At 37.2% G+C, this 72,089-nt stretch overlaps 3 protein-coding genes, 1 non-coding gene and 2 pseudogenes across 40 annotated transcripts; 4 read left to right on the plus strand and 2 right to left on the minus strand.

The window, feature by feature from the left end:
• Positions 1-3,766: 3,766 nt before the first annotated feature.
• LOC125468206 lies at positions 3,767-9,063 on the plus strand. 8 transcript variants are annotated; one of them, XR_007255719.1, is made up of 14 exons: positions 3,767-3,912; positions 4,455-4,556; positions 4,718-4,789; positions 5,497-5,650; positions 6,014-6,066; positions 6,359-6,483; positions 6,796-7,118; positions 7,292-7,425; positions 7,591-7,640; positions 7,802-7,858; positions 8,027-8,078; positions 8,215-8,254; positions 8,342-8,492; positions 8,605-9,063. XR_007255719.1 is itself a non-coding variant. In XM_048577369.1 (7 exons), exons 1-6 carry the CDS (start codon positions 3,945-3,947, stop codon positions 6,883-6,885), a joined length of 552 nt encoding a protein of 183 aa, XP_048433326.1. In that variant the 5' UTR covers positions 3,930-3,944; the 3' UTR covers positions 6,886-7,118; positions 7,292-7,426. The 8 variants fall into 8 exon arrangements, 1 of the variants encoding a protein (XP_048433326.1); XR_007255720.1 differs by having other exon boundaries at positions 8,342-8,453; XR_007255721.1 differs by having other exon boundaries at positions 8,342-8,416; positions 8,497-8,884.
• A 1,241-nt stretch (positions 9,064-10,304) lies between these two features.
• LOC103963375 (receptor-like protein EIX1) lies at positions 10,305-13,597 on the minus strand. Its single transcript, XM_048577362.1, is given in 3 exon segments — positions 10,305-12,764; positions 12,766-13,423; positions 13,524-13,597. Coding segments are annotated over 3 exon segments (3,066 nt in total). The 5' UTR covers positions 13,583-13,597; the 3' UTR covers positions 10,305-10,415.
• Positions 13,598-24,269: 10,672 nt separating this feature from the next.
• On the plus strand, positions 24,270-48,296 carry LOC125473961. Of its 30 annotated transcripts, none has more exons than XR_007255694.1 (14): positions 24,270-24,424; positions 25,116-25,217; positions 25,376-25,447; positions 25,682-25,753; positions 26,153-26,731; positions 27,045-27,143; positions 27,461-27,550; positions 27,652-27,721; positions 27,912-27,952; positions 28,139-28,181; positions 28,777-28,816; positions 28,904-28,978; positions 29,132-29,566; positions 30,012-30,779. XR_007255694.1 is itself a non-coding variant. In XM_048577366.1 (14 exons), exons 4-12 carry the CDS (start codon positions 26,664-26,666, stop codon positions 29,239-29,241), a joined length of 636 nt encoding a protein of 211 aa, XP_048433323.1. In that variant the 5' UTR covers positions 24,270-24,424; positions 25,116-25,217; positions 25,376-25,447; positions 26,153-26,663; the 3' UTR covers positions 29,242-29,264; positions 29,429-29,451; positions 48,214-48,296. The 30 variants fall into 30 exon arrangements, 5 of the variants coding, with proteins under 5 accessions (XP_048433323.1, XP_048433321.1, XP_048433322.1 ...); XR_007255693.1 differs by lacking the exon at positions 25,682-25,753 and having other exon boundaries at positions 29,132-29,264; positions 29,429-29,566; XR_007255696.1 differs by lacking the exon at positions 25,682-25,753 and having other exon boundaries at positions 26,153-26,305; positions 26,685-26,731; positions 26,826-27,143.
• On the plus strand, positions 31,737-34,976 carry LOC125473960 (annotated as a pseudogene).
• Positions 45,266-49,937, minus strand: LOC103932339 (annotated as a pseudogene).
• Positions 49,938-50,315: 378 nt separating this feature from the next.
• LOC125473967 lies at positions 50,316-50,422 on the plus strand. Its single transcript, XR_007255742.1, has one exon. It is a non-coding gene; the product is annotated as a small nucleolar RNA R71 (small nucleolar RNA).
• Positions 50,423-72,089: the final 21,667 nt, after the last annotated feature.

Here is a 72,089-nt window from a genome sequence, read left to right on the forward strand (position 1 = left end):
ATTTCACCACTTACATAAAAACACGTGGTGTACCATTCGTATTCCCATCACAACTAAAAATTTCACCATGAACTCAACCACCTGCACAACCTCGGCCAGTCCACCAATGACTCTAATTTACTCAGAGTTTTAATTTGCTAACGACTTAATTAATTAATTTATTAAAGGGTAATTAAAGAAAATCTAGTTGTGAACTCCTTGTAGTTTGTATTGACCAGTATTGACGGATAAGAAGGGTAGTATGGTCAAAAAGGTGGCGCTGAAGTGAGGCAGTTAGCATATTTGGAAGTTAGTTAGAACTAGAAAAATTGCCTGCGCTTCGCTACGGGTTTTGGAACTATTATCCACAACAGGCATGAATAATTTGCATGGAAAGGTGCACTACAAAGTATTAGTCAGCTCATGCAATACATACAAATTTTCAAGCTATTATCCACAACAGGCATGAATAAAGTGCACAAAAAAATATTAGTCAGCTCATGCATAACATATAAATTTTCAAGCTTTGAATTGCCTTGTTCGCGAGTCAGTATTCTGTTCCGTTTACAACCATTGAACTTATTATGTGAATCCAAAGTGGAAAGGCCAGGAAGACATTCACAAACCCAAATCAAACTCACCAAATCTGACATTAAAGAATAAATTATATAAAGTGACATATTGAAAGAAACTCAAAAGAGATTAGAAAGAAAAAGAGATTGCACCGGAGGAAGTGGGAAAGCGAGGAGAGACGCAGGTGTGTAGACGTCAATGGAGAAAGCCACTGCCAAGAAACCCAAGCTTAAAGAAGCCCTCTTTGATGCGACGGAGCAACATGCTAGGCAATACAGAAAACAAATGGAACAAAACTTTAACCAAACAAAAGGAATAAGCAATTATTAAAATATTAGATACATTAGATGAAACAATTTAATAAAACTTCAGGAATTATTTGTTAAGACACATGAAATTCCCTATTTAAGATTCTAGATAGAATGGAAAAAACGTAATTGAACTAACGATTAAGAATTGAAGTTACTTTTGTTAACATAATAACATTTATTTGCAGGGGATTGATATCGTTTATATTTTATTGCATCAATGTATATAGGGCTTGTCACTTTATAATGAGTTACACTACAGTCTCCTTCGATTTACATGTATATATTTTGGTGAGAGATACAAATGAGGATAACTTGGTACGAAAACACAATACGACATCTTTTAACATAAAAAATTAAAAGCGAAAACAAAAATGGCAAAGATAAAAATCAAAATCCAATTAAATAATTGAAGAAAACAATAGAAATATCCATCAAGAATTAAAAAAAAAAAATTAAAAAAGGGGAATTATACCAAATCCTTGGACGAAGGCACAAATATAGCCCCGAAATCCTAGAAGAAGTAGATGACTCCTTTTACCCCAAAAGCTCAGAAGTGAAGAAAGAAGACGACGACCCAGTTATTCGTTGGTAGTGATTTGCATCTGACCCATTTAGAAGACGATATGTGCGTCTCAATTGCTTCCCACCAATCCGACTCTTCAACTTCAAATTATTTAAGCATTTTTAAGCAAATCTAGAATGACACATCTTTCTCTAACAATAAAACGCAATTGCATTGTCTCTCTTTCTAGAAAATGTAAAAAGTTTCAAATTCATGCACACACAGAGAGTACTTTAATTTTTTTTTACATAACATGAGATGTGGATAATATTATTTATCCAAAAAAATATGTACAATTTTCTTTGTTAAGTTCTTCGATTTAAAAATCTCAATTTCACAAACATGGCAGAATTTTAATGATCTACAATATACAGAAAAACAGTATTATCCAGCATAGAATAGAGCAGAAGAAACTATAAAAAAATATCTAGCATTACATCTTAGGTATATTTATGAAACACAGATTTGATGTGTGTGTAAGTAAATCTTTTAGGGTTGTCAATTGGCTAAAAAATATATTGGAAAATAATCAAAAGAAAACACTTTTAGTAGGTTATAAATATTTACCAAGGTCTGTTCAGCAATAAAACTCAGTTCATGTGGAATTGGGGGAAAGAAAAGGTTCAAAACTCTAATCATCCAAATAGAACCTATTATATTAAAATGGTTCTTGAATAAGGTCAGCAGTGGTATTTGCAAAGAAACAACGATGTTAACTCTCAGTATCTAACTAGGCAATTTTCAAACTTTTTGTAATAATTTTTCAATTCTAACAGGTAATTCTCCACTTAATTGTTTAATCTTTTAATTGCTACAAGCCTACAAGTATATTGTCTTTCGAACATTCTAATTTTCCTTATGACCATAGCCCTTAATTATTGTTAAAAAAAGTATTGAAGAGTCATATTTTTTCTATGACTCCGGCTGTAATGAAGATTTTCCACAGTGGTCAGGATGGTAAAGGTTTATAGGTATCTAACTTTATTCATATGTGTGTTCTTTCTCATTTACTTTTCTACTCATATGAACTTAAACTTTAAACTAAACCAATTTTAGGGTTTTACAACATTTCAAGCACACTCCTACAGTCGGGAATTCTCCCTATGTCTCTCCTCCTTTCTCTTCAATGTTTGATTGGTATTTTACTGTTATTAGGTTTTCCATTTTGGTTTTTGCCTCAATCACAGAGAGAGAGGGAGGGAGGGAGGGAGGGAGGGAGAGAGAGAGAGAGAGAGAGAGAGAGAAAGAGAGAGAGAGAGAGAGAGAGAGAGAGAGAGAGAAAGAGAGAGAGAGAGAGAGAAATGTCTTGCAAACAATCAATTGGTGTGCAATTTGAGAGGGAATTTGCTCCATTCTTTCTTTTGGTTATTTTACGTTTTTGGTAATTAAACCTTTTGTTTTACTTTGTCTTTTTTATTTTGTTATGTTCCTCTAATCCAGGAATTCGACCTATTAATATTTTTTGTAAATTTTAATTATGTTTATAAGTGTTGGAAAGTGGATGCTACTTGCTATTGTTCATGGACTTTAGGTAGGAACTTGCATTTAAAATCTCATGTTGTTTGACAATTGCATAAATAACATTTAAATCATTACTTTATGCAAAGTGAAAACGAAAAACATTACAACTTTTTAGAACGTGCATGGTAAAGAAAAAGTTCATCGTTATACAATACATTTAAAATATATCTTGACAATTACAATGGAAGAAAAACTATCATAATACACCTTTAGGGATGTATAGCGTCTGTGATGCAAAAATGCTTAATGTGCGTGCGGAGAGGCTAGTTCTTTATAAATTACTTTAGTCTAAAGTAAGATTTGAAATTGGCACTGTTTAAATGAACAGTGTTTGAATCCGAATTTTATTCTATTTAAGACCACGCCACTACTTTTCAGAGTGGCCTATGTGTTTGGGTCTGAATTTCAGTTTAATTACGATCATGCCATTGTCGGCTTCTGGTTTGGTATTGATGTGCTTTGGAAAAAAAAACTATTTCTGCTGTGCTGAGAGAATAAACTCGTTTTTGCTACTTCACGTTTTTCAGTTTTTTTTTTATCCAAAACTGTGAAAATAAGCTGTTTTTAAGTGTTCATCAAACATATTTTTGAATTCAATTCTTCTTTATACTCACTTTTCATAAAAGGAGTTCAGTACCAAACCAGTAGGTTTGGATATTTCAGCTTTTTTACGAAGCTGCCATTGTTTCGAATGACGGGAATGCCCGTTTAGGGTTAACATTGCACGGATGGGGGTAAAAGTTGGGTGGGCATTGTTGTCAGTTTGGGTTTGGGACAAGTTAGGGTTGTATTCGGTGGGATCGACCGCTCAGTGTGGGATTTGGTGAGGGGAAGGCATGCGGCTTACAGAGAGGAGGAGAGATAGAGGGGGAGGGTTTCAATTTGTTATTTGGGGTCGCTTCTGGGATCAATTGCTTGCCGGCATTTGAATTCGGCTTCTGGGATTGCGAAATTCTTCGATTCGAAGTATTGCTTGTCGGCATTTCATAGATCACATTATGCATTATGTTAGTGAATCGTGCTGAGAACATGTCAGTCATATTTAGGTTCTGTGCAAGGAAGGGGACATATGAATCCTGCTCTTGATGATTCAATATGTCATCAAACATTACTTAGGCTTATAATTTCATACAGAAATCGAAAACCCATTTGGTGAGCCCTTGAGTCAGGGGCTACGCTAGACCATTTGGAATGAGAGTGGTCAAAGCCAATCATGTTTTTGTATTATTTTCAAGTTGAAAAATTAGGTTTTGCTTCATAAGAAGTTCAAATCACACTCTATTGGGTCTGAGACTTGGAAACTCAATATCTTTGTGATGTTAGATTAACATAGTTAAACTATATTTTCCTTTGATGGACATATCTAAATTTCTGTATTTGCACTGTAAGGATGTCTTATCTGGTGAAGTGTTCAATATCCTTCTGCTAACTGATTTAATAGGTTGAATTTGTATCCAAGGTTTTCTTCCAATATGGTCTGAACTATTTTGTTTAATTAACGAAAACAGGTCACTTCTCTCTATGGGGGTCCCTTAGAGTTTACGTTTATCGTGCAAAGCACAGAAGACCCTGCTTATCGGGCTGTATCTATGCTACTATCAGAGCTTAAGGTATACGCAACAATAATCATGGTTTCTTTAATATAAGAAGAACATCCAGGACAAGTCATATATAATATACGCTTGGAAGCACAAGTTTAATGCATAACATGTTTTAGGTTACATGTGTTCCCAGAATGATCTGTTTTACGTTTAACTTCATTTCCTTGCAGGACGAGGTTGATGTTAAGATTGTTGTGGCTGGTATTTCAACAACCTGCAGTCAGAAAATTCACAACCAATTGGTATGTACCTGATTAAAATAATTTACGCTTTGCTACCATGCTGGTGCAATAGCAAGGTCTTGCACAGTTTAAGTGTTATCTTATCAAATCATTATGTGCCTATAATTGTTCTATATGACGAGTTTCTTTTCTTTATGGAATACAGGAATATAAATTTATTACTAAGTCTTAATGGTGTAGGGTATATGTAAATGAATTCAATTAGAACTCACATTTTTGTTTTCTGTTTTGTAGCTGCCTTGATCATTAGTTGGTGATATTTGAGAGATTGGGTCATCTGGTTGTTTGGATTTAAGTGGGATTGAGGTTATATTTGCCGCTTTTTGTGATTTGGGTGTGGGTTATGGTTAAGTTATTGCTATTTATTCTGGGTATTTGCTGAAATTTGTGTTCAATTAGTGTGAGTTCTGTAATTGGTTTGTGTTCGTTCATATAACCTTCTGTTCTTAGAATGTGATTTAGTTGTGGCTCTTTCATTTGATTCTTAATTCTTTATGATTCAGCGTTAAGTTGATATTGATGATGAATTTTTCCTCGCGATTAATGCTTTCATGTTTAAATCTTAATAACTATACTTGCTTCTCTTGGGTGTATGTTTTGCCGGTCATGAAAAACTTTCGGCCAGTCTTTTTGCACCACTCTTTCGCACTCTTTTCCGTGGCTATCATGTTTGTCTCTGACCTTATAAATTTTTCCTTCATTCACAGCAAAAAACCTTGCGGCGAGCAAACAGGCATAACCAATTCTGCCAGAATTGCTGGAGAATTCCACAACCAAGGTCATTGAGTACGGCCGGAAGCATGTTGAGGGTCGAGACGGCGATAGCACTGATGTTGGCAAGAGCGGTGATCCCTTTTCAAGGTACGGTCTTCACTGATTTGAAGTTTTAGTTTGTTTGTGATTTTTTTTCTTTTGGATTTGTAATTTATCCTTTTGTACCTGACAATTTGTGATCCAAAAATTTTTTCGCGCGTTTTGATTTTCCTGTGAATGTATATGGGTTTAGATTTTTATTGTTAATTTACTGATGTTGGGGGATCATTTTCGCTTCTAGATTGGTTTGAACATTTTTCTGTCTTTGTTTTTTCCTTTGTGTAGTTTAGTCAGATTGAAAGTGTTCTATGAAATTTGAGATTTAATTGAAGTGTTTAGGATTATCTACATATATATATAATCAATGTTGAAATTTTAAACTAAATCACTATGCTGCAATCGAACCCACAGATTGTTGGGTCCAAAAGAAGAAGAAGGAGTGAACAACATGAAATTGGCTTTGGGTAAGCTTCCACTCTCTTCTGTGTATGATCCCTTTGAGAAGTGATTTTGGTTTGTGCTTTCAAAAAAGATGATGGCAATTTCATATTTGGACAGAGAAAACAATAGGCATGTATAATGAAGTGGAATTTTTCGTGGTAATATCAACATGCATGTTATAAAGAATTCTTCATTTAATTTTTGGGTTGTGTGTTTTGTGCTGTTTCATTTGTGACTTGTGTGTTTTGTTGTATCTGATTCCGGTATCTGATTTGAGTATACGTCATTGAAGAATGTTAATGAATCCAAACATAGGTTTTGGGGTGTTCTTGCTAGAAAAGCCAAAGACATTCTCGACGATGATGATAATGGAGTTCAGGATTATGATTCACCCTGAACAAGAAGGACGGATATGCTGTCTATGCCAACAAGGGGGTAAGGTGAGATATAGTTTTCGTCATGTCTTTATAGTAGCTTGGCATTTTCCAAGGACTTTTAGTTGCTGCTGCATTGTTGAATACATTAAGAATGATCCGGTAAACCAGAGAGGGAGTCATCAGCTTATGGATCTGTTAACACATCCAATGTGTTGTAATCTTTTCGCTACTTAAACATGTTAAGGCATCAACTCTAAAAAAAACTTTGGTCTGCTACTTTACTTATGGTGCTGTTGGTTTACTCCAACGATAATACCTAGCTAGGATAGCCTTTTCTTTATGTCTTAATTATTGATAGTGCTATCATCATGGCAGGCTATGTTGGAGCAAAAACTGTGCAGGCAAAGACATAAGAGTGATGGATTTTGGAATGAAATGCAGAGGATATCATTTTGTGCTGCTTAAGTTAAAGTTTCCTCTTCTGTTATATTTGTGTGTTGGATATTGTAGAAAATTAATATAAGTTGTATATTCATGATAACTGGCTGATTAAGATTACTTACAAGGGGTCTATATGCACAGGAGAGCTCAGCATGAGGGTGCTGTTGGTTTACCTTGCCTGGAAGTGTTGCAGTGCGGGGTTGTTCAAGAAAAAAGGTTTTAAAGGATCCTTTGCAGATGCAGGATCTTCTGCTAAGGTATGGGAATTCCTATTGTTAAATGATAACATTGTAATCCGAGTGTAATTAGTTTAGGGATTTTTTTTTTCTCTGTGAAATGTTATTTACAATGTCAGAATGTTTCTTTGAATTCAGTTGCTAAGGTTTCTTTTTATAATTTCCCCTTTTAAGACATTTGCATTTTTGTCCAGATTGTGTGAACCGTTGCTTCAGCCAAAACAGGTGCTCTCTCCATTTTTCATCTCTTCCATACTCAAACCCTAGCCGCTCCACCTCTCTCTCCCACACATAAGCAAACTCCATCTGAAAGCCGAAGAATCCAAAGGTAAATCCCTTTGAACTCTTCGATTATCAACCAGATCTCAGACTGTTTTTGGGATATACACTACTATTTCATATAGTGTTAGTTCAATAGTTTAATCCTAAGACCTAGCTCATGAGACATCGGAATTTCGATTGACTTAGCTTTTGTCCTATGCTTTTTTTGTAGGAACAACAGGGATTGTAGACTACACAAACTTAGAAGATATGAAGTACACGGTAAGTCCTTTTACTTTCTCACTCCAGAGTCCAGACATTCATATTTTCTATAACCTTCTATGGAGCATGGGTACTAGGTTGTTGAATATTGCTTTTTCAATATGTCGATGTGTCTGAAGCGTCTTCAAGAATCTCAAACTTCATAAATAATTTCCATGCAGATCAAAAAGCTTGATGGCTCTGAGTTTTGAAATGCTTTTGACCGCCAATCTGTTCCCGTATGAATCTTACAAGTTGAAAATTTATTTTCTTTCCTCCTGTATTTTTATCTTTTGCTCTGTTGGGTTTTTTTCCAATAACTCAAAGGGCCGAAAGGTATTCCCTTTCCATATTCTTCTCTCCCAATTTCTTTAGGGTTAATTTCAATTTTCTTATGCTATTTGCAGTGGTGCTCTTTAGGGTTTAACTATTTGATTTCACAGATTCATTTCAGACACGGTAAATAGTTACATTTTAAATTCGTATTTCATAACTTGGTTGCTTGATTCTAATGTCGATTCGTTACAACAGAAGTGAACTTTTTCTTTCAATAATTTAATCTGATGCAACTCTGTTTTTGTTCTCTCATGTCTAGGTTGGTCAAGGACATGGGGAGAAGAGCACTTTGGAAATGGGTATGAAAGGAAATAAACTTGCTGAACTGCATTGGCATCTATTGTTCTGGTTTTTCTTTGACAAGTTAACTTGCTTTCTCTTTGCAGTAAGGTGCACAAATATGGAAAAAGCACGACAGGGGAAAGCTGGGATAGTGTTGTGGATGAGGAGACCTATTACGAGTGAGTCTGGACTTGGTTCTGGTTCTGTCTACATATAGTATGTTGAAGCTCCATTTCTTGAAATAGCTTGCATATTGTAGGTTGATTCACATTCATTCTGTTTACTCGAGAAGGTCCATTTCTTGAAATAGCTTGCATCCTTATTGCTGGTCTGACAATCATTCTGTGGCTAATTGTGGTTGTCTCAGAATGCACGGACTAATTGTGGTTGCATCCTAGCTAGCTACGAAGGGTCTTTAGTCTTAGCCACGACTTGTATGAAGGACTGTTCCCAGTTCCTGGTGGGGTTGTGAATATGACTCTACAGATGGCCTACAGATGGACTAGCTACTTACAATCCTTCTTATCATCTTTGAGTAAGAAAAATCAAAGCATTAATTATTCTGCATGAGTTTTCATGCATTCACCATCGTGTGAATACATCAGAGTTTTTGGCCAAATTTTCCACATAAAATTTAATCCTCTCAACTTCCTAACATTATCAAACATTAATTTAATCCTCTGAACAAATTAAAGAAAGATAGTTTTAAAGTTGAATCTGATCTGGAGATAAAGTTGACACGGCAACTTGATGATGTTGCTGGTGATGTATCTGGAATTTGTTTATGGTTTTGCCAACTATACAAACTAAGTCGTTTTTGCTCTTATCTGTGGTAAGATAAATCCTTCTTTGTTCGGTTTAAAGCATCTCAACTTCTTGGACTTGAGTAACAATGATTTCAATGGAACACAAATTCATAGTTTCTTTGGTTCTATGACAAGTTTAACACACCTTAATCTTGCATTCTCATCATTTGATGGAGTAATTCCTCATAAACTGGGAAATCTCTCCAGTCTATGCTATCTCAATCTCAGTAATTACAATCTGAAGGTTGAAAACCTTCGGTGGATTTCTGGTCTTTCTCTGCTGAAACACTTGGACTTGAGTTCTCTAAGTCTTAGCAAAGCATCTGTCTGGTTGCAAGTTACAAACATACACCCTTCTTTTCCACAAATTCTAGGAAAAGTTGCTTCATGTTTCAAGTTTGTAAACTTTGCGTATATTGGCATCAATACGAATGCTTTGTGACAGAGAGTGCCTCTAAATAACATAGGAAAATGCTAACTCTATCGTCACCATTTTGCTTGCTCCACAATCATTTCAAAGCTGCATAGCAATTGGGTTTTCTCGTAAAATAGCAAGAGGTGTCATGTGAATTAGTACAAAGAAGAGAGAGAGAGAGAGATAAGTACTACAAAGAAGAAGGGGAGACAGAAGAGAGAACAAAAGAAAGATCCAGAGGTAAAATTGTAAATGAAAAATAATTAAAAATACAACCACGAAATAATGTGAATAATGTGAGTTTGCTGATAATTAATTAATGGGGTGTGTTATCCACACATCCTATTTTACTTCTCACACACCTCTTGAGAATTTTTGTCCGTTGATCGTCTTCAATTCATCCGATCCGATGGCCGAAAATTAAAAAGGTGTGTGAAAAGTAAAATGGGATGTGTGGATATCACACCCCTTAATTAATAGGTAACTAATCCCTAAACCATTTTCACACATTTCTCTTGTCATTCAATTTACTTTTGCTGAATTAAGAGTTACTTGTTCAGAAAACAAGTCTTTTAATTTTATATGGGATAATTTTTTCTATATTTTATTTTTTAAGAAAACCTCGACGGTACGAGCGATATTTTATTGATAACGAAAAAAATAAGTTACACTTAATCAGGAGAGAACATAAACCTTACCTCTCATAATGCCAAGAAAAGGAGAAAAACAATATTGAGTAAGAAAGGGGGACATAAACCTTACCCCTCTAGAAATGAAAAACAAAAATGATACAAGGGAGGGGAGACATGAAACCTAACCTCTCTAAAGCCAAACCTGAAAGAAAAATACAATGAAACAAGAGGACGAAATTTGACAAAATCATACAACACAACCATACTGGCATATTCGTCACAGCAAGGAAAATGCCAACAAACTTACGCAGAGTACAAAACAAAGCTAAACATATTCAACAATTACATGATACATTTTAAGCACTATCCTATTCAACAACTGTGAAAGAAGAACGCTCCATGGCATGTTTACCAGCAAAGAACCAAGCACAATCCAAAACCCCGTGAAGAATCCAACTCCTAAGCTCACGTAGAACCACCCATCTTCTAATAAACGGTATCCACCTCCTCCGTCTTGCTCAACTGTTGCCGGCGGTATCACCCCATTCGTGCTGCAATTCTTGTTGAGGGGAGCTCCGCATAGTTCGTTGCCGACGAAGCTCGACTGATCGAGGCTCTGCAGTTGAGTGCTTTCCGGAATTCGTCCCGTCAAATTGTTGTAGGCCAAGTTTAAGTGACTCAGAAATGTCAAATTCGTCATGCTTGGAGGAATTTCACCATCAAGTTGGTTCATGGAAAAATCGAGAGATTCTAACTGTGCCATATTACCAATCTTTGAAGGAATTCTTCCAGTGAAGCGATTATTCGATAAATTGAGTGACTGCAATGCGAGGAGGCCGGTAAGTTCTTCAGGGATATCTCCATACATAAAGTTGCATGAAAGGTCAATGCCTTTTACGAATCCCAGAATCTTGCTATATTCCATTTGTATCCCTTTCGTTACCAAGATTGCATTCTCTAGAACTGTATGAACCTCATCAGAAATAATAAACCAAGGTGTTGTTGGAGAAAATGATTCTAACACATTAGCCATGGCGCTCAAATTGTGGAAGCATCTCGGTATCATTCCTGAGAGTTTGTTATGTGCAAGGTCCAATATCTGGAGACTTTTCAAATAACAAACTTCATTAGGAATATCTCCTTCAAACTTATTTGAACGAAGGTTAAGAACATGCAACCCTGAAAGGCTTTTCCCTATCCATATTGGTATGCTTCCGGAAAACCCATTTTCACTAAGGTCAACAACTGACAACGAGGTACAGTTCTGCAGGGAATGTGGCAATTCTCCGTACAGGTGATTATTGCGCAAGTGCAGTGATTCCAGCTCTCGTAAGTATCCCATGGACATTGGGACATTCCCAGTTAGGTTGTTGTTTTCTAAATGTAGGAAGCTCAAGTATTTCCAACTCATCCAACAATCGGGTACTTTTCCAGTGAGAAAATTGTACCCGAGATGAAGAACATAGAGTCGCTTTGTTTCATCCGGCCTATCACAGAAGAAGTGGAAAACAGATCCAGAAAATGATGCATTGGAAAGATCTAGCCAATTGAATGAGGTGGGAACAGTAGGCAATGCACCAGTGAAATGGTTAGAACTAAGATCAACCACTGAATATTTAGCACCAAATATATTTTGAATCTGCCCATACAACTGATTGTGAGAGAGATTCAAATACTCTACTTGGGAAGTTAAGTTCCAAAACCAAGTTGGAATAGTACTTGAAATTTGTGTACCGGACAAGCTTAGTTCTTTTAATTGCGTTTGTGTCCGCAACCACATCGGCCATTCAGGCCCCAAATGCCAGGAATCTAGCTGCAAAATTTCAAGTTGAAAAGGAGGAACCCAATCTCGACTAGTTTTCAGAGTAAATGAGTTTCCTTTTGCACTGAAATGCTTCAACTTTGTAAGGTTGCTAAAAGAAACTTCCGACACTGCACCTTCTAACGAATTATAAGATATATCCAATTCCGTTAGCATTTTGAGTTGACCAATAACTTCAGTGAAACTTCCATTAAACTGATTTCCAGATATGTCCAATTTTTCCAAGCTTGATAGATTTCCTAGTGACATTGGAATGGGACCTGATATATTAGTATACCTCAACGACAACGATTTTATTCCATCTGGACCACATCTAGACAAACTTTCAAAGATTTCGGATGGTCTTCGAACCGTGAAATAGTTCTCTGACAGATCAAGAACTTTCAACTTACAAAGATGCCCCAAAGAATTTGGTATTTTCCCTTCCAACCGATTACCATCCAAGTGAAGATTGACAAGGGATGTCATGTTTCCAATGGAACTCGATATTTCACCGCGTAATTCATTGTAAGAAAGAAGTAACGACTCGAGATTGTTCAAGCTATACAACCATTCAGGTATGGTAGAATTGAAGTTGTTCTCCTCAAGATTAAGGACTTTAAGACCGGTCATATTTTGAATAGAATTGGGAATCGGATCAAGACTAATAGAATTGGATGACAAATCAATTTCCCTCAAAGATGTGATATTCTGTGAAATGCTAGGAATTGGACCTTGGAAACCACAAAAACTGAGACGAAGAGAAACTAGATTTTTAAGACTGAAAACCCACCTCAGCATCAAAGAATTAAAACTGTTTCCAGAAAGATCAAGGACGACCAGGGAAGTAAAATTTGTGGTGGGTAGGGGGGGTGATTTGATGAAGTTGACAATAGGACATATCTAACTCTACCAAAGAAGGGAGCATGTTTGTAACTTGCAACCAGTCAGATGCTTTGCTAAGATTTACAAAACTCAAGTCCAAGTGTTTCAGCAGAGAAAGACCAGAAATCCACTGAAGGTTCTCTACCTTCCGATTGGAATAATAGAAACTACTGACATTGAGATAGCGTAGACTGGAGAGATTTCCTAGTTTATGAGGAATTACTCCACCAAACCTTGAGTATCCAAGATTAAGGTGTGTTAAACTTGTCATAGAACCAAAGAAACTGGGAATTCGTGTTCCATTGAAATTATTGTTACTCAGGTCCAAGTAGTTGAGATGCTTTAAACTGAGCAAAGAAGGATTTATCTTACCACCGAAACAAAAGTTGAATTCCCAATCAGAGACGGAACTATTAAGGTGTAGCTCGTGGACGTGGCCGGTTATGTGATCACAGACAACTCCTGTCCAACTGCAACAGTCTGAATCTTCTTCTGCAACCCACGACGCAAGCCGATTGGCAGGGTCCTCGAGATCTTGCTTGAACATCAGAAGTGCCTGTCTTTCGCTTTCTTTGCAAAGCGGAGGCCGACTGGGATTTCCATTGCATAAACCAATACCGAAAGTAATGGTTGCAATGGCTAGAAACCTGATTAGCAATAAAACAACTCTCATGGTTCTCTCCATAAAGTTCAAGTGTATGAAGCAGGTGATGTGTATGAGCAATGAAGGATCCAGAGTAGTGTTACCTATATATAGTAGGGAGCCTCACCTTTTCTAAACCATCCTCTACGGCATGAGACCGCATTTTCAAATCGGTGCACATCAAAATTTTCATAGATGATAAGATGGATTAAACTAAGCGGCTATTTAGGACTAGCTAGTCCACATCTATAGAGACACAAGTTAATTTAAGACCCCACTTAGAATTGGGAATCGTCGCTCCTTCAAATACATTGTATTAATATAGATGAAAAATTAATTTTTTTGATGGATGTGATATTTTTACTAGGATATAATACGCCCACCTAAGCTAGCCGTCAAACCGGTAAATGTGCAAGTGAAAGTAAAAAGGGTAAATTACAATTTACTTCTTTAAATTTTGGTACAATTGTAACGAAAAATTTTTCATCCCATGTTCTATCATTTATGTAGTGACATGTGATGTACCATCCCATGTTCCGGTCATATTGAAAAATCTCTCCAATTGTAACTTCGTACAACATTTCTATAACATTTCAATTTCATACATTTGGTTATAACTAGCAACAATTGCCCACGCGATGTTGCGGGTTTTAAAAGCATTTAAATGATACTGTTGCTTGTATACACACAGAAGATCAGACTTCTATTTACATGCAAAAAAGAATAGACCAACGAAGTTCTTGTGGCTTTGGATCAACAATCGTACCACCATGCAATTTTTCTATTTACCTTCAGAAAATTAGAATGATAATACTTAAAGATCATATGCCAGCTTGAAATTGAAAGACTAAACTCTGAATTCAAAACTATTTACATGTGGAATAATTTGAAATGCCTCAAAACATTATCATGATCCAATTGTATATGAAAGGCTATCCAGCTACTGCTAAGAAGTAGAGAGTAAATGATCCTTCACTATTCATTGTATATGAAAGACAACCCATAAAACTCCAACAGATAAGAGCAAAAACGACTCAGTTTGTGTAGTTGGTAAAACCATAAACAAAATCCATACCATTTCACGGCCAATCCAGATACATCACGGCACATAACAAACTCTCAGGAATGATACCGAGATGCTTCCACAATTTGAGCGCATTGGCTAATTTTTCAGAATCATTTTCTCCAACAACAGGGCTTGGGTATATTATTTCTGATGAGGATAGGTTTATTATTTCTGAGAATGCAATCTTGGTAACGAAAGGGATAGAAATGGAATATACCAAGGTTTATTATTTCAAAGCTATGCAGCTTTGAAATGCTCGTGGAGCAAGCAAAATGGTGATGACGGAGTTATCATGTTCCTATGTTATTTAGAGGCACTCTTTGTCACAAAGCATTCATATTGATGCCAATATATGCAAAGTTTACAAACTTGAAACATGATACATGATGAAGCAACTTTGTTCCTAGAATAAATAAAATCGACTTGACATGTATCGATCTGTAGTTGCTTGACATCCTAAGCATAATGGTTAAGAACAGGGGTCTGTTTAAATCTCTGAAAAGAACATAATAAGGGCATATATTGCATGTACAAAAAACCCGGAAACAAAGTTTTACGCCATGAAAGAAGAAAAAAGAAATCCCAGAAGTATAGGGACAGTACATCATTTCTGCGTGTGGATGAATGCATCATGTGTGCTACAACAACAGTGAAGGAAGAATAAAAAGTTCCTTAGAATCCAACTCCAATACTCTACATGAGTCTCCAGCATTAGCGAAACCTCATCTCATTTGGTTTGCTACCCCTAATGCTGTGGTTGAGCCTACATGTTTTACATAGGCTAACAAATATCTTGAATGGCGACAGGCAATGGTAGAAGAGTTTAATGCTCTTTTGCATACTAGCACATGGTCCTTGGTTCTATTTCTTCTATCCATGAATGTTCTTCCAAATAAATGGGTATATCGGATCAAACGGCATTCTGATGGTTCCATACAGCGATATAAGGCTCGACTAGTCGCAAATGGCTTTCACTAGCAAGAAGGTATAGATTACAGCGAATCGTTCAGACCGGTTGTCACTCATGCAACAATCAGACTCATTTTCTCCATTGCACTTCACTACAATTGGCCTATCCGACAACTTGATGTTCAGAATGCTTTCTTACATGGTTCTTTGGCAGAAGAAGTTTATATACGACAACCTTCAGGTTTTGTGGATCCTCAGTTTCCATCACATGTTTGTCGACTGCAAAAATCATTATATGGTTTGAAACAAGCACCTCGTGCCTGGTTTCAATGTTTCTCCCAACATCTTGAAGAACTTGGGTGTCAGGCCTCAGTAGCAGATTCTTCGCTGTTCACCTTTTTTAATGGATCCACAGTTATCTACTTGTTGATATATGTCGACTACATCCTTGTTACGGGCAATAATCGATCACATATATCTTGGTTCATTCAACAGCTTGGCCAAAAGTTTTCTACGAAGGATCTAGGTCCTTTGCATTATTTTTTGGGAATGGAAATTATACGGACATCCATTGCCATGTATCTTTCTCAATCCAAGTACATCATGGACCTTCTAAAGACGACCAAAATGTTTGATGAAAAGCCTCTCACCACTCCCGCTGCAACTGGCCGTAAGTTGAGTATATATGACGGAGAACCCTTGTTAGATGGCACTAATTTTTGAAGTATAGTCGGTGCTCTCCAATATCTTCATTTCACGAGACCTGATATTGTTTTCACCGTCAATCAGGTCTGCCAATATAAGCATTCCTATCTCAAAGTCATAGTTTGGATAACTCAAGGACTCTTCACCAGATAGAGAACCAACGCATTCCTATCTCTTCTTAGACTCTATCAGTTTATATTTGTAATATGAATTCACTTGTAATCTATTATACGTTTATACTGTAACAGACTTTTCTTGTAATCTCTATATAATGAAGTCAAAACCTCACTCATCATCAATTGAGTTGAGCTTATGCAATCAGTCTTTACAAACCCAGCTTAAATTCTTTCAATAGAGTATTGGAATCTTAATCAAGCAAATTATTAGAAATGGCGTGTTGAATTCACTTGTAAGGCAACCGGATTTGGCTTGCCTGATGACTACCCAAAACTCTGAAGGAAGATTTGTGAAAAACAAGTTCATTTGAGCAACATCAACAACATGCAATTAACAATTAAAATGCAGAATCATGTTTATATGCACTCAAAAACAAAACTTAACCCATGAACTTCAAAGCCTAGTAGATAGGTGAATCAAGACTCAACTCAAAACAAAGTGAGTTGAGAAATCAATACCTTTGTAGATTCCTCTTTGCATAAGCAAAGGCTAATCACCCAAAGAGAGGGCCTTCATTCCTTGCATCTTAGATCCATGGATTTGGATGGATGAAAAGGTTTCTCCAAGTTCCCAAAATTGAGAACCTCTAATGATTCATCACCAAGGCATAATGAAGAAGAAATGAGTGACCTTGGAGGAGTTTGATTGCTAGATGATCCCTCCAAGGTGGCCGAAATTTTAGAGAGAAAGGAGAGCTTGTGTTCTCATCCTTTCCCCAAAAAATAACCCTTAATGAATTTTAGGCTATAAAGTCCTTTATATAGTCCCTTCAAATAAGTGACCTAATGGACCAAAAGCCCTATTCTTCTAACATGGCCGGCCTATAGGTTTATTGGGCTTTCAAGCCCTTTGTTTATTCAAGTTGTCATACAACTTGAGTTAATGGGCTTGACATTCAAATCCCATTGGGCCTTGCGGCCCAAAACTAACCCGAGGTCTTTAACGAACTTATTCGTTTGATTAATTAACATATTAATTAATCCTAGCCTTAGATAAATAATTAAACCATTTAATTATTCTTACTCATCTCCGTTGTTTCTTCAAACTCTATCTTACTCGGTGAACGATCCATTAGGTTCCTTTTAGCGAGGCAGTGGGCGATTAAAACTCTTTCTAATCGATTGTGAATTGAAACTTACTTTCAATTCTCCCGTTAGTGATAATACACTTTTAGGGCTTCCACAAACCATGGTTGACGCCTAGCAGCATGTCATGGTTACCCAAGCTAATCAGAAGAGGTGGAGAACCTATTCAGTTTTAGGATTACAAATGCAATACGGTCTTTCTCTAATACAATACTCTTGACCACATTGTTTGGTTTGATAGTTTATTCATGTCTACTATCCAATGTGAGTCTTGTGCTTATATGATTACCTTGAATGTGATTTGGAACACATTCCTAAATCTCATTCATACTTTGGCCAAAGATTCTTAATCATATCATAGAGTATTCTCCCTCAAACAGTTTGAAGGTTAGAGATCCCTTGTTGCGCATTCACTTGCCTCCATGGCTAAGTGGCTTAACCCCAACTATGCCGTGGACACCCTCCTGATGGAGTGACTTTGACATAATCAAAGATTAAGGACCTAACCACGAGACAACTGTGATGCCTCAGGTCAAAAGACTAATTTGCATTATCCCAACCATGAGTTCTCATGTGACATGAATATGAGAACTCTTCATTGATCGTGTTCAGTGAACTCATTCTCTATTGAGCACCTACGTACTTGTCTTGATGTCACACACACCAATGACTCGAGACTAGTCACTCTCCCTGAGAGAAGACATAGCACGTACTGATCTTAACGGACTGTCAATGCCCAATTGACAATCCTATGATCAGGAACGTTTAGGATGTGTCAACGAAAGAATGGTCTCATGAATCTAACTTCTTTAGATCGCATTCTTCCAATCACATATTCCTTGGACTTATCGTTTAAGCATATAACATTTATATGAGACGGCTCAAACAATAATCTTTGCCCTTTACATTTAAACTACATTAGTTTGAAATGTCCGTAAAGTATCATCATATGATTGGTTTTAGGGCACATTTCCAACAAACTCACCATGTGCCCACGAGTCTTCAACCTTGCCAGCGATCCCTAAAAACGATATCTATTGGTAAGAATTCGTAGTCCAAAATAAATATTACGTATCAAATAATGTCGAATTCCCTTAATCAACTGAGTTAGAAGTCACTTGCGACAATTTTGGAGTTGGTCAAGCATATATATGCAGCAACATTTGAGTAAATCATGGCACACTTATGGAGATTATAAGAAAAGTGAAACTTATACCTCAAATGTATCCTCCCCTACGCCATCATAGACAACATCAACACCATTATCGAAAGTTATTTCTTTCACACGAGCGACAAGGTCCTCTTCCTTATAGATTATGACATGGCGGCATCCATCCTCCTTGGCTTGAGCTGGCTTCTCTTGAGTTGATACGGTTCCTATGACAGTGGCACCAATGGCATTAGTTCACAGGCATAAATGGGATCCAACTCCACCTGCAGCGTGAACAAGGACCATCTGTCTAGGTTCGACCTGTATAATTAACAACACTCGAGTCATATCTAATAACTTCAAGTAACAATTGCTTTTGAAAAGGGATGGCCAGTACGCGTGTTACAAATGCAATTGTAGAATGTAGCAATGTTATGATAATACGATTATTGACCCGTTAATTATAATTTGCTGTTAAGAATAATTTTAAAATTGAAACAACACATTTATTTTCAAGGAAGATTAAAACGAGCAAATGCAGCTGCACAAGTATAAAACTACCTTGAAACAATGGTGTAGTAGACATTAGACACTAAGTTGAGTCGGTCAAATTGCGTACATTTCAACTATGATCATGATCATGAAGTATAGGTTAGCACAAAGAGTTTGTATACTGTGATTTAGGTGTGTATGATGACGTTGAAAGTCAGAGCGTTTCACAGCCTTGCACTCCAGATCCGAAGACGCTTTTGGACAAGACCATGCAACCAACCTTGTTATGTATTTTCTTCTCATTTACTTGTCAGTTTTTTTTTTTTTTTTTTTTTTTTTTTTTTTTGGGAGATTGAATGTTGGGATTTTCTATTTTTCCTTTGGGGTGTACTATCCACACACCCCATTTTACTTCTCACATACCCTTCGATAATTTATGTCCATTGATCTTCTTCAATTTATCTGATCCGACAGCCGAAAATTAAAAAGATGTGTGAGAAGTAAAATGGGGTGTGTGTGAATATCACACCCCTTTCCCTTTTGATTCTATTTTTAAAAATTTTGACCCTTCTCTGCCACTTCGTTGAAAAGTGAAAAGCTTTGAAAATGTTGGGATTTTTTGTTCATTGAGTATGCTGCCGATTTTGCTCTTGCTTGGTTTGTATAATTTCATTTTGATATACGCGTGTTGCCTATGAGGGTATTCGGGAGATTTTTAAGTGTGATTGTCACATAGAGTGGTACACCACGTGTCGTTATATAAATGATAGAATATATATGTTAAAATGTCAATAACCTAAAATATAAAATTTTCCACCACTTACATAAAAACACGTGATGTACCACCTATGTTCCCATCACAACTAAAAATTTGTCAAGGGTATTCCTCCTCTTCTCAACTCTTTAGCTTCACGGGTGGCACTCTTCGTCTTTCTACTTCTCCAGTTTTCTTTCTTAGAAAACTATAACAACACTTCTCTCAAGTTCGAATCCCAAAACCAAAATTCATCTGATATATATATCCCAAGACGCAAAAGGACCAATTGGCGATTAAATAAAATACTTTCGAAAAGATGATAGACTAAATGAATAAATTTTCAGTATGATTGTTACACGGAGTGGTACAATACGTGTTTTTATATAAATGGTGGGATATGTGTATTAAAAAGTGAATAACTTAAAAAATAAAAATTTTCACCACTTACATAAAAACGCGTGGTGTACCACCCGTGTTCCCGTCACAACTAAAAATTTCACCATGAACTTAACCACCTGCACAACCCCCGCCAGTCCACCAATGACTCTAATTTACTCAGAGTTTTAATTTGCTAACGACTTAATTTATTTATTTATTAAAGGGTAATTAAAGAAAATCTAGTTGTGAAGTCCTTGTAGTTTGTATTGACCAGTATTGACGGATAAGAAGGGTAGTATGGTACAAAAGGTGGTGCTGAAGTGCGGCAGTTAGTATATTTGCAAGTTGGTTAGAATTGGCGGTAAAATTAGTTAGAGCTGTTAGTACTAGTAGCTTAAGAGATAAGGCAACCATTGAGCTATATAAGTGTGTAAGAATCTTGAAGTATTCATTCGAAGAAATATACAGAAACTCATAACCTCTGCTCTCTCTGCAATTCTCTTTCATTCTCTCTAAGTTTTCTGCTTTTCTTCAATTCTCTGTGCGCTGTAATCATGGTTTCAGAGCCGGCCGATCCTTGGTTTCAATTCCAATGTGCAAGTCTTCTTGATTGATTGAAGCTCGATGGTAGCTGCAAGTTCTCAGGGATTTCTGCTCAAGGGTTCAAGATTTTCATTCGTATCAGGTTCTTTGTTTGTGATTTCACAGTGCACACCATCTGTTTTGCGTTATGTTCTAGTTGGCGAATGTTTGTTATTTTTCTGAAGGATTGAAGGCCCATAGCCATTGTTAGAAAATTGAAGGGCCCATAGCCATTGTTTGAGAGCATAAGAGGCCAATAGCCATTGTTTGATCAAGATTTGTTGGTATTCATTCAGTTGTTTCATTGAAAAAGGCCGATAGCCAGTAGCGAAGAATCTATGATAGTGTATTTGGTGTTCAAGAACAAGTCTTGTTTGTCTGCAACATAAATTTCTGGATTGATATTCTATGTAATCTTGTTCAAATGGCGGAATCTATTGTTAGAATTGAAGGGGTACTTGGTATGCTTACAGTGAAGCTTCAAGATGATAATTTTGTAAAATGGATTTTTCAATTTCAATCTGTTCTTAAACTATAAACACAATATAAACTGAAGTTTACAAACTCAAATACTTCAAGGCCTCGCTTGATGTCTATGATTGAATTGGATTGAAAAATCGCTAGATTCAATGTATGTCAAAGAAAGAAATTTGGAAGGCAAAAGAAGTATTAATCATGAAGAACATTCCAATCGCCAAAGAAATGGTAGGATTGGAAGGGATAAGCTTACTTCATGACTACTCCTACTTCTACTTTCAACTTATGGCTCGTCTAGAAGTGTTTTTAGAATGACTGAAAGCGTTTTTGGTGAAATTGATTTTAGATTCCAAAAGCACTTGGAAGAATCACCAAATATGTGAGTTATCGAAAAACACAAATTATTATTATTTTTAGACAAAATTTAGAAGTTGACTTCTCTTTCTTCCTTCGACATTGAATCTTAGTGAGTTATCGAAAAACACAAATTATTATTATTTTTTTACTATATATGTAAAAAACGAATATAAATACAAAAAAAAAAAAACAAATATGAAAACTTTAATGGAAAAACACAAATTAAATTAAAAAAGTTACGGTAAAAATTAAACATAAGAAAATTTAAAATAATGTTGGAATGAAAACAAAAAACTTGAAAGAAAAACATGAACGTGCTTAACCAACCCTCACAAACTGATACGCAGTAGTGGGCAATTTAAGAACACAAATTTAAAATAAATAAAAAAATCTTCTTTACCACATGTGTAAAAAACAAATTAAAAAAAAAAACACTGGAATTAAAAAAGTTACAGTATTGTTCAAAATAAAAGTTACAGTAAATATAAAAAAAGAAAATTAAAAAAATTAGAAAAGAGATCGAACGTGCATAATCGTCACAAACTGCTGTAGTAGTGGGCAGTTTTCTCCTCCTAAGATTCCACGATATGAGTTTGGTGGGAGGTTCAACACTAATCATCCACATAGCTCCAGCATTTAGAGATGAATAAGAACAGTTATCTCACTAATAACTTGCAGTTTCTTTTTCATTGGTTTATGTTCACTCTCACAGAAAAAAAAAATTGTTTTCTCTTTAACTCCGAAAGGCTCTTCCGCCTTCATTAGTCAATTTTCCCAAACAGATTAACAAAATTGCCATGGAAAATCATGTATCCAGAAAAACAGTTGCATGTATCATCAAATCTCTCACCTTCTTTTTCTCTTTTTGGGTATGATCTGAAATTTGGATTTATTTGTGAGTTCTTTTTTTTTAAAATTTTGAAAGGGAACTGCGGGATATGATAGAGATGTAAGCAAATTTTCAATCTTCATCTATCTACGTTTTGGTATGTAAATTTTTGATTTTGATACTCTATTATTTTTTATAGAGATTAGCTTAACAATTGTTTGCTGTTCTTTTAGCATAGGAATATGGTCAGTTAGGCAATGACTATGAGGAATATGAGGACGATGAGGATGGTGAAGAGTATGAAGAGGAAGAGTATGATTCCAAAGAGTTTCACCCCCACTACATTTGCATGTTGCAAATTTTTAATTTGATTGAAATCCTCCATCTCATCACTCTCTTTTTCAGTATCTAATTGGGCAATTTTCAAACTTTTTGTAATAAATTTTCAATTCTAACAGGTAATTCTCCACTTAATTGTTTAATCTTTTAATTGCTACAAGCCTACAAGTGTATTGTCTTTCGAACATTCTAATTTTCCTTATGACCATAGCCCTTAATTATTGTTAAAAAAGTATTGAAGAGTCGTATATCTTCTATGACTCTGGCTATAATGAAGATTTTCCACAATGGTTAGGATGGTAAAGGTTTATAGATATCTAATTTTATTCATATGTGTATTCTTTCTCATTTGCTTTTCTACTCATATGAACTTAAACTTTAAACTAAACCAATTTTAGGGTTTTACAACATTTCAAGCACACTCCTACAGTGGAATTATCCCTATGTCTCCTCCTTTCTCTTCAATGTTTGATTGGTATTTTACTGTTATTAGGTTTTCCATTTTGGTTTTTGCCTCAATCAGAGAGAGAGGGAGAGAGAGAGGGAGAGAGAGAAATGTTCTTGCAAACAATCAATTGGTGTGCAATTTGTGAGGAAATTTGCTCCATTCTTTCTTTTGGTTATTTTACGTTTTTGGTAATTAAACTTTTTGTTTTACTTTGTCTTTTTTATTTTGTTATGTTCCTCTAATCCAGGAATTCGACCTATTAATATTTTTGTAAATTTTAATTATGTTTATAAGTGTTGGAAAGTGGATGCTACTTGCTATTGTTTATGGACTTTAGATAGGAACTTGCATTTAAAATCCCATGTTGTTTGACAATTACATGAATAACATTTAAATCATTACTTTACGCAAAGTGAAAACGAAAAACATGACAACTTTTTAGAACGTGCATGGTAAAGAAAAAGTTCATATTTACACAATACATTTAAAATATATCTTGACAATTACAATGGAAGAAAAACTATCATAATACACCTTTAGAGACGTGTAGTGTCCGTGATGCAAAAATGCTTAACGTGCGTGCGGAGAAGCTAGTTCTTTATAAATTACTTTAGTCTAAAGTAAGATTTGAAATTGGCACTGTTTAAATGAACAGTGTTTGAACCCGAATGTTATTCTATTTAAGACCACACCACTTCTTTTCAGAGTGGCCTATGTGTTAGGGTCTGAATTTCAGTTTAATTAGGATCATGCCACTGTTGGCTTCTGGTTTGGTATTGCTGTGCTTTGGAAAAAAAACTGCTTCTGCTGTGTTGAGAGAATAAACTCATTTTTGCTACTTCACGTTTTTAGTTTTTTTTATATCCAAAACTTTGAAAATAAACTGTTTTTAAGTATTTATCAAACATATTTTTGAACTCAATTTTTTTTATACTCACTTTTATATTTATAAAAGGAGTTCAGTACCAAACCAGTAGGTTTGGATATTTCAGCTTTTTTACGAAGCTGCCATTGGTTCGAATGACGGGAATGCCCGTTCAGGGTTAACATTGCACGGTTGGGGGTAAAAGTTGGGTGGGCATTGTTGTCAGTTTGGGTTTGGGACAAGTTAGGATTGTATTCGGTGGGATCAACCGCTCAGTGTGGGATTTGGTGAGGGGAAGGCATGCGGCTTACAGAGAGGAGGAGAGAGAGAGAGAGAGGGGGAGGGAGAGAGCGTTCTGCAGCACGCTAGCAGTTTTCGTTCAGATCCAGGTTTGTTTTTTTTCCCTTAAAATTTAGATTTTTTTTCGCCATTTTATGTTTCGTTCAGATCCGGGTCCGTTTGGTTGCCGAGAAATTCACTTGAAATTTTTCTTTTTGTTGGGTTTCAATTTGTTATTTGGGGTCGCGTCTGGGATGAATTGCTTGCCGGCATTTGAGTTCGGCATTTCATAGATCACATTATGCATTATGTTAGTGAATCGTGCTGAGAACATGTCAATCATATTTAGATTCTGTGCAAGGAAGGGGACATATGAATCCTGCTCTTGATGATTCATACTTAGGCTTCTAATTTCATACAGAAATCGAAAACCCATTTGGTGAGCCCTTGATAATGAGAGTGGTCAAACGCTAGAACATTTGGAATGAGAGTGGTCAAAGCCAATCATGTTTTTGTATTATTTTCGAGTTGAAAAATTAGGTTTTGCTTCATAAGAAGTTCAAATCACACTCTATTGGCTCTGAGACTTGGAAACTCAATATCTTTGTGATGTTAGATTAACATAGTTAAACTATATTTTCTTTTGATGGACATATCTAAATTTCTATATTTGCACTGTAAGGATGTCTTATCTGGTGAAGTGTTCAAAATCCTTCTGCTAACTAATTTAATAGGTTGAATTTGTATCCAAGGTTTTCTTCCAATATGGTCTGAATTATTTTGTTTAATTAACGAAAACAGGTCACTTCTCTCTATGGTGGTCCCTTAGAGTTTACGTTTATCGTGCAAAGCACAGAAGACCCTGCTTATCGCGCTGTATCTATGCTACTATCAGAGCTTAAGGTATACGCAACAATAATCATGGTTTCTTTAATATAAGAACATCCAGGACAAGTCATATATAATATACGCTTGGAAGCACAAGTTTAATGCATAACATTTTTTAGGTTACATGTGTTCCCAGAATGATCTGTTTTACGTTTAACTTCATTTCCTTGCAGGACGAGGTTGATGTTAAGATTGTTGTGGCTGGTATTTCAACCACCTGCGGTCAGAAAATTCACAACCAATTGGTATGTACCTGATTAAAATAATTTACGCTTTGCTACCATGCTGGTGCAATAGCAAGGTCTTGCACAGTTTAAGTGTTATCTTATCAAATCATTATGTACCTATAATTGTTCTATATGACGAGTTTCTTTTCTTTATGGAATACAGGAATATAAATTTATTACTAAATCTTAATGGTGTAGGGTATATGTAAATGAATTCAATTAGAACTCACATTTTTGTTTTCTGTTTTGTAGCTGCCTTGATCATTAGTTGGTGATATTTGAGAGATTGGGTCATCTGGTTGTTTGGATTTAAGTGGGATTGAGGTTATATTTGCCGCTTTTGTGATTTGGGTCTGGGTTATGGTTAAGTTATTGCTATTTATTCTGGGTATTTGCTGAAATTTGTGTTCAATGAGTGTGAGTTCTGTAATTGGTTTGTGTTCGTTCATATAACCTTCTGTTCTTGGAATGTGATTTAGTTGTGGCTCTTTCATTTGATTCTTAATTCTTTATGATTCAGCATTAAGTTGATATTGATGATGAATTTTTCCTTGCGATTAATGCTTTCATGTTTAAATCTTAATAACTATACTTGCTTCTCTTGGGTGTATGTTTTGCTGGTCATGAAAAACTGTCGGCCAGTCTTTTTGCGCCACTGTTTGGCACTCTTTCCGTGGCTATCATGTTTCTCTCTGACCTTATAAATTTTGCCTTCTTTCACAGCAAAAAACCTTGGGCGAGCAAACAGGCATAACCAATTCTGCCAGAATTGCTGGAGAATTCCACAACCAAGGTCATCGAGTACGGCCGGAAGCATGTTGAGGGTCGAGACGGCGATAGCACCGATGTTGGCAAGAGCGGCGACCCCTTTTCAAGGTACGGTCTTCACTGATTTGAAGTTTTAGTTTGTTTGTGATTTTTTTTCTTTTGGATTTGTAATTTATCCTTTTGTACCTGACAATTTGTGATCCAAAATTTTTTTCGCGCGTTTTGATTTTCCTTTGAATTTATATGGGTTTAGATTTTTATTGTTAATTTACTGATGTTGGGGGATCATTTTGGCTTCTAGATTGGTTTGAACATTTTTATGTCTTTGTTTTTTCCTTTGTGTAGTTTTAGTCAGATTGAAGTGTTCTTTGTAATTTGAGATTTAATTGATGTGTTTAGGATTATCTACATATATATATATATATATATATATATAATCAATGTTGAAATTTTAAACTAAATCACTATGCTGCAATCAAACCCACAGATTGTTGGGTCCAAAAAAAGGAGTGAACAACATGAAATTGGCTTTGGGTAAGCTTCCACTCTCTTCTGTGTATGATCTCTTTGAGAAGTGATTTTGGTTTGTGCTTTCAAAAAAGATGATGGCAATTTCATATTTGGACAGAGAAAACAATAGGCATGTATAATGAAGTGGAATTTTTCATGGTATTATCAACATGCATGTTATAAAAAATTCTTCATTTAATTTTTGGGTTGTGTGTTTTGTGCTGTTTCATTAGTGACTTGTGTGTTTTGTTGTATCTGATTCCGGTATCTGATTCGAGTATACGTCATTGAAGAGTGTTAATGAATCCAAACATGGGTATTGAGGTGTTCTTGCTAGAAAAGCCAAAGACATTCTTGACGATGATGATAATGGAGTTCTGGATTATGATTCACCCCGAACAACAAGGATGGATATGCTGTCTATGCCAACAAGGGGGTAAGGTGAGATATAGTTTTCGTCATGTCTTTATAGTAGCTTGGCATTTTCCAAGGACTTTTAATTGCTGCTGCATTGTTGAATACATTAAGAATGATCCGGTAAACCAGAGAGGGAGTCATCAGCTTATGGATCTGTTAACACATCCAATGTGTTGTAATCTTTTCGCTACTTAAACATGTTAAGACATCAACTCTAAAAAAAACTTTGGTCTGCTACTTTACTTATGGTGCTGTTGGTTTACTCCAACGATAATACCTAGCTAGGATAGCCTTTTCTTTATGTCTTAATTATTGATAGTGCTGTCATCATGGCAGGCTATGTTGGAGCAAAAACTGTGCAGGCAAAGACATAAGAGTGATGGATTTTGGAATGAAATGCAGAGGATATCATTTTGTGCTGCTTAAGTAAAATTTTCCTCTTCTGTTATATTTGTGTGTTGGATATTGTAGAAAATTAATATAAGTTGTATATTCATGATAACTGACTGATTAAGATTACTTACAAGGGGTCTATATGCACAGGAGAACTCAAAAGGTTTTAAAGGATCCTTTGCAGATGCAGGATCTTCTGCTAAGGTATGGGAATTCCTATTGTTAAATGATAACATTGTAATCCGAGTGTAATTACTTTAGGTTTTTTTTTTTATTTTAGTTTTTTTTTTATTTATTTTATTTCTGTGAAATGTTATTTACAATGTCAGAATGTTTCTTTGAATTCAGTTGCTAAGGTTTCTTTTTATAATTTCCCCTTTTAAGACATTTGCAGTTTTGTCCGGATTGTGTGAACCGTTGCTTCAGCCAAAACAGGTGCTCTCTCCATTTTTCATCTCTTCCATACTCGAACTCTTCGATTATCAACCAGATTTCAGACTGTTTTTGGGATATACTCTGCTATTTCATATAGTGTTAGTTCAATAGTTTAATCCTAGGACCTAGCTCATGAGACATCAGAATTTCGATTGACTTAGCTTTTGTCCTATGCCTTTTTTGTAGGAACAACAGGGATTGTAGACTACACAAACTTGGAAGATATGAAGTACGCAGTAAGTCCTTTTACTTTCTCACTCCAGAGTCCAGACATTCATATTTTCTGTAACCTTCTATGGAGCATGGGTACTAGGAACAACAGGGTTGTTGAATATTGCTTTTTCAATATGTCGATGTGTCTGAAGCGTCTATAAGAATCTCAAACTTCATAAATAATTTCCATGCAGATCAAAAAGCTTGATGGCTCTGAGTTTTGAAATGCTTTTGACCACCAATCTGTTCGCGTATGAATCTTACAAGTTGAAAATTTATTTTCTTTCCTCCTGTATTTTTGTTTATCTGTTGCTCTGTTGGGTTTTTTTCCAATAACTCAAAGGGCCGAAAGGTATTCCCTTTCCATATTCTTCTCTCCCAATTTCTTTAGGGTTAATTTCAATTTTCTTATACTATTTGCAATGGTGCTGTTTAGGGTTTAACTATTTGATTTCACAGATTCATTTCAGACACGGTAAATAGTTACATTTTAAATTCGTATTTCATAACTTGGTTGCTTGATTCTAATGTCGATTCGTTACAACAGAAGTGAACTTTTTCTTTCAATAATTTAATCTGATGCAACTCTGTTTTTGTTCTCTCATGTCTAGGTTGGTGAAGGACATGGGGAGAAGAGCACTTATGAAATGGGTACGAAAGGAAATAAACTTGCTGAACTGCATTGGCATCTATTGTTCCGGTTTTTCTTTGACAAGTTAACTTGCTCTCTCTTTGCAGTAAGGTGCACAAATATGGGAAAAGCACGACAGGGGAAAGCTGGGATATTGTTGTGGATGAGGAGACCTATTACGAGTGAGTCTGGACTTGGTTCTGGTTCTGTCTGCATATAGTATGTTGAAGCAGTCAAAAGGATTTCAGGGGAACCAAATATAAATAATTTAGATTACATCTTCTGGTATTGCTCTTCCTGTAAAAGTAATTTTGATCTTTCACTTTTTGATGAAGGGCTGAGCTGTGAATTAAACCTCGAGAAAGGCCACCTGGCGTCTACCCTGCCCTTGATTTTGGATCGTCGTCGCTTTCAGTTGATGAACCACCAGATGAATTTTCTCTAATATCGTGCGGCTCAAAAAATTTTGTATGTGTTTACGTGTATTTTTGTGCTCTGAATAATTCTAATCAAATTCCATTGCTCTCCTAAGCTAAAGTCAGAATTTGTAGCATATAAGGGAAGGTTAGCAGATACTTGCCAATTATCCAAAGCTGGATATTAAGGTCTTTAAGCTTAATATCTTTTTGTAGGTGTAGCATCTGCTTGGAAAAAGGTTTCAACTTTAATGTCTGTATGTGTCATTACTCTTCACTGATTGTGAAGAACCAGGATTGAAGAAAAGCATCCTTTAAAGTTTAAACTGGAAGGGGGCAGGTTATAAATTACAGGTGAAATGAAACTAGAAATATATAGTCTTATGATTTGTGTCTAAAAACATAATAAATGATATTACATCCATCCATGATAATAATAAGATTGTTATTTATGTGGTTATGAGTTTCAAGTCTCTTTGATTAAACATTTTCTTTCGCACTCAGGGGTTCACCATGAACCACCTCTTTTTGATCAGCTATTATACTTGAATATGATTATCAAGTATAAACATTTTCTTCGGTCATCAAATTATGTAGCAGTAGCCAAATATAAACATTTGAAATAACGTTGCTTAAAAGAGCGGCTTTAATCCAAACTCAATTCTTTTCGGGGGCATATTGTAGGTTGATTCACATTCATTCTGATTACTCGAGAAGTTCCATTTCTTGAAATAGCTTGCATCCTTATTGCTGGTCTGACAATCATTCTGTGGCTAAAGCCTAATTGTGGTTGTCTCAGAATGCACGGGCTAATTGTGTTTGCATCCTAGCTAGCTACGAAGGGTCTTTAGTCTTAGCCACGACTTGTATGAAGGACTGTTCCCAGTTCCTGGTGGGGTTGTGAATATGACTGGTCTTAAAGTTCTGTCTCTACAGATGGACTAGCTTCTTAAATGGCAGTATGTATAGTTCAACCCTTCTTATCATCTTTGAGTAAGAAAAATCAAAGCTTTAATTATTCTGCATGACTTTTCATGCATTCACCATCGTGTGAATACATCAGAGTTTTTGGCCAAATTTTCCACATAAAATTTAGAGAGTTTTAACGAAATACTCCTGGTACTCAGTCTTAGCTACGACTTGTATGAAGGACTGTTCCCAGTTCCTGTTGGGGTTGTCAATATGACTGGTCTTAAAGTTCTGTCCCTACAGATGGACTAGCTACTTACATGGCCGTATGTACAGTTCAACCCTTCTTATCATCTTTGAGCAAGAAAAATCAAAGCTTTAATTATTCTGTGTGACTTTTCATGCATTCACCATCGTTTATGGTTTTACCAACTACACAAACTGAGTCGTTTTTGCTCTTATCTGTGGGAGTTTTATGAGTTGTATCTGGTGTGCCTTGCCATGAATAGTGAAGGATCATTGACTCTCTACTTCTTAGCAGTAGCTGGATAGTCTTTCATATACAATTGGATCATGATAATGTTTTGAGGCATTTCAAATTATTCCACATGTAAATAGTTTTGAATTCAGAGTTTAGTCTTTCAATTTCAAGCTGGCATATGATCCTTGAATATTAGCATTCTAATTTTCTGACGGTAAATAGAAAAATTGCATGTAAATCGAACAATGTTTCATAATCTTTTGTATGTTGGTACTATTGTTGATCCAAAGCCACGAGAACTTTGTTGGTCTAATCTTTTTTGCATGTAAATAGAAGTCTGATCTTTTGTGTGTATACAAGCAACAGTATCATTTAAATGCTTTTAAAACCCGCAACATCGCATGGGCAATTGTTGCTAGTTATAACCAAATGTATGAAATTGAAATGCTATAGAAATGTTGTACGAGGTTACAATTAGAGAGATTTTTCAATGTGACCGGAACATGGGATGGTACATCACGTGTCACTATATAAATGATAGAACATGGGATGAAAAAAATTTCGTTACAATTGTACCAAAATTTAAAGAAGTAAATTGTAATTTACCCATTTTACTTTCACTTGCACATTTACCTATTTGACACCCAGCTTAGGTGGGCGTATTATATCCCAGTAAAAATATCACATCCATCAAAAAAATTAATTATTCATCTATATTAATACAATGTATTTGAAGGAGCGACGATTCCCAATTCCAAGTGGGGTCTTAAATTAACTTGTGTCTCTATAGATGTGGACTAGCTAGTCCTAAATAGCCGCTTAGTTTAATCCATCTTATCATCTATGAAACTTTTGTCCAAGATTCCAAGAGTCCGTCCGACGACTGCTACTCTCATTGATGTGCACCGATTTGAAAATGCGGTCTCATGCCGTAAAGGATGGTTTAGAAAAGGTGAGGCTCCCTACTATATATAGGTAGCACTACTCTGATTGAAAATGCGGTCTCATGCCGTAGAGGATGGTTTAGAAAAGGTGAGGCTCCCTAGTATATATAGGTAGCACTACTCTGGATCCTTCATTGCTCATACACATCACCTGCTTCATACACTTGAACTTTATGGAGAGAACCATGAGAGTTGTTACACTGCTAATCAGGTTTCTAGCCATTGCAACCATTACTTTCAGTATTGGTTTATGCAATGGAAATCCCGGTTGGCCTCCACTTTGCAAAGAAAGCGAAAGACAAGCACTTCTGATGTTCAAGCAAGATCTCAAGGACCCTGCCAATCGGCTTGCATCGTGGGTTGCAGAAGAAGATTCAGACTGTTGCAGTTGGACAGGAGTTGTCTGTGATCACATAACCGGCCATATCCACGAGCTACACCTTAATAATTTCGGCTCTGATTGGGATTGCAACTCTTGTTTCGGTGGTAAGATAAATCCTTCTTTGCTCAGTTTAAAGCATCTCAACTACTTGGACTTGAGTAACAATGATTTCAGTACAACACAAATTCCCAGTTTCTTTGGTTCTATGACAAGTTTAACACACCTTAATCTTGCATCCTCATCGTTTCATGGAGTAATTCCTCATAAACTAGGAAATCTCTCCAGTCTACGCTATCTCAATCTCAGTAATTACAATCTGATGGTTGAAAACCTTCGGTGGATTTCTGGTCTTTCTCTGCTGAAACACTTGGACTTGAGTTTTGTAGATCTTAGCAAAGAATCTGACTAGTTGCAAGTTACAAACATGCTCCCTTCTTTGGTAGAGTTAGATATGTCTAGTTGTGGACTTGATCAAATTCCCCATCTACCCACCACAAATTTTACTTCCCTGGTCCTCCTTGATCTTTCTGAAAACTATTTTAATCCTTTGATGCCGAGGTGGGTTTTCAGTCTTAAAAATCTAGTTTCTCTTGATCTCAGTGCTTGTGGTTTCCAAGGTCCAATTCCTAGCATTTCACAGAATATCACATCTTTGAGGGAAATTGATTTGTCACACAATTCTATTAGTCTTGATCCGATTCCCAATTCTATTCAGAATATGACCGGTCTTAAAGTCCTTAATCTTGACGAGAACAACTTCAATTCTACCATACCTGAATGGTTGTATAGCTTGAACAATCTCGAGTCCTTACTTCTTTCTAACAATTTATTACGCGGTGAAATATCGAGTTCCATTGGAAACATGACATCCCTTGTCAATCTTTACTTGGATAATAATCTGTTGGAGGGGAAAATCCCAAATTCTTTGGGGCATCTTTGTAAGTTGAAAGTTCTTGATCTGTCAGAGAACCATTTCACGGTTCAAAGACCATTCGAAATCTTTGAAAGTTTGTCTAGATGTGGTCCAGATGGAATAAAGTCGTTGTCGTTGGGGAATACTAATATATCAGGTCCCATTCCAATGTCACTAGGAAATCTGTCAAGCTTGGAAAAATTGTACATATCTGGAAATCAGTTTAATGGAAGTTTCACTGAAGTTATTGGTCAACTCAAAATGCTAACGGAATTGGATATATCTAATAGTTCGTTAGAAGGTGCAGTGTCGGAAGTTTGTTTTAGCAACCTTACAAAGTTGAAGCATTTCATTGCAAAAGGAAACTCATTTACTCTGAAAACTAGTCGAGATTGGGTTCCTCCTTTTCAACTTGAAATTTTGCAGCTGGATTACTGGCATTTGGGGCCTGAATGGCCGATGTGGTTGTGGACACAAACGCAATTAAAAAAACTAAGCTTGTCTGGTACACAAATTTCAAGTACTATTCCAACTTGGTTTTGGAACTTGACTTCCCAAGTACAATCTCTGAATCTCTCTCACAATCAGTTGTATGGGCAGATTCCAAATATATCTGTTGGAGGTAAATATTCAGTGGTTGATCTTAGTTCTAACCATTTCACTGGTGCATTGCCTATTGTTCCCACCTCATTATATTGGCTAGATCTTTCCAATTCATCATTTTCTGGATCTGTTTTCCACTTCTTCTTTGATAGGCCGGATGAAACAAAGCAACTTGATGTTCTTCATCTCGGGAACAATCTTCTCACTGGAAAAGTACCCGATTGTTGGATGAGTTGGCAATCCTTGAGCTTCCTGCATTTAGAAAACAACCACCTAACTGGGAATGTCCCAATGTCCATGGGATACTTACAACGGCTGAACTCACTGCACTTGCGCAATAATCACCTGTACGGAGAATTGCCACATTCCCTGCAGAACTGTACCTCGTTGTCAGTTGTTGACCTTAGTGAAAATGGGTTTTCCGGAAGCATACCAATATGGATAGGGAAAAGCCTTTCAGGGTTGCATGTTCTTAACCTTCGTTCGAATAAGTTTGAAGGAGATATTCCTAATGAAGTTTGTTATTTGAAAAGTCTCCAGATATTGGACCTTGCACATAACAAACTCTCAGGAATGATACCGAGATGCTTCCACAATTTGAAAAGTGTGTCATAATTCTTTTTGTCAAGATGGTCTGGGTTTAGTATATATGATGGGGCTAGGTTTATTATTTCTGAGAATGCAATCTTGGTAACGAAAGGGATAGAAATGGAATATAGCAACATTCTGGGATTCGTAAAAGGCATGGACCTTTCATGCAACTTTATGTATGGAGAGATCCCTGAAGAACTTACCGGCCTCCTCGCATTGCAGTCACTCAATTTATCGAATAATCGCTTCACTGGAAGAATTCCTTCAAAGATTGGTAATATGGCACAGTTAGAATCTCTCGATTTTTCCGTGAACCAACTTGATGGTGAAATTCCTCCAAGCATGACGCATTTGACATTTCTGAGTCACTTGAACTTGGCCTACAACAATTTGACGGGATGAATTCCGGAAAGCACTCAACTGCAGAGCCTTGATCAGTCGAGCTTCGTCGGCAACGAACTATGCGGAGCTCCACTGAACAAGAATTGCAGCCCGCCGCCACCACCAGTTAAGCAAGACGGAGGAGGTGGATACCGTTTACTAGAAGATGGGTGGTTCTACGTGAGCTTAGGAGTTGGATTCTTCACGGGGTTTTGGATTGTGCTTGGTTCTTTGCTGGTAAACATGCCATGGAGCATTCTTCTTTCACAGTTGCTGAATAGGATAGTGCTTAAAATGTATCATGTAATAGTTGAATATGTTTAGCTTTGTTTTGTACTATGCGTAAGTTTGTTGGCATTTTCCTTGCTGTGACGAATATGCCAGTATGGTTGTGTTGTATGATTTTGTCAAATTTCGTCGTCTTGTTTCATTGTATTTTCTTTCAGGTTTGGCTTTAGAGGGGTTAGGTTTCATGTCCCCCCTCCCTTGTATAATTTTTGTTTTCGTTTCTAGAGGGGTAAGGTTTATGTCCCCCCTTCTTACTCAATGTTGTTTTTCTCATTTTCTTGGCATTATGAGGGGTAAGGTTTATATTCTCCTGTGACTAAATGTAACTTATTTGTTTCGTTATTAATAAAATATCCCTCGTACCGTCGAGGTTTTCTTAAAAAATAATAAAAATATAAAAAAAAAATTCCATATAAAATTAAAACACTTGTTTTCTGAACATGTAACTCTTAATTCAGCAGAAGCAAATTGAATGACAAGAGAAATGTGTGAAAATGGTTTAGGGATTAGTTACCTATTAATTAAGGGGTGTGATATCCACACATCCCATTTTACTTCTCACACACCTTTTTAATTTTCGACCGTCGGATCGGATGAATTGAAGAAGATCAACAGACAAAAAGTATCAAGAGGTGTGTGAGAAGTAAAATAAGGTGTGTGAAAAGTAAAATAGGGTGTGTGGATAACATACCCCATTAATTAAATATCAGCAAACTCACATTATTCACATTATTTCGTGGTTGTATTTTTAATTATTTTTCATTTACAATTTTACCTCTGGATCTTTCTTTTGTTCTCTCTCTTCTGTCTCCCCTTCTTCTTTGTAGTACTTATCTCTCTCTCTCTCTCTCTTCTTCGTACTAATTCACATGACACATCTCGCTCTTTTACGAGAATACCCAATTGCTATGCAGCTTTGAAATGATTGTGGAGCAAGCAAAATGGTGATGATAGAGTTAGCATGTTCCTATGTTATTTAGAGGCACTCTCTGTCACAAAGCATTCGTATTGATGCCAATATACGCAAAGTTTACAAACTTGAAACATGAAGCAACTTTGTTCCTAGAATAAATAAAATCGACTCGACTCGACTCAACATGTATCGATCTGTAGTTGCTTGACATCCTAAGCATAAGGGTTAAGAACAGGGGTCTGTTTAAATCTCCAAAAAGAAAATAATAAGGGCATATATTGCATGTACAAAATCCGAATCCTGTACTCTACATGAGTCTTCAGCATTAGTGAAACTTCATCTCATTTGGTTTGTTGCCCCTAATGCTGTGGTTGAGCCTACTTGTTTTACATAGGCTAACAAATATCCCAAATGGTGACATGCAATGGCAAAAGAGTTTAATGCTCTTTTGTGTACTGGCACATGGTCCTTGGTTCCATTTCTTCCATCCATGAATGTTCATCCAAATAAATGGGTATATCGGATCAAACGACATTCTGATGGTTCTATACAGCGGTATAAGGCTCGATTAGTCGCAAATGGCTTTCACCAGCAAGAAAGTATAGATTGCAGCGAGGCGTTCAGTCCGGTTGTCACTCATGCAACAATCAGACTCATTCTCTTCATTGTACTTCACTACAATTGGCCTATCTGACAACTTGATGTTCAGAATGCTTTCTTACATGGTTCTTTGGCAAAAGAAGTTTATATGCAACAAACCTTCAGGTTTTGTGGATCCTCAGTTTCCATCACATATTTGTAAACTGCAAAAATCATTATATGGTTTGAAACAAGTACCTCGTGCCTGGTTTCAATGTTTCTCCCAACATCTTGAAGAACTTGGGTTTCAGGCCTCAGTAGTAGATTCTTCGCTATTCACCTTATTTAATGGATCCACAGTTATCTACTTGTTGACATATGTTGACGACATCCTTGTTATGGGCAATAATCCATCACATATATCTCGGTTCATTCAACAGCTTGGTCAAAAGTTTTCTATGAAGGATCTAGGTCATTTGCATTATTTTTTGGGAATGGAAATTACACAGGCATCCATTGCCATGTATCTTTCTCAATCCAAGTCAATCCTGGACCTTCTAAAGAAGACAAAAATGTCTGATGCAAAGCCTCTCACCACTCCCGCTGCAACTGGCCGTAAGTTGAGTATATATGACGGAGAACCTTTGTCAGATGGCACTAATTTTTGAAGTATAGCCGGTGCTCTCCAATATCTTCTTTTCACAAGACCTAATATTACTTTCACCGTCAATTAGGTCTGCCAATATATGCATTCACCCACTACTACTCATTGGGCTGCTGTTAAACACATATTCTGATACTTGAAGGCCATTCATGATCAGGGCATTGTCTATAAACCTAGTCCTCTCACACTCACTACATTTGCCGATGTGGACTACGCTGGAGATCCTGATGATCGGCGCTCCACTAGGGGCTATTGCATTTTCCTTGGAGATAATCTTGTCTCTTGGAGCTCCAAGAAACAGCGAGGGCGTCTTGCTCAAGCACTGAGGCCGAGTATAGACAACAGACCTATATGGCAGCCACTTTATCTTGGTTTTGCCATATCTTTCATGACCTGCACCTTTCTCTTTCTCCACCAAAGTTATGGTGCGACAATATCAGTGCACTTGTAGTAGCTTCTAATCCTGTTTATCAGACAAAGATGAGACACGTTGAAGTTGACTATCACTATGTGTGAGAAAAGGTTGTTCGCAAAGAAATTCAAGTTGGCTATGTCGTAACTACTGATTAGATTGCAGATCTTCTCACAAAAGGTTGTCCTCTGCTTGTTTCAGTTATCTCCTCTCCAAGCTTCCTGTTTGTAAACGCCCACTTAGCTTGCGAGGGCGTGATAAACCTATTATTCCTACATGTACTCCAGGTCAGCAATCCACATCCTTGCATTTTGAATCACCTAAGTCCCGCTCACCAAGTCAAAGTTAGTTTGGATAACTCAAGGACTCTTCACCAAATAGAGAACCCAACGCAGTCCTATCTCTTCTTAGACTCTATCAGTTTATATTTGTAATTTGAATTCACTTGTAATCTACTATACGTTTATATTGTAACATACTTATCTTGTAATCTCTATATAATAAAGGCAAAACCTCACTCATCTTCAATTGAGTTGAGCTTATGCAATCAGTCTTTACAACCCTAGCTTAAATTCTTTCAAGTAAAGTATTGGAATCTTAATCAAGCGAATTATTAGAAATGGTGCATTGAATTCACTTGAAAGGGAACTGGATCTGGCTCACCTGATGACTGCCCAAAACTCACCATGTGCCCACGAGTCTTCATCGCTGCTAGCAATCCTTGAAAACAATATCTATTTGTAAGAATTCGTAGTCCAAAATAAATGTTATATATCAGATAATGTCGAATGCTCTTGACCAACTGAGTTAAAAGTCACTTGCGTCAATTTTGGAGTTGGTTAGGCATATATATGCAGCAACATATGAGTAAATCATGACACACTTATGGAGATCATAAGAAAAGTAAAACTTAAACCTCAAACGTATCCTTCCCTACTCTATCATAGACAACATCAACGCCATTGTCGAAAATTATTTCTGTCACACGAGCGACAAAGTCCTCTTTCTTTCACACAAACGCCATTGTATAATTTGAGTAGGCAGCTACCACCAGAATTGAACTTCTCATTTATTTTTTTCTGGGTAAAAAAAAAAATGGTGAAAAGGAAGGTGATTGGAAATCACTCCCAAAAAGCAAAAAGCATTTGACTGAGGGGTAATTTGTTTGAGATCGTGAAATATTTTTTATATTAATAAATGTTTTGACTCCGGGATTTGAATTTACTCTCAGAAAACATAAAATGACATTTTTACCTTCACATCATCAAACAAGGCTTATTGCTCATACTTCACACAACTATTGGTCTCCAGTCGAAGGAGGCAGTTGGTTTAACTGTAGCTGCTAACTATGATTCATGTGGACCAGTCCAGCCTGTTAAGGGAGTGGACCATGTGGGTAGGAACTACTATGTTATCTTGTTTTCTAAATTCGCTTTAGAGACAGACGGTGCACTCTTTCAAGGAACAACTGAAGAGAAAAAAGCGTATTGGTGGAAAATTTTTAAATATCTCACAACGGCACGGATCCTATATACAGAGATATCCAAAACTTGCATATTCCTTGTTATTAACATATCAATGAGACCTACAAGGGATATGGGAGTACATAAAACTCCTTCCATGCCAGCTTTTAAGCACAAGAACGGCTTGTAAGGGAAATGTGTTTCTTGGAATGTCCATATGCTCCAAATGAATGGACGAGTAAGAGACCCGTACAAGCACAATCTTTGGAGAAAGCTATAGGGTCCCCGTGCGCGGTGTACTTTGAGGTTTGTCTTTCTTGAATACTTTGAAAAGTCAAGGCAGTAGAACTAGCGCCAAAATTTCGGTTGGTCGAATGGATACATATAGACAAGTTGGTTGATCGAGTGGCTCAATTGCCTGTTCTATGCTCAACCCTAGTTCCTCGACAGCACCTCGAGGTGCATTTAGTTGTCTTACATGAGACTAGGGATATTCCTCACTCCATGGCACCTCTCGCGCATTCATTCTTCCTACCCTTCCAGACGTGACACCCATTATCATTATCATCTACCGCCGTTTCTTTCATCTCGGCTATTCATGCATGAAGATCGTCATATATATGCTTGACTTCGGTTACCAGTGCTATAGGTAGGAGTACATTATGGCAGATCAATCACCCGGGTAAACCAACCCTCATCCAAGAAGAATTGTTTTGGTGACTAATTGTTTTACTTCCTGATCAGTTTGAGTGAATACTTCATTGTGAACTTGGAAGTCTCTCAAGTCCACGTGTTGTGCACCTCGGTTGATATGAATTATGTAGATACTAAAAAAGCATATGATTGCTATGTTATGCTTTGAGGGTGTACAATTAAAACACTTATGTGGAGCCAAAAATAATCTCAAAAATCATGAAGGTGACACATGTACTTTTAGCCCAAAAAAACAAGACTGCCCTTATTAAATGAGCTAGGCATCCTAAGCGCAACTCAATATCCTAGGACTACTCAGAGCTCCACTGCACGTGGAAAAAGTCGAAGATACTTAGTGATAGGATTATCCCTAAATCCTATCATAAATGCATTCCCAATTGAAGATAAACCCTATCAAGTAATTATCCCAATTATATTTAATTAGGGATAATTACCTTGAATTTCAAGATATTATTTACACAATCTCTTGGGAACATTCTCACCAAAATAAACCCTAATTGCTGGCCAATTCTCCTATAAATACCCAATTTCTCCACAAAAAAATGGTACGCATTTTCTATGCACAGAAAACCTTAAGCACTCACTCTTATCAGAGAGACTAACTTAGGCATTGGAGATCCATTGGCCAAAACCGCCTCCTCCCACTCTTTGTGGACTCATGAGGTTTTTGGTCTTTGATCAAAATGGTTGATTGTTTTGCAGGAACATTTTCATCAAGATTGAAGATGTTGAAATTTGCATCGACAACTCATGCATGTAATTAATGCACGTAAAGAAATCAAACCTTAACCTAATGAAGCTTTAGCAGCAGCCATAAAAAGTATTGCATTGAGAAGAAACACACTAAGTCTTCTATTAACTCCTAGCCGTATGACAATGCTCTATGGGAAGCTTTTGTGTCATGTGTTCTAGGGTTTATAGGGACCGATATTTATTAGTGTTCTAAAAAATGCTCTAGGCGCTAGACAGTGGTGCTCCGCCACGATTAACCCAAAATCGTTTACTAAATCGGGAAAGCTATTAGACAGCGAAAGGCGAATGCCTAGGCGGCCTAAACGGATGCTGGGCAGGCTAGACGGAAGTTGGATGGTCTGGGAAAATATGACCGTCTACCCAGAAGCAAGCAGACACTGGCCAATTTGGGTGCTCTGCACCTCACAGTCTTCTCTCCCCGAGTCTTGTCGTCTCCCTCTCGGCGTGACGATTGTATACGATATGACAAAGAGAGTATGGATCTGCAATTACAGATGTGGTGATATGGCTGACGGAAGAGAGTATGGATCTGCAATTACAGATGTGGTGATATGGCTGACGACGGCAATGATTTTTGCAGTAAGCAGCTTAGGGTTTTTTTTGGAAAAAATGTGAGTTAATGATTGGGAATCGGGAGGCTGGTACAAGTATCTTGGTGTATTCTTTCATTCTAATAGGAAATATAGAATAATAAATGGATTAGATAGCTTTGGGTTTTTTGTTAGGGTCCATTGCGCCCATCTATAATGGACTGGACAATTCTATTCAAGGGTGAAACAAGGAATACAAGGCCCAACCTTACATTTTATTAATGAAAAAGGCCCAAAAAAATTTATAGGCTTAGAAAATGATACAAAAGGGCTAAAATTTTACATATTTTCTTACACATATATTTTTCTTTAAAAAAAAAATTATTCAATGTTTATTTACATATTAGCTAGTAAGTTGAATTAATTTATATGATGGATAACAAAATTACTTAAATCCGCCTAATCTACCTAGGCCCCCACCTAAGCACCTAGGCGCTAGGCCCCAGCCCGCCGCTCGACTAGCATCTAGCATCTTTTAGAACCTTGGTATTGATATAGACTAAAAGCTAGGGCTTCCGTCCATAAAAGAAGCCTAAACTTACTTTCTTAGCTTCCAAGTTAAGTATCATAATCATTTCCAATTTAGGTTTCCAACAATCCTACTTCCAATATAAAACACCCCATTGATATCTCTAGAAATCAAATCACAATCAATATTATTCTCTAATTATACATTCTAATTACATATATATATATATATATATATATAAAGGTTGATTTATGTTGGATAAATCCATCATATTAGAGTTGTGGATTAAATCATTTACTTACTTGATATGCCTAGCCAGGAGCCTACGACCCATATGAAGGACTGTTCACAGTTCCAGGTGGGGTTGTGAATATGACTGGTCCTCATGTTCTGTCTTTACAGATGGACTAGCTCCTTGTCATCTTTGAGCAAGAAAAATCAAAGCTTTAATTATTCTGCATGAATTTTCATGCATTCATCGTATGGAATATATAAGAGTTTTTGGCCAAATTTTCCACATAAAATTTGATCTTCTCAACTTCTTAACATTGTCAAACATTCAACGAGAGTCGGACTGACTCATTCATAGGCACGGATTCAAAAACGCGCACGTTCTCCAGCCGTTGAGGATGGTTTAGAAAAAGGATGGTCAAGAGCTTTGAATGTTCCGGGGGGAGTCTGGGGCATAAAATTCTTGTTTTTGAAATTTCATTTGACCTCTATATTAACTACGACAAATGAAGCAAGGAGATCTTTAATCAATATTTTTTAAATTGACATAAACCAAAACTACATTAATTGTTTGTGTTTTGTTTCACTTAAAAAAATTAGCACGTTAATTCTCAAACAAGCTAAGGACTTATCAAACACGCAAACGCCTTCTCCACCAATATATATATATATATATATATCCTAATTCAAAGCTTCTCTGGTGTTTAAGTTCATTCAGTCACTATTTATCGCATTTGGTTGTATCACAAAATCCCAATCATATCAGTATTTCTCTCATCTTGGATTTATTAGGATTTTTAAGGTTTTTGTATTGATTGATTGATTGGGAATGAGTTTTTTGCAGAAAAAATTTAAAAATTGGCAGAACATTCTTTTTTCCTTCAACCGAATTGAAAGCCCCATCAAGGTTTTTATCAAGGCCCATTGATGGACCCTATCCTCTTTTGTGTACGTATCTTTCTCATCTTAATGCATATCACACTCTTTTTATAAATAAAAAAAATAGTCATTATAAGTAAAAGTATGATCAATTTATAAATTTCTCGTTCCACCACTAAACTTGCAATCATATATGAGCCTCATATGGGAACTTCATGAGACTCAATATATTTTAAAGAGTATTTTCAAAATACAAATAATGCTTGTTGAAATTCATGGTAACTTTTCCTTTCCCTTCAAAACCATTTATTAATTGAATTAAAATTCTAGCTAAAATGAGTATTTCAAAATACAAATAATGCTTGTTCAAATTCATGATAACTTTTCCTTTCCTTTCAAATCCATTTATTAATTGAATTAAAATTCTAGTAAAAAACGTTGGCTGGCACTATTGCAACCATTCCTCTCTTCATTTGATTTTTTTTATTTTATTTTATTATTATTATGAGGATGAAAAGGATTCGAAATTATTACAATAATTAAAGGGAGGGGGAATTTCGAACCCGACACGCAGGATTAAAAACCTAACACTAGAATATTAAACCACATGCTTCATATTATTATTATTGTGCCAATTATTTCGTTAATTCTCCAACTTTATATACATAGTAAATCTCCAAAGTTTATGATCTTTCTTTCCTACACCGAATGGAAGATCCACCCTTTTCTTTTCAAATTGATCCAATATTGATCGGAGTTCTTTTTGTATGCTATAATTATTCTCTCTCCATTACAAATTGACTAATTTAAATATGGGGAAATTAAACTTAAAAAAAACGAAAATAATTAATCTACACAGATTTGTAATGATCTTCATTTCTTTTGGTAGGAAATAACTGGATATGATTCATTCAATTTCTATTACTTTATTCATATGCCAATTAGAAAATAAATAAAAAAGCAATAAATACAAGACAATGTAGGGAATTTGAAAATGAGCGGTGGCAAGTTCAGCTTTCTGGGCATAACATTTGTGCAATGGTGAACATTGTTGGCAAAGGATTATACTGGTTTCTTGGTTACCTCCAACGTGTGGATACTGGTTTCTTGGCAAAGGATTATATAACGGATTCACTGTTTTCCTGACATTTTATTCATTAATAAATTGTTATATAAAGAAAAACTTACACATGATAACGTATCTAATTAAGCGCATAAATCTTATGTAACAATAAACTCATTCTATATATAACGACTCAGGCTTGATGGACTCACTTTGCTAATGTTTCAGCCCAAATATTTTCATTAATTGGTTTAATTCCTGTTAATTTTGAATTACGCATTGTAGTGTTGGATTCACAAACTTTTTAATTCTCCACTTTTAATTGAATAAACAATGTGGTATGTATTTCAAACAAACAAAATTGAACATCTAATTAATGATTTGTTCATCTTCTTCTGGCAAGCAAGAAAAAACTAGTTACGCGATGCGGCCATGTTTGAATTGCGCGACATAAACCAAATTTTCCAATCGCAAATTTGGTGATAAATAAATTAATTTCAATAAGTGAAAAACTCAAATAGATTACATAATTTGATTTTTTTTTTTAAGGGGATTAGCTCGTGGGTAAGCTACAGTAAGCCACCTCTTCGGAGGTCGAGAAGACTTGTAGAGACAGTTCAGTCATCATCTGACTACCATCGTATGATTCACTATCGCTAAAAATCGAACCTATGACAAGGTGTGTGGAATGCGAATCTGAAATTGGTGAAGCATTTGTAATTTCAAAATTTCCCCCTCCATACATATTTATTTTTATCAAACCCTCCATACATATAACAATTGGAAAAATTAACTTAATTAATATGGGGTAAAACAGTAGTCTACGATTTTGGTCGCAATTAATTTGAAGAGTGAGATGGACATCTTGGTGGTGTTGATTTAAAAAGGAGGCCTCCTCATCGGACGGTGTTGGTGAATAGCGCCATGCAGCAGTCAAAGGGTGTTGTGTGCAAACTCTGGTCATCTGGTACTTCTATTTATTAAAAAATTAAGACGAAAAAAAAGAACAAGATAATAATTTTGAAGTGTCAGTAGCAATTATCTGAGAATCAAAATTAAGAAATGTGGTCAAGTTCTTCAAATCTAGTTGAATTTGCTAAACCATCACCTGTTAAAAGAGAAAGAAAAGAAGTTATAAACATTACCAAAATTGTATCAATCTTAACGAAGACATCAAAAAACAAAAATTGGAAAAGAAAATGAAAATTGTTTGAAATCAAAATCAAAATCTCTAATTGGGTGGCATGAAAGGGAAAAGGGAGAGACCCTCAGCAACAATAAAAATGAGTAGCATGGGAGAGAATTCATGTTATGTCATCTTCTTAATTTTATGAAGAAGAGAAGCTGGACATAGATTGTGAGATCGCCCTCCCTACCACTCATCTTTACTGACCTCTGAGAGATTATCTCTCATTTCAACTTAGCAAGTTCTAAGAATGTATGTTGTGGTTACATGGCCTTAATTTATAGAAACTCAGGGGCACACAGATTCATAATTCATGAACTCCATGTCACTCTCGTAATGCTACCAATCTCGAGAAAAACATGTCCATTCACGTGATAAGAGAGATGAAACGTTTAAATTTGACTTGACAATAAAGGAAAATAATCTAAGAACCATAAGGGAAAAAAAATATTGTTCTCAATATGTAAAGTTCTAAGTTTTGTTCATACAAATCACCCCTTTTTATGTCGATGGAAATTAATAGAGGTTCATTACATCGCATGTCTCTTGAGCACAACAGGTACAAGAAGTTTCAGAACTGGAAGGCGATGTTCCGTTCCTTATTCATAATTTTCTTCACACATACCGCAAAGCTTTTGAAATGAATAAACCAACTCGTATATGTTCGCTTCCGACCTAGGGTATAAGAACAATAGATCCAGATGTTTTCCTGTTCTCAAGGTCTGCGTGTGCCTGTGCTGCTTCAGATAATGAGTAGGTGTGATTCACTCGAACCCGCAATATACCCGATGCAACATTAGCAAATACCTCTCCTGCAGCCTCTAACAATTCCTCTCGAGTTACAGCGTAACGAAAGAGGCTAGGCCGAGTCAAGAAAAGTGATTTCGCGGCAATAGCTGATAACGGAACTGGATCAGGCGCACCTGATGACTGCCCAAAACTCACCATGTATCCCCGAAGTTTTAAGACTTCCAATGATCCCTGAAAACAATACCTCCCGATAAGAATTCATAGTCGAAAACATTACTTATCTATTAGATGATGTCAATGTTGGAGTTGAGTAGTTTGGATAAATCATGACAGCTTATGAATATAAGACAAGTATAACTTACCTCAAACGTATCCTTCCCTACAGAATCGTAGACAACTTCAACCCCATTGTTGGATGTTATTTCTTTCACACGAGTGACAAAGTCCTCTTCCTTGTATATTATGACGTGGTGGCATCCATCCTCCTTGGCCTGTGCTGCCTTTTCTTTAGTTGACACAGTCCCAATGACAGTCGCACCAAGGGCATTAGCCCACTGGAAAGGGATCCAACTCCACCAGCTGCTGCATGAACAAGGACTGCGTGTCCAGGTTCGACCTGTATAACAAACGTCGAGTCAGATCTAATAACAGAAGCAACAAAGGTTTCAATTTTTCAAAACATTCATAAAATTAGGAAAAACGATGGCCATCATTAGGCATGCAATTGTAGAATGAAGATATGTTGAGATTAACAAAGCACTTCACTTTTCACACTTAGCTGTGATGCTTTTCTTATTTCTGTAGACTGTCCATCGTAACGGAAACAAGTAGTGTACCACAAATGAAAAAGTGAAAGAGAAAAGGAATGGCAGTTTTCCCTTTTATCAGATATTTAAAGGAACAGATTAATAGAGAGAGAAAGCTTCTCAACTTCTATGAGTGCTCATGATTCGCACATGAAAGGGTTACAAACAACTCAGCTTACGTTGCCGAAACAGGGACAATAGCTAAAGTTGGTTTAGCGGTACACTGAATTTCATTTACTGATTTACATTTGCTGGCAGTGACCAGTATTATTAGTAACAAATATTCACCTTGACAGGAACAATGTGTGCATGAAACAAAGAGCTCTACAAAAACATTCTGCAATTCCACATTTATTTTCAAGAGAGATTAAAAAAAAGCAGATGTGGGTGCATGTGTAAAACTACCTTGAAACAGCGGCGTAGTAGAAACTGAGCTGTCGTACCCTTAAGCATGAGGGAGGCTGCAACTTTAGGATCAATGGAAGGAGGAACAGGCACAGCTCTGTTTGCAGGAAGGATCTGCTCTTCCGCATATGAGCCCATTTGCTGACCAGCATAGGCTACAAGATCTCCAACTTGCCTGCCCGTTAGACCTGGTCCCACAGCTGTCACGACTCGACAAGCCTCGACACCTGAAATCAGTTTTGGTTTATACATAAATAGGGTAACTAGTAACTACATCTGCAGTGCCCGATAAAGTTTCAGATGTATATATACACAATCAAAATATCGGTGGGAACTGTTATCTGATTTCATGCTCTGCATTCTTGTTTTTAAGTTCATCCCAATCATTCCTAACCATTTGTCGAAATTTATACTCACCAGAGAAGTACCCAAAATTTTTAATAAAATTTGGATACAAGATAATCTTGGTTGAAATGCATCTCCATAATCTCAAAAATGAATTTTATTCAACTAGTGAACTTAATGAAATGAAACAAAACCTGGGGTGTAGGGAAGCGTAGCAGCCTTATAAAGGCCTTTGCGGTAGTACACATCAATGAAATTAATCCCGATGGCCTCATTCTTGACACGAATCTCGCCATCCTTTGGCTCCCCTACTTCCACATCTTCCCATTTCAACACCTAACATGATCACATGGCCAAAGTGAGAAAAACGATTGGGAATTATTGGCATAAACTAATAACCAAAGCAAAACTTTAATGAAATGGATATCGAATGATCAGCATCAAAGGAGTATAAATCGTTTTCGGGTCCAATTGCCGGCTAATGTGAACGATTATATAAGAAAAGCACTTGATATGGCACTATAAACTCTCTACCAGACAGTATAAATTGAAGCTTATCATCTATCAACAAGCATGCTCAGTTCCAAATAAATTATCATAGCACAGATTAGAAGCAATTCTCAAATTCAACGAGTCAAAATTACAAACAATAAAAACAACTCAGAGGCTTCTTAATTAAATTGGGCTGATTCTGTTTTTCTCATACAAATCAAAGCACAACCCAGAATTCCAATTCGTAAACAATATATGTAGAGAGAGAGAGAGAGAGAGAGAGAGAGAGAGAGAGAGAGAGAGAGAGAGAGAGACCTCAGGGCCACCATGCTACTATCAGAGCTTAGGGTATACACAAAAATAATTTACGCTTTGCTACCATGCTGGTGCAATGGCAAGATCTTGCACAGTTTAAGTGTTATCTTATCAAATCATTATGTACCTATAATTGTTGCTGCATTGTTGAATACATTAAGAATGATCCGGTAAACCAGAGAGGGAGTCATCAGCTTATGGATCTGTTAACACATCCAATGTGTTGTAATCTTTTCGCTACTTAAACATGTTAAGACATCAACTCTAAAAAAAACTTTCGTCTGCTACTTTACTTATGCTCAGCATGAGGGTGCTGTTGGTTTACCTTGCTTGGATGTGTTGCAGCGCGGGGTTGTTCAAGAAAAAAGGTTTTAAAGGATCCTTTGCAGATGCAGGAACTTCTGCTAAGGTATGGGAATTCCTATTGTTAAATGATAACATTGTAATCCGAGTGTAATTAGTTTAGGTTAAAGAAAAAAGGTTTCAAGTTTAATGTCTGTATGTGTTATTACTCTTCACTGATTGTCAAGAACCAGGATTAAAGAAAAGCATCCTTTAAAGTTTAAACCGGAAGGGGGCAGGTTATAAATTACAGGTGAAATGAAACTAGAAATATATAGTCTTATGACTCAGGGGTTCACCATGAATATGATTATCAAGTATAAACATTTTCTTCGGTCATCAAATTATGTATCAGTAGCCAAATATAAACATTTAAAATAACGTTGCTTAAAAGAGCGGTTTTAACGAAATACTCCTGGTACTTAGTCTTAGCTACGACTTGTATGAAGGACTGTTCCCCGTTCCTGGTGGGGTTGTGAATATGACTGGTCTTAAAGTTCTGTCTCTACAGATGGACTAGCTTCTTAAATGGCAGTATGTGTAGTTCAACCCTTTTATTCTGCGTGACTTTTCATGCATTCACCATCGTATATGGTTTTACCAACTACACAAACGATTCCCAATTCCAAGTGGGGTCTTAAATTAACTTGTGTCTCTATAGATGTGGACTAGCTAGTCCTAAATAGCCGCTTAGTTTAATCCATCTTATCATCTATGAAACTTTTGTCCAAGATTCCAAGAGTCCGTCCGACGACTGCTACTCTCATTGGTGTGCACCGATTTGAAAATGCGGTCTCATGCCGTAGAGGATGGTTTAGAAAAGGTGAGGCTCCCTAGTATATATAGGTAGCACTACTCTGGATCCTTCATTGCTCATACACATCACCTGCTTCATACACTTGAACTTTATGGAGAGAACCATGAGAGTTGTTACACTGCTAATCAGGTTTCTAGCCATTGCAACCATTACTTTCAGTATTGGTTTATGCAATGGAAATCCCGGTTGGCCTCCACTTTGCAAAGAAAGCGAAAGACAAGCACTTCTGATGTTCAAGCAAGATCTCAAGGACCCTGCCAATCGGCTTGCATCGTGATTATTCCCTCTGGATATGCAATTGATCTATCCGCCATCTTCAAAGAAACAATAGTGGGTTCAATTTCACCTATTCGAATATTCTTAGCAACAGATAAAGGTAATAAATTAATACTAGAACCCAAATCACATAATGCTTTTTCAAATAAAATAGCACCAATAATGCATGGAATTTTGAACCCCCTCTATCTTTTTGCTTGAGCGAAAGCTTTCTTTGAAAGATTACACTGTATTCTTTTGTCAACTGAATCATCTCATGATCATTAAATTTTCTTTTCTTTGAGATGATGTCCATCATGAATTTGGCATAGTTCGGCATCTGCTCCTGAGTAACGGCAAATGGAATATTAATCTCCAATTTCTTAAACATCTCTAAAAATTTGAAATACTTCTCATCTAACTTATTCTTCTTAAGCCATTGAGCAAAAGGAATAAGGGGCACATATAGCTTCACGGTGTGGACAAAAGGCATAGGTAGTGGCACGACGGCAATGGCAGATTTCGAAGAAGTGTCTGCGATGGGTCCTGTGATGGCTGATGGTTGTAGGATAGTTGACAATGGTTGCTGCTCTTGTGCAGTTTCTTGGACCTCTTCCTCCTCAATATTTGGTCCCAAATCCGCTGCAATCTTCACTTGTTTTCCATTACGAAGAGTCATTGCTTTTGCTTGCTCTTGGATAATTCCTCCATCCTTGATTCTAAGTACTAGAGTATGGATCATTACCGGGATGCCTGAACTTGTTTTCCATTCCGCTGCAGTCTTCACCATGCTCACTTGTTCTTGAATAATTCAAGAAAATCAACTCCATACGGACAAGCAATTCTAGAATGACCAGGAACTGCACATATAGAACAAGTCTCTTGAACTGGTGTTCTCCCATTCATAGCAAGCAAAGTGTCTAGTTTACTCACAATTGCTTCGACTTGTGCCCCTGAAGCAAAATCATTAGAATTGTTAATCTCAAAAACTCTTGCACGTTTTCCTCTTGCTTCAGAATGTTGTGTTTCAAGTGCCAAAGTATCAAAAAGTGCTTGATATTCAGCTGGCGTCTTGTTCTTAATTGATTCCCCTCCAAGGTTGTTTACCGCAACTTTGCTTGAAGCTGTTAATCCCTTATAAAATATTTGCAACAGAACTAGAGTAGGCAAACCATGGTGTAGACACTAAATTAACAAATTATTGAATCTCTCCTATGCCTCAGAAAAAGTCTCATCAGCCTATTGAGTGAACTACATGATATTATCTCTAAGTGTATCGGTCATCTAAGTCGAAAAGAATTTCTCCAAAAATTTATTTTGAATATTGTTCAACTTGTCAAGGTTCCAGGCTTCAAAGAATTCAACCATGTCTTTGCTTTGTCTTTCATAGTGTCTGGAAGACCTTCATCTTAAGATGTTCCTCGGTGACCCCTTCTGTTAATGCCATGTTTGACACCATGTTGAAGATATCTCTAATATGTGCCAACGGATCTTTAGTGCTCATGCCATGAAAAGAAGGCATCATATTAAAGTGGATATTCTTCAATTCATAATTTTTTACAACTACAAGAAGAACTATGCTTGATGGTGATCCTGGAATGGTTGGAATATCATGGTCTCCCATCGTTTCATTCTGAACTAATGCCATCTTATTCTCTTGCCCATTTTCTTTCTCACTACCTTTCTTTTATTCCTTGCAGATTCCACGAAGTCTTTTCTCAATTTCATGTTCAAACTCAAATATTATGCAATCTGACAAACGCTTACCAAGCATTCACCTACAAGAAACAATGAAAACAGTGAGAATGAACCCAAAAAAAAAAAAAAATATTAAACTAACTAAAATTGAAAAGTTAATAAAACAGAATAATAAGAAAGAAACAAAAGAAAATTAAATTAAACTCAATCCGAGGACGCAGCGCCAAAAACTTGTTGTGATAATGGCAAGTGTGCAATATTGTCCAAGTAATATGGTGATAAGTAGAGTGTCTTTCTAACAACGATCGGATTAACCTAAATTTATTATTGCGATTAACTTCAAACTAAAATTAAATAAAAGAAGGATTATGATCACAAATTCAAATATGCAAAGAAACGAAATGCAAGTAAAAATAACAATCGATCGAACACGAAGTAAACGTGAATGAATTATAAAAGATTAATGTGTGGAAGCACTAAGACATCAGGTTCCTTATTCTCAATCCTATCTAATCCCATTATTCATATTAACATCAAATTATTCCCATGTTGCTAGCAATTATCCCTTGATTTTGTCAATATTTTCTGTTAGAATATACTAATCATGTTTCTAACTATCCACCTATGTTATGTCTACCCATAAGATATAGATACTCATAACCCTTTACACTCAATGGATAACTACACCAAACTACACAAACCATAACTAGTATGTCTACTCAACTATGAAATTCAAGGTAATTGTTATGAGAAGTAATCTACTAAACTCAACCTGTTAGTCACAATTTAATTCTTTGCACAAATAATGGCCAGTTATTTGATAACAATAATGCAAAATAACAATTACTCAACATGAAAAATAACTGAGATTAATATAAAATAACGAGAATTAGATGTTCATGATAAGAGTACACTCTAACCCTTGCAAAAGGATTTAGTTCATGATCGAACTAAAGAACAAACATAGTGAAGGAAAAATTTTGTCCTAGCTAAGAACATGTAAGAACATTTGAATACATATGCAAACTAATAACTCTTTAAAGTAGGCATGCATTCAAAAACAATTCATAAAACCCATGACTTTCAAAGCCTAGTATATGGTGAACCATAAGACTCTTTAACAAAATTAAAGAGAATAAGAATTTAGAGATTTTTTACCCTTGAAGCTCATCCTTGATTACACAAGGGATTCACCCAAGTGGAGGGCCTTCAAGTCACCTCCTTGCTCCTTGAATCTTCCTTGTGATTTCCTCCCTTTTAGTGCTCCTTTTCTTCTTTGAGGATTTGAGGATTTGTTCTCCAAAACACCAAAAGTTTAGTGTCTCTAAGTCTCCACACCAAAGATGTTGTGTGAAGATGAAATGGATGACTTAGGTAAGAAAGATTGCTAGATGTTCCTCACCTAAGGTAATGAGAGAATAGGTTTCACCCAAATTCAATTAGAAAACCCCTTAGGGTGAAATGGCTATAAAGATGTATTTATACCACCTCACAATGGAGTGGCAAACTTGCAATTAAGCCAAGTTCACTACCCTTGAAGGTTATGGCCGGCCATTTAATGTATTTGGGCTTAATTGCCCATTTTGTTTTAGTTGTCATACAACTTAAACATAATGGGCCTTGTGGGCCAAAACGTTTTTGTGCCCCGAAGCCCAAAACTAACTTAAACGCCCAATACGAACGTTTCGTATAATTAATTAACTATTTAATTAATCTTGACCATTCTTCAATTAAACCATTTAATTGCTTATCCATTTCATATAATTTCTTCACTTATATCTTTACTCGGTGTACGATCCATTAGGTTCCAATTAGCGAGGTAGTGGGCGATGTTACTCTTAACGATCGATTGTGAATTGAAACCACATTTCAATTCTCCCTTAAATTAGTGTTTGCTAATCTTTAGGGCTTCCACAAACCATGGGTGACGCCTAGCAGCATGTCATGGTTACCCAAGCTAAGTAGAAGTGGTTGGAGAACCTATCCAGTTACAACTACAATGCAATACGGTCCTTCTCTAATACAATACTCTTAATCACATTGTTTGAGTGATAGTTTGTTTCATGTCTACTATCCAATGTGATACTTCTTTATATGATTCAATCGAATAAGATTTGGAACATCTTCCTTAGTCATATTCATATGCTTTGGCCAAAGACTCTCGAATCATATCTTAGAGTATTCTCCTTCCATCATGGAAGGTTAGAGATCCCTTGTTGTACATTCATATGCCTACATGACTAGATAGCTTGACCCCAACAATGCCGTGGACACTCCAATGGAATGCCGTTGACATAATCAAAGATCAAGGACCTAACCATTAGACATCAATGATGCCTCAGGTCAAAGGACTACTTTGCATATTGCAACTATTGAGTTCTTACATGACATGTATGTTCGAACTCTTGTTTGATCGTAGTTCAGTGTACTCGATTACTCTTTCGAGCACCTATGTGTTTGCCTTAGTGTCCAACACCAAATGACTTGAGACTAGTTCATACTCACGCTTGAGTCGACATAACACATACTAACCTTAGCGGATTGTCAATGCCCAATTGGCAATCCTATAGCTAGGAACGTTTTAGGAATGAACATAAGAGAAAGGTCTCGTTAATTTAACTAACTTAAATCACTTGTCTCTTAGATCAAATACATTCCTTGGATTCCCTTATTGCTTAAACACAAGATACTATAAATAGTGATTAACAATAAGCTTTGCCCTTCTATTAAACATATAAAAGTTTAACACAATAAGTATTCCAAAAAGCTATTACATCAAATGAGTGGCTTTGTGGGCATACTTCCAACACATAGACGAATTCGATGACATGGAAGACAACTTTGTATTTGAGTGTGTGTATTCGCTGGGAAGTCTGCAGCCTCCTTCCTAATCGTAATTTTCTATGGAGTTCTGAAATGTGATCTGTATGTGTCGTGAAGATGCTAGAGTCCTCTTGCGGCGCTCGATTCCCTCTTTTATATGTGCCGTGTTTTTTTCTTTAAATCCCCCTTCTTTTCTTTACTAATCCACATACTAATTGGAATCCCAAAAACATTTCATTTTGGGAAACATCAACAACACCACCATCTCTAATTAGGCTGACTTTAGAGGTACAAAATCCATCTTGGATTACTCCAGCCCATCACAATTCACAATCCACTTGGTGATTCTTTGTGCTTTTCCAAATCAAGACTCAAATTCTATGCTTCGTTCACAAATTATCTTTTCTACAAAAACTCACACAAGACACATTAAACTCATCAATTTAATATAAAATCATGACTAAATAATAAGTAAAAGAGGGATAAAACATGTATACAATATCAACCTAACAGCCATCAAAGTTTTCCGCACGTTGAACTTCATCCTAAACTCCTGGAGATCAGGGTCAATCCCATACACTGATTAAGAAGCTCAAAACATGTAATGAGTCTGAATGAGGCTGGGGCTAAGTCTCAAATAGCCATATTGTAGATGAACATGATGCCTTTCAAGAAATTAAATGGAGGAAATCTTAGACCTAATTCCAAGAACCATGGATAGATTCTGGTGCTAAGAAGTTGGGGAACAAAGTGAGTGGAGAGATCAACATGACCATTTTGCCTAGATTGAGTGGAGAGACCAACATGAACATTTTCCTTCAGAAGTTCGGTCATGGACTCAATAGCTTCTAGCGGAGTTGGATTAAAGGAGCAGTGGTGTCACCATTATCTTGTTCTAGAGCAGTGCACAAAGTCCAAGCGACTTCGCTAAGATTAACCATGCTTGTTTTGCAAGACGCGGGGATCTGATTCGGCATTGAATCAGATAGATCCTCTATATATTGTGGAGTTTCTACAACGAAGGAATTGGTGTGTGCTGTAAGTAATCACACTCCTCAAGAGGATGCAATGTCTACTTCTATATATCCTCTAGGATTTTCTTGACTTAGAACAAGGATTCTATCCTAAAAAGGTCTCTATCCCAACTGTTACAAATACACTCTTCTAAGGTTCGTCTTTGGTAGCGTATCATCGCACTCTAATTCTCTTGCCCACTGCTTGAGTCTTATACTTGCTGACTAACTTGACCATCGGAGAGACTTTAGCTGGCACACACACCCTCCCTCTCCAGTCTCAGGCTTACTCACGGTTGTTTTACAGGTTACTTGGATTTGTGCCTCCACCATCCACAACAGTACACAAATTTGGTTCCAACATTACCTATTTTGTTTCTTTGAAATTGTTCCCATAAGGCATTTTGACAATTTTTTTAAGAGTAAATTACACAGAACTACCTGTTAAATGACAACATGGTAGGAGTAAGGCCCACTTCTTTGCCAACTGAAATAAAAATGATTAATTTTTTTTAATAATTAAAATTAATTTTAAGAAACCTCTTTCTCTCTCATTTCTCCCCAGATGTTGATCGTCTCCTTTAGACCTGACAATTTTTTACACGACCCGTTAACATGACACGAAAATAACGAATTTTGGCTCAACACGATAACTAATCGGGTTGTTATCGCGTCACATGATAAAAACCCATTAATAATGGGTCCTTAACAGGTTTACATGAGAGTGACAAGCGGAAAACCTGTTTCGACACGATAAGAAAAAAGTTATTTTGATGATTTTAATTTTTTAAACTACTAAAAAAACTCACTATAAAATACAATAGATATAGTGTAACGACCTGTCCCCAAAAATTTTAATCTTTATAATTTTTAAATGTGAATTTACGGAAATGCTCTTTTATGCAAAGATGTTGACTTTTGTTGACCGTCTTGTCATGTCACATAAGGTTCATTTTCTTGGCGTATCCTCGTAGTACTCTTCACTACAAATGTGTGGGCACAAACAGAACGAAATTTGGAGTTATAACAGAGGAGTTATTAACAAATGAAGTCGAGGATAAAATTGTAAATTTATTATTTTATGGAATGCTCCATATTTTTGGAGCAAAATCTAGAAAGCCACGTGTGTGGCCCATATTAAAAGGAAGAAAAGTTAGGTGGTGGAGATGAAAGAAAAAGGAGAGGAAGGAGGATGAACGCTGCCCAATCAGGAGAAGGGAGAGAAGTGAGTGACCAATGGGAAAGAGAAGAAAGCAAGAAAAATAAGAGAGTGAGGGAACACTAAATCACCCTTGACCCGGTTCCTCTCCGTCGACCTGACATGTTCCGCAGCCATTCCGACGGTTTTTCCGCCAAATTGCAGCCATTCACCACCTGGGAACTTCTCACCGGCTCTTCTTCATCAATTTCCACTCATGATTGATGGGTTTTTTACCCTAGTTTCACAAGAACACCCACGTCGGCTGTGATAGGTGCACGGCGGCGAATCCACCATTCTTGCAATGATTTCTTTCAACTGTCACCACCAATAGCCCTCCCTTGAGCTTAGGAACAATGTCCAATCATTGGTTGGAGCGTCAGAGTTGATTTGAGGACGAATCAAGAACACCCAAATTCTAGGGTTCTGGTGGGTTCGTGGCGAATTGAAGCTTTTCCCGGCCAAATTGGACTTGGCCACAAGTATAAAACTTGCTATACTCATTGAGATCTTCATTTATGTGAAGTTTGAGAATTTTAGAAATAGTTGATATTTACAGCGAATCGGGGCGGCTGACCGCCGTGTAGGGCGGCAGGTGGGCGGAGGCATCCCTTGACCTTCCTAGGCTAAATTTGATTCTCCAATTCTGTACGTTAAGTCTGATTGACGAATTTTCGTCGTTGGAACCTAGTTCCATTAAGGTCCGCCACTTGATTATTATAGTAATCGACAACCCGACCATTAGATGGTCACCAAACTTTGATATGTTATAGTACATAATATTTAAGGATATTAGAAACTTATGGATCGGGAATCCGACTTACAGAACTTCCATAATAGGATATGTAAGTTACGTGCTCTATTGATAAGAATTTTGAGACATAATTTGATAATTGATCTAGGCGCCGATCGTTCGTGACGCCTCGATATTCGTGTTAAGGAGTTGTAGCGCGAACCTTAGGTGTGTGGGTCTTTTCCGTTTTTATAGTGTATATGTATATGTGTGTGTGTGTATATATATACGCACACCTTACAGTTTTCCAGAAATGTTTTAAATTGATTATGCATAGCATGCCATGATTTAAATGTGTTATATTTAAATATTGCATTGTGATGAGATTTGTGGTTATGCCAAATGATACTACGGAGGCGCATGTATGTTCATGTGAGTTATTATGTGATTGAAATGGTTGAATTATATGAGGATTGATATATTCATTTAGAGCTCATCATTGCTGCACCCCGATGTTAGTGCTTCCGCCCTGAGCCAGGGTATAGCCTTCAAGTGATTGTTCACCTCCCGCACTGCATGCTCGCCTTGGATCCAAGTTAGGTGCTAACCTGCCATACAAGTCGCATTAGGCGAGCCTGTCGTACAGCTCATAATAAGTGACTTCAACTCATGTGCTAGCATAGACTGATAAGCAATAGGTCTAGTCGTACAAGTCACATCAGGTGACCCTGACTGGCATGTTACCTTAAACTGATCTCACACCTGGCTTACATTTATTATTGCTGAGATATTATGGCATGCCATGCTTCTGTTTTTACTGCACCTGTGCATTAATTTTTCGTACCTACGTAATATTATTTTCTGGAAACTATATGGGTTTTACGGCAAGGGGTTATAATGCATTCAAAAGGTTTTTATTAAAACTTTATTTTCAGGCCCACTCACCCTTGTTTTTCACCCCTCCAGGTTCTAGTACCAGATTTTTCGAACCGACGAGGATTATAAGCAAAACTTGGGGTAGACGATGACCACCGATGGTATAATTCTCATCCTATTTTACTGTACTGTACTTATGCTTTGTCATTACGTGTGAAATGGGTTCATACCCACTCACCGCGCACTCTTGTACATAGGCACTTTTAGGTTTAAATTTATTCACATATTCCACATCAATACACTTTATAGCTTCGTCACTTTCCAGGCGTCGGCCAACACATCTCGATTCGGAGTCTTAGTGGGCATCCCAGGTTGGGGTGTGTCATATAGTGGATATGTATATATTGTCTATTAATTATTATTTTATATAAATTTTAAAAATTTAAGTTTTATTTATTTATTTGTTTTTATAGTATACTATAGGGAAAAAGTGAGATTAAAAAATTATAAAACACATTAAAAATAAAAATATCAAGTAATTTAAAAATAACAAACACATTAAAAAAATTATAATAATTAATTTATAAGTGCAAAAAATGTGAAAAAAAATATGCAAATGCTCGTAAGCGCATCCTCTACGCTTTGGGATGTGTACATTATCGTTTGAATTTTTAAAACCATACAAACCCTCATAAATAGTGTTTTTAAGGGGGTTCAAAATAAATAAAATTCATAATCATTAATGTATAAGTCTGAAAAATGTGAAAGGATTTATAAACGCTCGTGATTGCATCCTCTACGCTTGAACGATGGTTACATGGTTGTTTAGATTTTAAAACCCTCCAAATCTCATGAATAGTGTTTTTTATTTGAGTGCAAATTAATAATAATTATTGTAAAAGTGTGAAAAATGTAAAAAGAAAATATAAAATCAGTCGAATGACATGCTTTACAACTTTCATAAAGGGGTCAACTCCAAAATCTGACACCATAGTCATAAACCTTAGATTTAAATTTAACCGTCCATTGTCGTTTACACTTGATTCTACTCACCGAATTTCATTTTTTAGATTTTCTTTTTTGAAAAGTGATCTTTTAGCGGATGTAGAAAAATGAACGGTTTGGATCGTTGATATGACATTCTGATATTTAAGGTTAACTAAAATATGAGTTGGTGTTATTTAGTTTCTAGAGATTTTAATAAACTTCAAGCTATATTTTCACTAATAGTAAAACTCTGAACGTAATATCAATGATCTGAACCGTTCATCTTCCTGCATTCTCTAAGAGATCACGTTTTCAAAAAAGAAAAAAAAAAAGTATTTGGTGAGAAGAATGGAGCGTAAATATAAACTACAATCAATGGTTAAATTTAGATCTACAGTTTATGGAGTATGGAAAACCTTAGTGAAAGCACCGTCAATATAACCCTTGAAGATAATATATTAAGCCAAAGTTCCAATGCCATTTCCCTTGGTGATTGATGAAAATTGAAGGGTTTTATTGTCAAAAACATGCAAGGTTCCTCAACCTTGAAATGCAACTCTCTTCATTTAGCATATCTTTGAACATTTGTATTTTGTAGTAGGCACTAATGTTTTTTCATTAGGCTCATATTCTGAGGAATTTAAACTTGAAAGACAAAAAAAAAATTAATGTGTTGAAGTAACATTTATGTGACAAGGTAGTATGCATATACTAATTTAGTATTATGTTTTACATTTTTTTGGGTCAAATTATGTTTTTCATTTTCATTATTTATTTTTATTTTTTGTCAAAAGATAGAAATTTTATTGAACTTAAATACGAATCGTTACATGTGCATCTTCTGCTAAAATATTAAAAAGAAACTCTAATCATAACTCATCCTAGCCAAATCTCCCGACATGCTTAACAACGTACGCCGCTATTGAATGGGCTGCACGATTACAATGGCGAGGGATAAAGCAAAACCTCACCAACTGAAATAAGCTTGCCATTCTCCAAATATCTTGCAGGTAAATCTCAAGAGTAACATCAACCGCAATATCCTTATTGATCATCTGAATCAATCCCTTAGAATCCGATTCCACCACCAGCCTAACAGTAGCACCCACATCACTCCCCACAACCGCCTTCAACCCTTGACAAACTGCTTCCCCCTCTGCCATAATTGCAGCCCCAAAACACCCCCCCTTATTCCTTTCCCGCAAGCATGGGAAGCCCAGTAAAATCATGAAGCACCTACCTAACCCATCCCACCGTCGTATCCTTCCTCTATGCCGCATCATAGTTTAATTTCAACACCCCAAATATCAGTTTCTGCTATTTCCCCGCCCCAATTTTCATCCCTAGTTGCTGCCTCTCCCCCCTTCCTGTGCCCTCCCCAAGATCCTCCTTTACACCCCTCCACACCCCAGACGTCGTAACCTTCCATAGTCCGCTCCCTACCCCACCGTGTCCCCCATAGCATCCCTAAACTCACCAATTTGCCACTGCCATAAGTCAACAGCCACATCTGGTAAGATTTGCACCCCTTTGAAGATCGCCTCATTTCTGCATTTCTAGATACGCCAAAAACCAAACACCACCTGCTGCAACATCACCTTGGCATCCACCTCCTTCTCCATTCATTGCACAATCCATTGCCATCTCTCTAAAAACTTATTGACCCCCATTGCTGCCATATTAATTTGTAGTGACGTCCCAAACCAAAAAGATGAGCCTCCATTTCATCATCAGCTCTGAACAAATCACATTTATTGACCACTCTAATCAGTCGACGTTCCAAATTGTGCCTAACTGCAAAAGCCTTCCTACATGTCTTCCAAATAAAGAAACAGAGTTTATTTGGCATAGTAAGAGACCATATCCTCATCCAAACCCCTCCCAATGGACCAGAAGAGCTCGACATCCCACTGCCTTTCCTTCCAAGCTCACCATTTTTCATCATTTCCATCACAACATAATAGCCCGGCCATACCGAATACGAACCATTCTTTGTATAATGCGAAACACGTTTATCCTAACACCCATGTCTACTAATTGGAATAGTTCGAATCAAATCCAAATCGTCCGGAGACACCACAACCGCAACCGCCTTGAAACTCCACCCCTGCCTATCCGCCTTCATCAACTCAGACACTTTGACATTTGGGGTCTCATTCCTCAATACCGGTCTAAATGAATAAGGCTTGGGAAGCCAAGCAATTTCCCATTTCCCACCCTCCAACGTAGGCCTCTGTTCAAGATTTGTCTCCCCTACATAATACCTTTCCACCCCCAGGACAACTTATTTTGCTTACTTGCCTCCAAAAAAGATGTGTTGGGAAAATATTTATCCTTTAGCACCCTACTAAGCATCGACTCTGGGTTCCGTAGCACCCTCCAACTAATTTTAGCAAGCATAGCCACATTAAACCCCATAAAATCTCGAAAACCCAACCCTCAAACCTTCTTACTCTCTATCAACTTATCCCAAGCTACCCAATGACATCCCCTAGTCTTAGATTGGCTCCTCCACCAAAATTGAGCAATGACTCGCTCCATTTCTTTACATGTGGTCACCGGCAACTTGAAACACGCCATAGCATGGTTAGGCATCGCCATCGCAACCGATTTGATCAAAATCTCCTTCCTTACATGAGAGAAAAATTGCTCCGCCCACCCATCAATACGACATTGAATACCACAGGGTACAGATTCAAACACCACATTCTTCAAATGTCCAAAATCGGCCTGGATTCCCAAATACTTACCAAAACCGTATCTAGCCTGAATATTCATCTTGAGACAATTCGTTTTTTATGCTTCTTCAAACAACCCTTCTCGGAAAAAAAGAAAATAGAACTTTTCTCTAAATTAATAATTTGACCAAAGACCTTACCATAATCCTCCAAAATTTTAATTATATTCCCTGCTTCCGTCTCATCTGCTTTACAGAATACCACTTAATCATCCGCAAAAAATAAGTGAGTAATGGTCATGGCTCCCGGCGCCAGTCGCACCCCACTGATCATCCCCTCCATTTCCTTTTTCCGAATATATGCCGAAAGAGCTTCTGCAAATAGAAAGAAAAGAAAAAGTGACAAAGGATCGCCCTGTCTTAACCCTCTTTCAGGCCAGAAATAACCCGACAGAACACCATTCACCATCACACTATACGACACCATAGAAATGCATTCACAAATCCAAGCACAAAATGTAGGATAAAAACCCAAAAACCCCATTCCACTCTATCGTACGCTTTTGCCATATCCAGCTTAACCTCCATCCTACCTTCCTCCTCCTCCACCCCTTGTTTCAAAGAGTACAAAATCTCATGAACAACTAGAATGTTGTCATGAATCTACCTCCTCGGAACAAAAGCCGACTAATTATAGCTTATAAGCCGATCCTTCACAACCTTCAATCTTGTCGTCAGTAGTTTAGCAATTACCTTGTATACAACATTACATAAAGATATAGGCCTAGGCTAAGTCATTCACCGTGGAGCCTTCACCTTTGGAATTAAGACGATATGGGTATGATTAACCTTCTACAACAATCGGCCTGAGTGATGAAAGGCATGTACCATTCGAGTCATACCATCATCCACCACCTCCCAATGATCCTAAAAAAATGAAGCTGTAAACCCATCAGGCCCAGGTGATTTAGTACTCGGAATTTAGGACACAGCCTCTCGAATTTCCTTCACCGAAAATGGTCAAATAAGCTCATTATTCTGTCTTCCATCCACCTTTCCCCCGACACATGCCGCCACTTCCCCTCCATTCCATGATCCCCCAGACTGAAATAGGGTGGTAAAATAATTATCGCAATGTCCTACATGCTCCCGGACTCCTTTTGCCATACCCCATTATTATCTTCCAATCCCTGCAATCGGTTATTCCTCTGTCGTTGAATCATTTGAGCATGAAAAAACTTCGTGTTTTTATCCTCTTCACGAAGCCATGTATTTAGGGATTTCATTTTCCAATATATTTCCTCCTCCTTTAATGCCACCACTAATTCTTTCTCCTTCCCCCTAAGGTAATCATGCCGCACCCTCCCATTGACCATACCCTTCCTAATGTCTTCCTTTAGTTCCTCAATACACCGCTTAGAATTTCGCTTCGTAGCCTTCTTCCACATACCCAATTGGTGTTGAGTCTCCTTCAATTTTTCACAAACTTGAAATGCCAATGACCCCTCCACCGAGAATCATAGACAAATCGTCGTGGGCATTTCAGGGAGGTTCCTTAGGAGACAAAATTAGCATGGAATGATCTGAACCCTCCAACACCACATGCTTAATTTTTGCATTTGGAAATAAGTTCATCCACCTCGTAGTTGCCACCCAACGATCAAGCCTTTGTTGAATCAACCCATCATCCCGCTTATTCCTCCATGTAAAGGGATAACCCTCAAAGCCCAAATCAAGAAGCTCATTGTTTGCCAGGAACTCCCTAACACTAGTATGAAACCATTTATTAGTATTGCTATGATAACTGACAAGAAACGTATATTACTATTGGATTTTAAACAAAATCTGGCAAAAAATGGATGCAGTGGCGGATATAATAAGCAACATAATTGCCAGAATTAGGAAATGAATTTTCTAACAGAAAATACTTTAAAACCGACATAAATTGTGTCAGATATAATCGACAAAGAACTTATTAATAATGAATAAATAAAAGCATTATTTGTCAGATAAAACCGACAGAAATATATAAGCACACAAATTAAACCCTCTTGTTGTCAAATTGTAGTAAGGATGCAAGTAGGGATCGTTCTAGACCGGGGATTAGGAGGGCTTGCTAAAACCTCTAAAATGACTTAGAAACATAAAAACAAAGTTTAAAACACTAAACTAGACTTAATGAATGCAAACCTAAAATTTAAAACACTCAAACAAGCTAAAAGACTCAAAACAGCACAAACACACTCAAATCTGCCTAAAAACCACTTTCTGGGCAGTTTTGAGTACAAACACAAATTTGGACGAAATTAAGTTGTAACTTGACTCAAGACTCTTAAAAACACAAACTAAATGTATTTCTAACTAATCTAACACTTTAAAATAAATGGGGGATTGGTTTTGACGAATTTAAAATTAAAACAGAAACTTGGAAACAAAACAGATTCTAAAACCGATTTTGATGAAATAGAAGGATGAGAAACTAGTTAGAGGGTTCCTTATCCACACATGACCATATGCATATAATTTGATTCCCAGTTATGACTTCAACAAACGATGAATGACAATGCTCCAAGTTAATTAGGTCCGCTTAAATTAACTTTCAGATTTCCCTAGATTCATTGGATTGAATGGAATACGCATTACAACCAAATTATTCCTAATCAAAGTCCCTAACTATGGAATACGCATGATAGAGACATTCAACAAAGATCATTAAGTTCAACGGAAATCATAAACATCGACTAGGCATTCATAACTATGGAATACGCATGTTAATCCAGCCTAGGGTTTACTAAACACAATCGTGACTAGCGATTTTTACTACTCATGAATATAAGTTCATAACGATTAGGTGAAATTCCCTTATATCCTAGCATCAAGTTTAGGCATGCAAATTAAGTGTCGACCCTCAACCCACATACATAAACAAGTTCTTAATCAAAACAGAAAAGTAAACCACATCTAAAGTTCATGAATTCATAACTGGAGTAAATCAAATCATAACCAACATATGTCCATGGCTTCAAATTCGCCTCTAACTAAAAAGAAGTTAGTTCCGCATGTTTAACATAATTGAATAACAAGTTAAATTAAACATGAAAACAGAAACAATAGAAGAAAGAACTCCAAACACTCCAATAGTTGCAGATTGCATGTGCAAGGTTTCTTCCTTCCTTTGGACTGCACGGCACTACTCCTCCTCTCCTTCAATGGTGGCGGCACAAGGTGGTTATGGTGGTGGGAAGGTGTGGCTATGGTGGATGAATGGTTGCTTGGATGGAAGGTTGCGGCAAAGGTGGTAAAAGTGGCTGGAATTGTGTTTCTGGGATTTTAGGATGTGTAGAATGGTGTGGCTAGATGAATGGACGAAAATTGGGTGAATGAGTGATCCCCCCTAGTGCCTTGCTGCAAAGCCTTATTTATAGGGCTAGGAAAGGTAGGAGACAAGGTAGGACGGCTAGGAGACAAGGTAGGACGGCTAGGAGACAAGGTAGGAATTAGGCACCATGTGTGAATAGATAAAGCCTTCTAGAAATAAGCTTTTTAGGCCCCCTTGCAGCTCCCTAACTGAATTCAAGCCTTCAAATTCGTCCATCCTCATGCCTCCATGCTTGCACTATCCAATCTTGGCCCAAAAATGCTCTAGAATGCTCCAAATTGCTTCTTTTTGCATACTTTGACACTAAAACCTGAAATTGCACGAAAATAACTTTAAACACTATAATTAACATAGTTTAGCTAATTAAATGCAAGAAAACAAGTTAACTAAGTCGTATAAATATGCTCCTATCAATTTCCCCCACACTTAGCTTTTGCTAGTCCTCGAGCAAAATAAAACAAACAAAACAAAACCTAACCTTCCAACATTTGCTACAGGGATTTCCAACGATACATAACATGCCAAAGATCATTATTCCCACAGATTTTAGTCATCCCTACTCTTGAGCAAATACTTAATCATAGTTACCATTCACTAGCTCACATTTAATCGTTTAAAACAACATTATGGACGTAGTAACATGCCTTAGAGAATCCACTCAATTCCTTACTGGATACACTCTTATTTTCACACAGATTTTCTAACTACACTCCCTATACTAAGTATATGTGAGAAGATTGATGTAAACATGAAAACGAACACTCACACATGTTATAACAAAAGAAGCACTTTTCTGGAATGATTAAGCATTTATAGATATGATCTCATGAATGGAACGCTACTACTTAGATGCGAGAACCAGGGACACCATATGCTCAAACCAATCCCAAACTCCACATATTGAAATATATAACACTCAAGATAGAAGTTAAGGATTGTAACGGGGCTAAGGGGTATTGGCTAACAAAGAAAGGTTAAGGATAAACAAAAGTTCTTAAAGCGATAGCAAACAAGTAATGAACTTGACACTTAGAATTCACTTTTGCGTGCAGAAAATCACTTAGACATACAAGGGGATGAAATACACAATACTTAGGGTCTAGTTTAACTTTTTGGACCCTTTCTTCAACAACCAACACTTGTGAGTTCTTTCTCACTTATTTTGACCTCTTTTTCATTCTTTTCTCTTTTCTCGTGCCCAATTCTTGTTTTTGGCACAAATTCCCACACATAAATCCCTTCCCCCACACTTGTTTTTCTGCACAAGAATAATCAAAAGGAATTCATTCTAAGTCATGTTCACTATGCTTTAAGAACAAAGGCATGGATGGTCCTATTCTAGGCTAGGTAAGGATAACGTGGGTTAACAAAGAACATAGGCTAAACAAGGCTCAACGGGGCTTAAACCTACAAAACAAATGAACGTGGGGTACGGCTATTTGGCTCTTGGTTCACTAACAACTTCATCTTGTTATGTGTTATGCTAATCAATTTTATGCTTTGAATGAAACGGGCATGAGTTCTAGTATTTGGAACTAAATGATGAAACGCCTTCTAAGTAGTAACCAAGCAAAGAATAATGAGATCATGCAACGACTTTAGAAGACAACAAATGCACAGATTATTAACTCTCCAAAGAACATTAAAAGCTCAAGTCTCTCAGGGTTGTAGCGTTAGTTTGAGTTTCTTCCTTCAAGCATGTTACAAAAACTAATTTTTCTTTTGATTACAAGTGAATTCATGAACTATAATTACAACTAAGCATAAACCAAAGAGCATATCAAACTTTCATCCATGTTTGTAACTTACTTCAACAGTTATGCAATTAAAAACCAAATCCTCATCATTGTGTTGGAAGGTACCCTAAGACACAAAATGACTCAAAAACAACTCTTTTTGGTATTTTCAAAACAATTTTTCAAATTTTTATGTGATTTTCGGATTTTTAAGTTAAAACACACTAAAAAGCACCAAAACAGCTTAAAAACACCTTAAAACAGCAAGGAACAAGTCTATAAGTAATGGGTGATAAAATCCCACGAATTTGCATAAAAAACACTTAGTTACCCCCCCCACACTTCAATCAAACATTGTCCTCAATGTTTCAAGCATAAAATCACACAAAACACAAAGAAACGCACAAACAGCAAGTAAAACAACTAAATAGGCAGATTCTAAATAAACAACAAAGGGAAGGGTTTAGGAACGCAAATCTGGAATTGGAGTGAGTCCGAGAGCTTCCTTTGTTGAATTGCATGGGTTGCCTCCCAAGTAGCGCTTTCTTTTACGTCTTGCAGCCGGACGTTGCCACGGTGATCAACCTTCATGGAAACCCACGGCATAGTGGGTTGTCTTCTTAACATCATGTTCTACAAAGCCCTCGTAGTAAGGCTTCAATCTGTGCCCATTCACTTTGAACTCTTGACCTGTTTTGAAGCTACGAACTTGGACTGCACCATGAGGAAAAACGTTAGTAATAACAAAGGGTCCAATCCAACGTGAACGTAACTTACCCGGAAATAGACGAAGACGAGAATTAAACAACAACACTTTCTGTCCAACAGAGAAGGACTTGGTGCGAATCATCTTATCATGAAAGGCCTTCGTCTTTTCCTTGTAAAGGCGAGCATTCTCATAAGCTTCATTCCGTATCTCCTCAAGTTCATTCAATTGAAGCTTACAATGAATTCCCGCTGCATCCACATCCATGTTGAACTTCCTCACGGCCCAATGAGCCTTGTGCTCCAACTCCACAGGTAAGTGACATGGCTTGCCATAAACAAGCTGAAAGGGGGACATTCCTATGGGTGTTTTGTAGGCGGTCCTATAAGCCCACAATGCATCTTCTAGCCTTAAGCTCCAATCTTTTCTTGTTGGACCCACTGTCTTCTCAAGAATCTGTTTTATCTCCCGATTCGACACCTCGGCTTGCCCGCTTGTTTGAGGATGATAGGGTGTGGACACCCTATGTGTAACGTTGTACTTCTTGAGCAAGGCCTCAATTGTACGATTACAGAAATGTGAGCCTCCATCACTTATAAGAACTCGAGGCATTCCGAACCTAGCAAAAATGTTAGACTTCACAAAATCTGCAACTACCTTGGAATCGTTAGTACGGGTGGCTTTTGCTTCCACCCATTTGGAAACATAATCCACCGCCAACAAGATATAGAGAAAACCATGTGATGAAGGAAAAGGACCCATAAAATCAATGCCCCACACATCAAATATTTCAACAGAAAGTATAGGGGTTTGTGGCATTTGATCCTTAGCACTTATATTACCCATTCTTTGACACCGATCACATGTAAGGCAAAACGTCCTAGCATCCCTAAAGATGGTTGGCCAATAAAACCCACATTCTAAGACTTTAAGGGCAGTGCGTTGGGTGCCAAAATGTCCCCCACATGCATATGAATGACAAAATGTTAAAATAGATTGAAACTCAGATTCATTCACACAACGTCGGACAATCTGATCGGGACAAAATTTCCAAAGGTATGGGTCATCCCAAACATAAAACCTAGCATCCTTTCTAAGCTTATCACATTGATTCCTATTAAGTGTGCTAGGGGTATGTTTAGACACCAAAAAGTTCACCAAATCTGCGTACCAAGGCTCACTTACCTGGATAGACATTAATTGTTCATCGGGAAAGGTTTCAGAAATTGGCATTGCTTCCTCATGCACCATTCGGCTTAGGTGGTCAGCCACCACATTCTCCACGCCCTTCTTATCCCGAATCTCAATGTCAAACTCTTGTAGAAGCAACATCCATCGAATCAATCTAGGCTTGGCCTCCTTTTTCGTGAGCAAATATTTGAGAGCTGCATGATCAGTAAAAATAACAACTTTAGTACCAAGTAAGTAAGATCGGAACTTATCTAATGCAAAAACCACAGCAAGTAATTCTTTCTCAGTGGTTGAATAATTTAATTGAGCATCATTTAGTGTCCTAGAAGCATAATAGATAACGTGGGGTTGCTTGTTCTTTCGCTGTCCCAAAACAGCACCAATGGCATAGTCCGACGCATCACACATTAACTCGAATGGAAGGCTCCAATCTGGAGGTGTGATAATAGGAGCCGAAGTGAGAGCTTCCTTCAAGTGCTTGAATGCCGTGGAGCATGCTTCATCAAACTCGAAAACCACCTCTTTTTGAAGCAACCGGCATAGTGGCTGTGCAATCTTGGAGAAATCCTTAATGAAACGCCTATAAAAACCTGCGTGGCCAAGAAACGAACGAACCTCTCTAACCGAAGTTGGAGAGGGTAAGTGGCGAACAAGGTCTACCTTAGATTTATCTACTTCAATGCCTTTTTCAGAAATGATATGGCCTAGAACAATACCTTGCTTAACCATGAAGTGGCATTTTTCCCAATTAAGTACAAGATTCGTTTCAACACAACGTTTCAAGATTAAAGTCAGATTATTCAAGCAATGATCAAATGAATTGCCAAACACGCTAAAATCATCCATGAATATCTCAATAATCTTCTCCACATAATCAGAGAATATACTCACCATGCATCGTTAAAACGTCGCCGGAGCATTGCACAAGCCAAATGGCATGCGTCTATATGCAAAAGTGCCAAAGGGGCACGTAAATGTTGTCTTCTCTTGGTCCTCCGGAGCGATCACAATCTAGTTATATCCGGAATATCCATCAAGAAAGCAATAAAATTCATAACCGGCTAACCTTTCCAACATTTGGTCGAGGAATGGTAATGGAAAGTGATCCTTCCTTGTCATGGCATTTAACTTCCTGTAATCAATGCAAACACGCCAACCAGTCACAACACGAGTGGGGACAAGCTCTTGTTCTTCATTCTTCACCACTGTGACGCCAGACTTCTTTGGAACAACCTGCACAGGTGACACCCAACGACTATCAGAAATAGGATATATAACACCACAATCAAGTAATTTTATAACCTCATTTTTCACTACTTCCAACATAGGTGGATTAAGGCGACGTTGAGCTTCACGAGATGGCTTGGCTTCCTCCTCCAAAAGGATGCGATGCATGCACGTGGTGGGACTAATGCCTTTGATATCCGCCAAAGTCCATCCAATGGCAGATTTGTGCTCTTTTAACACCCTTATCAACTTGTCTTCTTCTTGAGCCGTGAGTAAGCTTGAAATGATGACGGGTAGCATTTGATCTTGGCCCAAGAACACATACTTCAAGTGACTAGGTAATGGCTTTAACTCAAGTATAGGTGGCTGCACAGTTGATGGAAGTAACTTGTTAGTCAAAACCGAATCTAAAAGTGAGATTGGAGACTTACCAGAGTGGGAGGGCAATGACTCGAGGGCAGCGACCATTTCAAGTACTTCATCACAAGGGGGCACGGCAATATGGTCAGATTGCATGTCGTGGGTTGCCAAGACTCCCTCACACTTATTTCTTGTTCCTATGCCGTGGACTAAGGCTACCTCAAGTGCATCTTCGTTCATTTGATCCAAATGCACCTGTGCCAACGAATCAACAATGTCAATAGCAAAACAAGAATGGTCCTCAATTGGATGTTTAATGGTTTCAGAAAGATTAAAATGAATAATGTCCCCATCAAACTCCATGGTCAATGTTCCCGTGTACACATCAATCTTTGTTCTTGCTGTTTTCATGAAGGGACGGCCTAGCAAGATTGGCAATGATGGAGCATGGCTTGAATCCTCCATGTCTAAAACATAGAAATCTGCGGGGAAAATAAGGTGATTGACCTGCACTAAAACATCCTCAAGGACTCCCTTGGGATAAGCGTTAGAACGATCGGCCAATTGAATTATAACGCCATCTTGTTTTAACTCACCAAGGTTCATTGATGCATAAATGGAATATGGCATTACATTGATGGATGCACCTAAATCTAACATGCATTGTTCAAATCTAGTGTTTCCAATTATGCATGGGATAGTAAAACTCCCTGGATCCTTACACTTTGGAGGTAACTTGCGTTGCAAGACCGCGGACACATTTTCACTTACTTTCACAACTTCTTTGTTTGAAATTCTTTTCCTAGTTGTGCATAACTCTTTTAAAAACTTTGCATACCTGGGCACTTGCTTAATAGCATCAAGTAAAGGAATGTTTACTTGAACTTTGCGAAAGGTCTCCAAAATGTCCTTTTCGCCTTCTTCCTTCTTTGATTGTGCAAATCTGCGAGGAAAAGGAACATTGGGCAGATTAGTGTTTGAAATCACAACATTTGGAACAACATTACCTGAGGTGGACGGTTTGGAAGGTGTAGATTGCTGCGGCATGGTTGGTGCCATCTTTGCCGTGGGGTGGGATTGCTTCTCTTCTTCCAATTGTAACTTCTCATCTTCCTTGTTTGGGGCAGATGCATGTGCTTTGCTTCCCACTTCTTTTCCACTTCGTAAAATGATGGCTTTTGCAGATTCAAAACCACCCTTTGGATTGATCTCCGTAGTGCTTGGTAACTTACCACTCTCACGAAATTGTCCCAAAAATTCGGCCATTTGGCCCATTTGCTTCTTGAGCTCATTCACCTCCTTTGCTTGATTCTGCATTCCCTGCGCCATTGTGGTTAATAATTGATACGTTTTATCATCATTCATGGACATACTTGAGTTAGTTTGGGATGATTGTGCTTGAGGAGGTGGTTGTGGTGCCATTGGCCTCGGGAAGAAACCCGGGGGTTGTCGGAATCCACTTTGTTGGGCAGGTTGTTGTGCATCCCTCCATCTGAAATTGGGGTGGTCACGCCATCCCGGATTGTATGTGTTAGAGAAAGGATCACCCCTTGGTTGGTTTGGATTCCCATAACCCACGGCATGGGCAGATTCCCACCCTCCATTTTCAATTAATTGAGGGCATTGATCAGATTGGTGTCCTTGAATGGAACATACACCACACATTGTAGTTCCTTGCGGTTTGGGGCCTTCAACAAACTGTGACAGCATGGACGTAAGGTTAGCCATTTGGGATTGTAACTCAGAAATAGAACTTACCTCATTGACATGATGTGGCCGTGGGGCATCTCTTTGCCCAACTCCTTCATATTGTTGTGCGTTGAGTGCGCGATTAGCAATGAGAATTTTGGCATCCATGGGTATCTTATCCACTAGAGCTCCTCCCGCGGATGCATCCAACATTTGACGTTCAATTGGTAAGAGCCCTTCGTAGAAATATTGAAGAAGAAGCTCCTCCTTCAATTGGTGCTGTGGACATGAAGCAACAAGGGTTTTAAAACGTTCATAATAAGTTGGGAAAGATTCACCTTGGTTTTGCTGAATTCCACTAATCTTCTTGCGAAGAAGAATGATTCGTGATGTTGGAAAGAACTTCTCTAAGAAAGCTCGCTTCATACTTTCCCATGATGTGACAGTGCCAGGAGCCAACTCGTACAACCAATCCTTGGCCTTTTCCAACAAAGAAAAAGGAAAAGCCTTCATCTTCAATATGTTGCTATCCACATTCACCGGTGTCATACTTGAGCATACGACTTCAAACTCCTTCAAATGCTTATTAGGGTCCTCCATTGATAACCTATGGAACTTGGGTATATGATGTAGCAAACTGGACTTCAAT

This window comes from the organism of the source record quoted next, unplaced genomic scaffold, assembly GCF_019419815.1.
Source record: "Pyrus x bretschneideri cultivar Hongxiangsu unplaced genomic scaffold, Pyrus_bretschneideri_v1 Contig110, whole genome shotgun sequence".
NCBI classification, from domain to species: Eukaryota; Viridiplantae; Streptophyta; class Magnoliopsida; order Rosales; family Rosaceae; genus Pyrus; species Pyrus x bretschneideri.

What these genes read in the sequence shown, in the direction of transcription:
- LOC125468206 (XM_048577369.1), top strand. An exon ending in AGAAAATTCACAACCAATTG is followed by an intron (nt 4,790 to 5,496) that starts GTATGTACCTGA and finishes CTTCATTCACAG; the next exon opens with CAAAAAACCTTGCGGCGAGC. An exon ending in AGCGGTGATCCCTTTTCAAG is followed by an intron (nt 5,651 to 6,358) that starts GTACGGTCTTCA and finishes ATCCAAACATAG; the next exon opens with GTTTTGGGGTGTTCTTGCTA.
- LOC125473961 (XM_048577366.1), top strand. Translation starts at nt 26,664, where the DNA reads ATGCTGCAATCAAACCCACAGATTGTTGGGTCCAAAAAAAGGAGTGAA. An exon ending in CTGTCTATGCCAACAAGGGG is followed by an intron (nt 27,144 to 27,460) that starts GTAAGGTGAGAT and finishes TCATCATGGCAG; the next exon opens with GCTATGTTGGAGCAAAAACT. An exon ending in ACAAACTTGGAAGATATGAA is followed by an intron (nt 28,182 to 28,776) that starts GTACGCAGTAAG and finishes TCTCATGTCTAG; the next exon opens with GTTGGTGAAGGACATGGGGA.